Source organism: Vigna unguiculata, chromosome 3 (genome assembly GCF_004118075.2).
Source record: "Vigna unguiculata cultivar IT97K-499-35 chromosome 3, ASM411807v1, whole genome shotgun sequence".
Taxonomy (NCBI): domain Eukaryota; kingdom Viridiplantae; phylum Streptophyta; class Magnoliopsida; order Fabales; family Fabaceae; genus Vigna; species Vigna unguiculata.
In genome coordinates this window covers 25568309-25640397 of record NC_040281.1, presented here as the reverse complement: position 1 = coordinate 25640397, position 72089 = coordinate 25568309, and the positions used below count along the sequence as shown (strand labels likewise).

The 72089-nt window shown below is 37.9% G+C and overlaps 3 protein-coding genes and 1 long non-coding RNA gene across 4 annotated transcripts; 2 read left to right on the top strand and 2 right to left on the bottom strand.

Annotated features, from left to right (window-relative positions):
• Window positions 1-15571: 15571 nt before the first annotated feature.
• Window positions 15572-16305, bottom strand: LOC114175218. Its single transcript, XM_028059982.1, has 2 exons — window positions 16099-16305; window positions 15572-16015 (listed from the first exon to the last, which is right to left on the bottom strand). The coding sequence occupies exons 1-2, from the start codon at window positions 16303-16305 to the stop codon at window positions 15572-15574; spliced, it is 651 nt and encodes a 216-aa protein (XP_027915783.1).
• Window positions 16306-36107: 19802 nt separating this feature from the next.
• Window positions 36108-37319, bottom strand: LOC114175217. Its single transcript, XM_028059981.1, has 2 exons — window positions 36477-37319; window positions 36108-36173 (listed from the first exon to the last, which is right to left on the bottom strand). Exons 1-2 carry the CDS (start codon window positions 37317-37319, stop codon window positions 36108-36110), a joined length of 909 nt encoding a protein of 302 aa, XP_027915782.1.
• A 4624-nt stretch (window positions 37320-41943) lies between these two features.
• Window positions 41944-45272, top strand: LOC114176044. Its single transcript, XR_003602959.1, has 2 exons — window positions 41944-43013; window positions 43137-45272. It is a non-coding gene; the product is annotated as an uncharacterized LOC114176044 (long non-coding RNA).
• Window positions 45273-48645: 3373 nt separating this feature from the next.
• LOC114175216 (uncharacterized mitochondrial protein AtMg00860-like) lies at window positions 48646-49305 on the top strand. Its single transcript, XM_028059980.1, has one exon. It carries the CDS (start codon window positions 48646-48648, stop codon window positions 49303-49305), a length of 660 nt encoding a protein of 219 aa, XP_027915781.1.
• Window positions 49306-72089: the final 22784 nt, after the last annotated feature.

Below are 72089 nucleotides of genomic sequence, written 5' to 3'. Positions count from 1 at the left end.
TCGTGCGACGCGAGCGGTTGATTAGACACCAAAACTATTTTTATAATTTTTGTATTTTTTAAAAAGAAGTGTCGTGCGACGCGAACGGTCGATTAAACACCGAAACTATTTTTATAATTTTTATATATTAAAAAGAAGCGTCGTACGACGCGAACAATTGATTAGACACTAAAACTATTTTTATAATTTTTGTATATTAAAAGCAAAGTGTCATGCGACGCGAACGGTTGATTAGACTCTAAAACTATTTTTATAATTTTTGTATTTTTTAAAAAGAAGTGTCGTGCAACGCGAACGGTCGATTAAACACCAACGCGAACGGACTACACCTTGCCGCCAAGCGCCTCGCTGTTCGTCACCGCCTGGTGCACCCCTCTTGCGTCGCCAGGCGCCACGCACCATCAGACCTCTGTTGTATCATTCCGCCCGGCGGAAACATCCCTACCGCTAGGCGCCCTACTCGCACTGTGACCACTGCCACTGGTTCGTGTCTCGTTCGCCTAGCGGCTCGCCCACGCCGCCAGGCACCATACCAGTAGCCCAATGCTACTGGTTTCTTTGCACTTTAACATATTCACAAAGGATCCCAATCACACCACATACAAACTTGTAGCACAATTATTGCACTCCAATCACAATTCCATACTAAATTGTAAGGCATTCCATCCATCATATTATAGTACACTTATGGCATTTCAGATAAGATTCTATAACTGGATCACCAACTTCACAAAAGTCAAGCAAAAATAATTTGCAATATATTCACATACCTTAGATAACTCGAATATTGTACGTGCAATCCAAACCAACACCAAATGTCAATTTCACTCATCTAACCATAATTTCAACAATTATATGCCACATTCTATTTTATGTTCATCATTTTTACCTTTTGAACAAATCCAAAATCATCCAATTACATAATATAATGCACTAATTCCAAATTACAATTTACAATTTACAATTGGAGATGATCTTTGTACCCGCGCATGACCAAGCACCCCAATTCCTGTACACGCTATCATGTAGCAGTAAAGTCTAATATGCCCATCATACAAGGATCAACTGCATTCATTTGAACATTATTCATATATATATATCCCAACATGTCCATAATTTACCAATTCGATGCTTACTCACCACCAACACTAGCATAATCATAAATTCCCCATTTCATTCATGAATTCAGCAGACCATCTCACATACATTAATATTCATCATGTAACGACATAAGCATATGACAAAATAATCTCATAATTCTAAACAGTTACCAAACATTCACACAGCCCACATTACGTGGATGCATACTGGTTTGTTCAAAATAACATTAATCCCCTCAAACAATGTATTCATCATAGTCATTAGTCAAACTGAATTCTATCAAATCCCTAACATAAACCCTAACCTTTATTTCATATAAAATTCATGCATTCAATATAACCATAACTACACAACCAACTATACTCATCAAAATTTGCATTCGAGTATGAGATCATCACAACGTCCTCACAAATACCACAAAATACTCAAAACAACGAAAAATATCAAAATCGTACCCGTGTTGCCGGGCAGCTCATCCTTTGCCCCCAGGCGGTTCATGAAGGGAAACCTAGAAATTGGGTCTGTAGCTTGTGACGCCTGGCGGTGCATGCATGACCGCCATGCAGTTTTTGGAAAATTTCAGAAATCCGACTGAACTCAGATGAAAACGAACAACACGCAATACCAAACACTTAACAATTCACGATTACATGCAATGGCAATTAAACCAATCAAAAGGAACTCCCCTAACCTGGATTTCCTTGCTCAACTTGACAAATCTGCTACTTCCTCTTTGTTTGCCAATCTCCTTCTTGCTCTTCTACCAATTCAGACCCAAACCTCACCCAACACTCACAGAAACTCTCCTTTCGTGCTCTATTTCTGGTATAGTTTCAACCTTGCCAAAACCTTTCCTAATATTCAACTTTTACCTTTTAAACATTGCTTAAAAATTAGGTCAATAATGCAAAACGGGATTTCCCACTTAATTGATGGTTAATGGCTATTCATGGTCTCTTTACGGTAGTTTTACAGCCACCCTTGGCTGCTAGATCAATTAGGGTTTCCTTTAACCCTTCCCATTCCACCAAAATCTAGCATTAGTAGTAAAAAAAATATAAAGTTTAATTTAGGTTTTCCCTAAGGCTAGAACTCACCACCATGCAATTGCCAAGTCAATACCAAACCATCATGCCAATTCATGTTTCATACCAACTAGTATAATCCAATTACTATATTCTTTCTTACACGCCCATGCATATTAGTAAAACAATAAAAATTAAATATTATACAAATGGCATACATAGGACTTAAACCCAAGTCCTTTCACACATCCAAGTACTCTCAAACACTTGAGCTAGTACTTTTCCACGTCATGAAAGTTAGTATTTAATGCCATAAAATCTTCTCTTACCCACATTTATTAAATAATTATTTATTTAATTATTTAAATTTAGTGGGTCTTACATTTAGCATAAAGAAAGAATGCAAAGAGTTTTTCTTTTCACTTTTTGGCAAATCTACCTTGTTTATTATGAAAATAGGCAGATTTTTAAAATATTATGAAAATAGACAAGTCGTGCAGCCCCTACACGATTTCATTATGAAGAAATTGTGCACCCCCACACGTTTTCCCTTTGGTCAAATGCCAGCTCTGAAATCGTGGGGGTTGGACGTTTTTTTTTGTAATCGATTACAAAAGGGTCGTAAATGATTATATTCGTCTGTGTTGTGCACTTGGGTTTTTGTAATCGATTACAAATACCATGTAATTGATTATCAAATATTTTTGGACGTGTAGTGATTCATTACATTGTACATGTAATTGAAAAAGTGGTAGGAAGCGTGATTAATGTTTTATAGATAACGAAAGTTAAAATTGATAAGATTAAATCATTATGTAGTGTATATTTTATTGTTATAAAGTTCATGTTTATAATTAAGTATAAAATGTATATAGATTATTGGATATTGAGTGATTCATTTTCTTTAAGCAATAAATATAAATAATTTATTCATTCAATGTTAGATTAAAAGATTGGTGGTTTGATTGTTGTCACTTTCAAGAAAAGTGCTTGCCATGTCATCGCGTCATAACAATTGTTCTTTTTCTCATCTATTTATAACAAAATTTATTGGTCATGTTTATAGTATGTATACGATAAATAAGGCTTATGAATTCCGGTTCCATCCACTGTGAAATGAAGATTATTGGTCAACCTATATAAGTCCAAATTTTATACCAGACCCTCAAACACGACATAAGTCATCTGGATGACCAAGCACTACGCAGATCCATAACGAAATGGATCAACCAGTTCCAAATAAACCAAAAAAATATTCTTACTGTTGTACGAAAGGTCATCATAGAGGCCAATGTCCATTTTGCTAATGAATTATATTGCTTTGTAATTTTAATAAATTTGTATTCAAATTCAGTCTTGTATTATCTTTTATTAATAAACAATTTTGTAAAATGGTCATATCTTCTAAATTTACTTATAGCCAAATTTTAATTTCGTCCATTTAAAGCCATTCATTTTGGAGTGACCAATTTGAATTATAATGTTATATACCATTTCATACAAAAATTGGTGTTGTAATTAATTACATTTAATTCGTAACCGATTACAAAATGTTTCTCAATGACCAAAACTCTCTGGTAATTGATTACAAGGTCGTCATAATCGATTACAGAAACTCAGAACCACACTTCTGACATTTGTAATCGATTACAACTAAGGGTGTGTTTGGTTCATCATTGGAGAATTGTATACTATAGACTGCCATACTTAATTTTCAAATTGTATGATGTTTAACTTGACCCAATATAAAATTATTATTTTAAATTATTTAATTGAAAAGACTTCTAGACCATACAATGCAAAAATAACTTTTACAGAATAAACAAAAAATTATAATAATTAGGCGATAAAAGATATAATACTTAAGTGACAAAATGTGCAACTTGTAACATCCCGAATGAATATTACGAGTTTAATTAATAAAATAAAATAGAGATTATAAATATACTACATTAATTGAAATATCATTTTCCCAAAGGCGGGAAAATTTAAAACTTTATTACATTATAAAGTATTTCAAATCCTCAATTTATAAATTTAAATATAAAAATCATGTTCACTAATCCAAACATTTACATAATCCTTAAAAATTCATAAAAATAATAAACTCTTATAAAAATCTTCTCCCAACAGATCTACCTGCAACATCATCAAAGGGCTTAGGAAATCCAAGTTTTCCTTCCATATGGTCTTCCTCCAAATTACACTCCACCCATTGGATTTGACTAAGAGAAAAAGGTTGCAAACTTCATGGCTTCAACACATGATACGAAGGAGAATGAACCTGGGGCAGTCACCTCCATAGGTCTCGAGAAAACCATCCAGCCAAATGTTTTGCACGTAAATATGACAAAGCAAGTTGAGGTAAAGCCTTCACCCCATGTTGTTATACTAGTAGATGTTGACTACACTGAGAGTAAATTGGAGATGTTGGAGGAAAGTTTAAGAGCCATAGAGGGTGGACGAAACTTTGACTTTGGCAATGCCTTATGGTTGTCCTTAGTTTCAGATGTGGTGATACCTCCAAAGTTCAAATTGCCATAGTTTGAGAAGTATCAAGGGAACACTGGCCCAAAGAATCATATAACTATGTATTGCAGAAGAATGACAACTCATATTCATGATGAAAAATTGTTGTTTCATTTTTTCCAAGACATCTTAACCGTCATGGCACTAAACTAGTACATGCATTTGGAATCAACCCAAATTCATTCCTGGAAAGATATGGTGGTTGCGATAGATTATAGTCACAAAAGGGAATTTGAGACTTTCAAAGAGTATGCTTTAAGGTAGAAAGAGATTGTTGCTCAAGTATAGCCATCTTTGCATGTCAAAGAGATGATGACTATGTTTATAAACACTCTATAATCACCCTTTTAAGAGCACATGTTGAGTAATGTTTCCTCAAACTTTACACACTTGATGATAATTAGAGAAAGAATTAAAATTAGTGTGAAGAGTGGAAAAATTGCACAAAGCTTACCCGTGGTGGCAAATATGAGCGAATCTAAGTCCAAACTGTAAGTAATGAAATGGTTGGTTTAGCCAATAAGGGGATGGGTTGAATAAGCTTTATAAAACTTTTAGAAAGCTTAAGAATCCTTTTCTTTGAATTAGATTGGCCACGTAATCAGAATACAAAAGTTGCAATACAATACACTTTCAACTGATTAAAATAAAAAATAGCAGGTTAATATGTTCATACATTATGAATCAACAAATTAAAATATGAAAACAATTAGCCAAAATTCCAAGAAATTATGAAAAAATGTGAAATGCACGAAACTCTCTCAAACAACATGTTTTCTTAATCATGATACGTTTCAATCCATGTATCTAACTTGATTACATTACCAGACAACGTAAAAATACATGCATACTTAAAAAAAGATTGATTTCCTTTGTTTTCTTGAGATTTAAAGATGAACAAGATAAGGGAAAGAAGATCACACACTTGTTTTTATACTAGTTCACTCAATCATGAGCTACATCCAATATACCAGGACAAGCTATGCCTGGTTGTCCACTATTATCAAAAGTCTTACAAAACCACACAAGATTACACTTTTGAATGATGCACACACACAAAGTTTTTTGAATCCCACAAAAATTGACACCTTGTTTTCTCTTGCGTATCGGGGTTCCGACACTCTGATCTCTGCACCAAGGTTTTGGCACCCTGTTTTCTCTCGCATATCGGAGTTTCAACACCCTGATCCATGCACCAAAGGTTTTAACACTTTGTTTTCTCTTGCATATCGGGGTTACAACACCTTGATCCATGGACCAAGGTTTCAATACCTTGTCCATACCTCTTACTTTAAGGCATTCTCCGATGGAATGATCATTGATTTTTATGTTCATATCGAGATCTGATAGAGGCCGTACCCCACCAAATTAAAACACTTAAAATGCAGTATGTGATAGTTGAACCAAGTCGTCTTCCAACGACCAATGTTCTTGTTTAAACCTTCAACTTCTAGATTCAAACACAAATGGGGGGGGGGGGTGTGGCAGATTCATAACACAACAATAAAACGTAATTGTAATTTTTTTGATTAAACAACCTCAAAGATAATAGTGATTCCTTGCTTCGAATGAAATTTCACCCATCACAGATTGCAAACTGAATTGGTTTCGTTATTAGCTCATCACGCTGTTAAACAACTAAGCAGAGGTTAACCACGAATTCGACATGCAATTAAGCAATGCAAGCATTCATGAATTTTGTCAAAGTTCATTAAGCATGAAAATCAACTAAAAACGAGTTTCCCACTCTGAAGATTAAGCAAATTCATATTGGATTCTTCAATAAAATGCACACACAAATCCACAATAGAGAAACAACAAAACCCATCGAACAAAACATTAATCTCAAGGTTTCATTTCATTCTTTGCAAGGAATCAATGCATTTGAAAATTTGTTGCCCATAGAATTCGAGTTAGGGTTCAACAGAAATTCAAATTCAACCATTCAAATGAGTTCAAATTGGTGCTGAAAGCTTAAAATGGTGTAGCAAACGAAATTGAGCAAGGAATAACAGACAAACAACGAAAACAACCACCAAAACCTTAAATGCTTCAATATAAATGTTACCCAAGGTGCATAAAATGTAAATACAAGCAATAGGTGCTGTCCAAGACTCATAAAATTTCAAAACCGAATGGAAAATGTGAAAAATCAACTTGTGCCTCCATGGGTCACCTTCCAAAGCTTGAAAAACCTAAAATAGAGAATGGGGAAGATGATGGTGCGACTGCATGAAGGAGAAGACCCTAAAAAACGTGGTTACATCAAATCTGCCACTCGTATTTACAAAATTGTCACTCTGCCACTCAGAATTACAAAAATGTCACTACTAGGTCTCAAATGTTGGCCCATTCACTCAGATGACATGGAAATGATGTGACAACTCTCTGCAACTGAATATTGATGTCCAAGCTCCAAAATGGCTCCACCCAAATACCTAAAAATAATTAAAAACGAAAATTAGGCCAAATAATGTGAAATTAAGCCAAATTCGGAATAGTGGCCAAATAAAGCTCAACAGATGAAAACACACTAAAGATGAACAATTAAGCATTAAACAATTGTCAAAATGGGTACACAAAGGCTTGTGGAATGGAGGAAAATAATGACTCATCAAAATCAACCACACTTACCCTTTTGCACTCTTGGGCAAAATTAAAGAGTAAAGCAAAGCAAGGACATCACAGACATAACAAGAGAGACAAAAAGAGACACAAGAGAAATAAACTCAACACAGACAAATGGAAACACATCAAACACAAAAGGATTCAAAGCTGCAAGGTATCCATGAACATCATCCAAGTAGTTCAAAACATGTCAAGTACTCAGTTCAGCTCAAAGAGAGAATTTAAAGCAACATAACCTCACAAAATATGCATTGTATCACTCAAATCTCTAGGCTACTGTTTACTTCAAAGCACCCCTGAAAAAAAAAACATCAAACAGACTTGGCAAGCCTCTAGAACCAACAACCAAACCAAAACACATGCAGGTCAAGATAAGAAGGGCTTCTCAAGGTTGTAATAGGGTTGAGGACAAGGTGTGGAACATATGGATAAGTAGTTAAGCAACAAAGGAAATAGAGGAGCAATGGGGAATAAGTCTCAATCAAGCATGAAAGTAATCCCAAACACCAACACTTCGAAATTCGGTTCTCACACAATGCTCAAATCCAAGCTCCTTTTATTTCTTTTCTTTGTTTTCTTTTCTTTTCTTTTCTTTTTGTTTTCTCTTTTATTTTTTTTCTATACAAAGAACATCCAGAGAAACAACAATTTTGAAATCCCACCTGGGTATACAAATGAGTAATTCCAAGAACAAATAACAAGTGCTTGCACAACCACATTTGTTGTGCGCGACAACACTTAATTGAGCACCCATTACCAAAACAATTCCAAAGCTCCAAAATTTTCTAAGGTAGGAATACTCATGGTTTTTCAGGCTAAGGGCTTGTAATAAGCTGTAGAACAATGAAAGGGTATGTAGGCTCAAAAAGGGCTATCAACGGAAACAGTTCAAGGTAGGCTCATCTAGCTATAGGCTCATCAAAACAAAACTGCCTAAATCATATCCAAACATGCATGTGAACCAAAAAAGCATCAGAAAGAGTCAAGCCAAGATCATTGTACAAGCATTCAAGAGGCATATATCATACAACAAAGAACATAAAGTAGCTCAAATTCTCACACAGGGTAAAGCAATTCAAAAGCAACTTGACATGCAAGGAGAAAGCAAAGATATTAGTCCACAAAATAACTAACAACTCATCCTCCAAAAGTGAAATGAGTGTCCCAAACAAAAAACAAAAACATAACACAAATTAACATAAATTAACAAAAATGAAACAATAGCAGACAGACCAAGACAAGTGCAATAAAAGTAAGGAAGGAGAAAGAAAACTCCCTGAATCATAATGAAACAGAAGTGGGGTCAAGCAGGGAAGTCTCCTCTACAACAGTGTCCACCAAGGCAAGATTGCTGAGGAATGGCTTTAGATGATGCCCATTCACTTTGAAGCTCTTATCAATGGACTGACTTTTGATTTAAACTGCACCATAAGGATAAACATTAGTGACAACAAAAGGACCAATCCAATTTGACCACCGCAACTTACCCCTTATGAGTCCAAGTCTGGAGTTATACAATAACACTTACTGACCAACAACAAACTCCTTTCTAGCTATAGAGCTATCATGGAATCTCTTGGTCTTCTCTTTGTAGAACATAGAGTTCTGATATGCCTCCAGATGGATCTCATCTAACTCATTCAATTGCAACTTCCTTTCCTCCCAAGCTTGATCAAGTGAGAAGTTGCATGACTTGACAACCCAGTAGGCTCGGTGCTCTATCTCCACTAGAAGGTGGCATGGCTTACCAAGGAAACCCCTATAAGGAGACATCCCTATAGGTGCCTTGTAAGCAGTCCTGTGAGCCCAAAGAGCGTCCTCAAGTCTGCTGCTCCAATCCTTTCTATTGGGCTGCACAATCTTCTCTAAGATCTGCTTAATCTCCCTATTTGAGATCTCGACTTGCCCGTTAGTTTGGGGGTGATATGGTGTAGAAATCTTGTGCACAACCCCATACTTTTGCAGCAAAGCCCCCATGGACCTATTGTAGAAATGGGTGCCCTGGTCACTAACGATAGCTCTAGGACTTCTAAACCTGCAAAATATATGAGACCTGACAAAGTCTATAACAACTCAGGCGTCGTTAGTCGTGGTGGCTTTAACTTCCACCCATTTTGAAACATAATCAATAACAAGCAAGATGTAAGTGAAACCAAAAGAGATAGGGAAAAGGCCCATGAAATCCATACCCCAGACATCGAACACTTTACAAAATAATATGGGTTGTTGAGGCATCTTTTGTGTCCAAGAAATGGCTCCTCCTGCTTGTTGGCATTCCTCACACGTGCTACAAATCCTCCACGTAACCTTGAAGATGGTGGCCCAATAAAATCCGCAATCTAGCACCTTGCGAGCTGTCCTTTGTGTGCCAAGATGACCACCAGGTGCAGATGAATGCCAAAATTTGAGGACTGAGTCAATCTCATGGTCCAGAATACATCTCTTGGTAACCTGATCACTGCATATTTTCCACAGATAGGGGTCATCCCAAATGTAATACCTAGCATCGCTCTTGAGTTTATCACATTGAGCTCTAGATGCTAGGGGAGGAAAAACAGAAGCAACAAGATAATTCACGAAGTTAGCAAACCAAGGTGAAAGAGAAGTAGAAAGTGTCAACAAATTTTCATCGGAAAAGTCATCCCAGATTGGTGAAGCATCATTAGCAGACCTCTCAATCCTACTCAGGTGGTCTGTAACCAAGTTTTGTGCTCCGCTCCTATCACGGATCTCCAAATCAAATTCTTGGAGCCAGAGCATCCATCTTATCAGTCGAGGCTTGGATTCTGCCTTCTTCAATAAGTACTTAAGAGCTGCATGGTCAATAAAGACAACAATAGGAGAACCAAGCAGATAAGATCTAAACTTTTCAAGTGCAAAAACAACCGCAAGGAGCTCCTTCTCTGTTGTGGTGTAGTTTGCTTTGGCAGTATCCAATGTATTGGAGGCGTAGTAGATTACCCTCGATTGTTTGTCAATCCTTTGAGCTAGAACAACCCCCAATGCATAATTGGATGCATTGCACATCAGCTCGAATGAGGCTGTCCAATCAGGCGCCTGAATGATCGGAGTGGTGGTCAGGGCCTCTTGAGGCAATCAAAAGCCTCTTTGCATCCTTCATCAAAGATGAAGTCAACATCCTTCGCAGCAAGTTGGACAGTGGAAGAGGGGTAAGGCAATTGTGAAATAATTGAAATCTTGCCAAGGTCAACTTCAATGCCCTTACTCGAAATTATGTGCCCAAATACTATGCCTTATTCTACCATGAAATGACAGTTTTCAAAATTGAGAACAAGGTTAGATTGGATGCAGCTATTTAAAACTTTGTCCAAACTTTATAAACATGCATCAAAAGAGGACCCATACACAGTAAAATCGTCCATAAACACCTCTATACATTTTTTAAGAAAATCACTGAAAATGCTAAGCATGCACCGCTGGAATGTGCCAAGGGCATTGCATAGGCCAAACGACATCCTCCTATAGGCAAAAGTTCCAAAGGGACAGGTGAATGTGGTTTTCTCTTGGTCCTCAGGTGCAATATGAATTTTAAAGTAACCAGAAAACCCATCAAGAAAGCAATAGTGGGACTTACCGTAACATCCCGGTAGGAGATTACTTAAAATGAATAATAAATAATAAATAAATAAATAAATAATTAAACAAGGCAGAAAAATAAATACCCGATTTATTATATAATCCGTTTCCCAAAACACGGGAAACTTTCAAAAACTTTAAAGCATTAGTAGTCTACATATTCAAAAATTCATCTGTACAACTTTAAGATTAAAATCCAAAACTATAAAAAAACTGTAATCAAATTACATGGAAATTAAATAAAAACAGTTCTAAAATCCCCTCATATGCTAAGCCCACTCTTCGCCACTAAGCGTCTCCTGGCTCACCTGAAACATCATCTGCTCCCGGATAATAAATTACCCGATCATCGCAACACACAAACAAATAGGGTGAGCTATGCACATACAGATAAATAAGTATGGAATAATTTCAAATCCCATTCATAAATATTTATTTAAAAAAAAACATCCACTTCCCACACTCATAACTTGTACACCCAAAACTCTCACCTCTCAATCTCAAACTCGTGCTCCTTTCAAACTTCAACTCTTAGCACTGCCAAAACCCTCTTTTTTCCTCAAATTCGCCCTTTTTATATGTGTCTCCATTAAGGGTTTAAAAATAAAACGAAAATAAGCTTTATGGTGGGTTTAATTCCTATTGAAGGGTAATTATTCAATGGTTTTTCAGCCTCTTTTGCTAGGTTTACCCCCATCTTTTCACATTCACTCCAAGCTAAAGTTGGCAAAAATAAAAGTGAATTCCTATCTACCAAGGTTTGAACCCATGACCTTCCACTCGTAAGGCCAAAGGATAACCACTATGCCAATTTACATTTAATGATGACTATTATAATTCTATAATTATAATATCACTCGCTATTTACAAATATACTATCAAAAATAAACAAGAATAATTCAAGCAATACACAACAGGCATTCATAGGACTTGAACCCAAGTCCTCTCACACATATAAAGTACTCTCAACCAATTGAGCTAGTACTTTTCCATGTCATACCCATTAACATTTAATGACTTCAAAGTTTCCCACCACCCGCATTTATTACTTAATTAATTTCCACGGGTCTTACATTCCCCCCCAACTCAAAAGAATTTTCGTCCTCGAAAATGAGACTTACTAGAAAACAAGTGAGGGTATGACCTCTTCATGACGTCCTCCATCTCCCACGTCATCTCCTGTGTCGTCTTATCCTAGAGTACCTTCATCGTCTTTAACTCTTTGCCCCTCAGCTGCTTGACCTGGGTATCCAGTATGCGAACCGGTCTAACTGGCATGGTCAGGTCCTCACGCACTTGCACCTCATCTGACTCGAACACATGATCTAGACTTGCAATGTATTTCCTCAACTGTGAGATGTGGAACACATTATGCAAGTTGGCTAGGTGAGGTGGTATAGCAATCTCATACGCCGCCGTTCCTACCCTGCGTGTAATCTGATAAGGTTCTATAAATCTTGGAGTCAACTTCCGATACCCGTGGTTGGAGTAACCCGGAGAAACACATGGTCTCCTTCATCAAACTCAAGTGGCCATCTCCTCTTATCAGCATAAGACTTTTGCCTACTCTGAGTGGCTCGCATCCGATCCTGAATCAATTTGACTTTACTAGTCGTTTGTTATAGAAATTCAGGACCAAGCACAAAGGCTTCACCATCCTGATACCAACACAATGGAGTTCTACACCTTCTTGCATACAATGCTTCATAGGGCGCCATGCCAATACTAGAGTTGTAACTATTATTTTATGTGAACTCCACCAAAGGTAGCATATCATTCCAGGTTCCCATGTGATCCAACACACAAGACCTCAATAAGTCTTCTAGATATCGAATGGTCTGCTCAGACTGTCCATTTGTCTAAGGATGATAAGCTGAGCTCATTCTCAACTGTGTACCCAAGGCCTCTTACAATGATTGCCAAAACCGTGATGTGAATCTAGGATCCCGATCTGACACTATGCTTTTCGGGTACCCCATGCAATCTCACAATTTCTCGCACGTACAACTCTACTAACTTGTCCATAGACCACTTATGATTCATAGGCAAGAAATGTGCACATTTTGTCAATCGGTCTACTATCACCCATATTGAATCATGGCCCTTTGTCGACCTCGGAAGATGTGTCATAAAATCCATAGAGATACTGTCCCACTTCCACTGAGGTACGTCCAGTGGTTGCAGTGTACCTCCCGGCCTTTGATGTTCAATTTGGGCCTTTTGACATACCAAACAATGAGCAACAAAGTCTGCTACATCTGCCTTCATGCCATTCCACCAAAAGGACTCCTTCATATCCTTATACATCTTAATCATACCTAGATGTATGCTAAGACGACTCTGATGACCCTCCTTCAGAATCTGCCTTCTGAATAAAGGTCCTCTAGGCACACACACACTACCTTTAAAGCGTAGAATGCCGTCTGCTCCCATCTGATAGTCCTTCCCCTTCTCTGTACCCAACCACCCTACAAACTGTTGTAATTCCAAATCGTGTCCTTGAGCCACACGAATTTCATTCAAAAATTCATTGGTGACTTTCAACAAGCTGCACTGTATGTAGTCTTGCCGAAACTGCATCCCCAGATTCATATCTCTGAGTTTCTCAATCAGCTTTAACTCCTTTATGATCATACAAGACATGTGCATCTTCTTCTGGCTCAGAGCGTTGGCTACAACATTTGTCTTGCCCGGGTGATAGAGCAATTCAAAATCACAGTCCTTCAGATACTCCATCCACCTGTGCTGCCTCATATTCAACTCCTTTTGATCAAACAAGTATTTCAGACTCTTGTGATCGCTGAACACTTGGAATTGGGAGCCGTACAAATAGTGCCTCCAAGACTTAAGAGCAAACACAATGGGTGCTAGCTCCAAATCATGAGTCGGGTAATTTTTCTCGTGTACCTTCAATTACCGTGAGGCATACGCCATTGGCCTCCCTTCTTGCATCAATACACACCCCAAACCTAGGTAAGAGGCATCACAGTACACTTCAAACTTCTTCTCAGTATCCGAAATTACTAACACTGGAGCGGTAGTCAAACATTTTTTCATTTCCTCACAACATTCCTCACACTTCTCCGTCTAGGAGAACGACTGATCCTTCCTCGTGAGTTGTGTTAAAGGATTTACCTTCTTTGAAAACCCCTCCACAAACCTTCTGTAATAACCCGCCAGGCCCAAGAAGCTCCTCACCTCTGTTATGGTCTTAGGCCTTTCCCATTTCAGCACCATTTCTATTTTGGCTGGATCCACTTACAATATCTTTAGCTGATATTACATGCCCGAGGAATTGCACTCCCTCAAGTCAAAACTCGCACTTGGATAACTTGCCGTACAACTGATGTTCTCTGAGCACATCGAATACCACCCTCAAATGATCAGCATGATCTTCCCGATTCCTCGAGTAGATAAGAATGTCATCAATGAAGACGACAAGAAACTTATCCAACCAGGGTCGGAAAATCCTATTCATGTAGTCCATGAATACTGCTGGTGCATTCGTCACTCCAAATGGCATCATCACATATTCATAGTGACCATATCTGGACCTGAATGCCGTCTTTTGCACATCTTCCGGTTTTACCAGAATCTGGTGATACCCTGACCTCAAATCTATTTTGGAGAACACCCCTGCACCCTTCAACTGATCTAGCAGGTCGTCGATCCTTGGCGGTGGATATTTGTTCTTAACTGTCAACTTATTTAGTTGTCTGTAATCCACGCAAAGTCGCGAACTCCCGTCCTTCTTTTTCACCAATAAGACTGGAGCTCCCCACGGTGACGCGCTCGGTCGGATGAACTGCTTCTCCATTAGCTCCTCAATTTGTTTCTTGAGTTCTGCGAGCTCTGCTGGTGCCATTCTATATGGAGACATAGACACTGAACCTGCGCCAGGAATGAGATCAATGGTGAAGTCAATGTCTCGACTCGGCGGCAATCCTAGCACTTCATCTGGAAATACATTCGCATACTCGCTAGCTACAGGTATGGATTGGATCATTTCTGCAACACTTTTTTTCTCTGGCTTGGCCATCACCATGAAACACATGGCCCCTTCTTGCAGTGCTTTCACAACTTCTCGAGTTGAGATCAACTCCAACCCTTCATGTTCTGGGAATACCAAACTGCGCCGTCCACAATCAATTATGATGTGATTGTTAGACAACCAGTCCATCCCCAATATCACATCCAGTCCCTCCAAGGGCAAGCACACCAAGTTCACCTTGAATCTGCGACCTGCCACCACCATTGAACACCCAACACAGACTGAACTAGTAGCTACCTGACCCGAGAAAAGAGTTGAAACAAGCAACTCACACCCCAAGTCACGTTTCTCCAGACTCAATCTCTCCACACATGCATTAGAGATCAACGGATGTGTTGCGCCAGAATCAAATAATACCATTACATCATGCCTCATAAGTAAACAAGGTTTTAATATTAGATTACCTGACTGAGTAGCCTTAGTATATGTCATGGCAAAGACCCTCCTAGTTGCTCTAGCTCTCTCTACTCCAGAGGTTGGTGATTTCTTCGTGGCACTAGCCTTCTTCTCAGGGCATTGGTTAGCGAAATGTCTGGGCTAATCGCAAATGAAGCATTTGCGAATGCTTCCCTGTTCGCTGGGTGAACTCTTCAGTTGCGGACAATTCCTCTTTAAGTGCACTCCCCCACATTGGAAGCACTTAAAATCTCCTGAGGTGGTAGGAGGACGGCTGTAAGGCTTCTTCATCTATCGAGCCTCCGTGACATTCCTCTGATGTCAGACAACGGGACCAAGGCCCTTTGTCCAAGTGCTCATCACTCTTGGCTTGCTCCACTAGGATTGGGAATCTTCTCTCCCTCAAAGGTGTCACCACCTTCTTCAACTCATGTTTGAGTCCTCGCTCAAACTTAAGGCATCTCCATTCCTCGCTAATGTCTGTCGAGTAGTACCTCGCTAGATGTTCAAATTTGTTCACGTACTCCTGCACTGTCATATCACTCTGCTGCAATGCGAGGAACTCTGCCTCTCTGTCCTGCCTGGCTGTGTCAGGAAAGTATTTCTCCAGGAACCACGTCCTGAAACTAGTCCACTCTACCTGTTCGTCCCGAGTCTGCATCTGTTGTTGCATTCCCACCCACCAATACTTCACGTCGTTATTCAACAAGTAAGTAGCAAACATGAGCTTCTACTCATCCGCACAATTCATTACTTTGAAGATTTTCTCACATTTACGGAGCAACGCATCCGCTTCATCGGGAGAGGCTTTGCTAGTGAACTCAGCTGGCTTGTGACGTAAGAAATCCTCCACCTTTGGCACCCTAACTGGTGCAATCGCCGTTCTAGGCTGCGCTGCATCGCATCCACCATCTGGTGAATAGCCTCTACGATGTCATCAGCACCATTCCCACTCCTTCTCCTCCTATTAGCAGGCATAGCCTAAATACGCTACATGTCAACTGTTAAAATCAATTCACTTAGTTAAAGAGAGCCATTCATACCTTACCAACATGCAACTAAATCACACACACAATCAAACGGTAAGCTCACTCCCCAAAAGCCCTAAAATATTTTTAAAATATTTTCAAAACTTTTGCTCTGATACCAAATGTAACATCCCGGTAGGATATTACTTAAAATGAATAATAAATAATAAATAAATAAATAATTAAACAAGGCAGAAAAATAAATACCTCATTCATTATATAATCCGTTTCCCAAAACACGGGAAACTTTCAAAAACTTTAAAGCATTAGTAGTCTACATATTCAAAAATTCATCTGTACAACTTTAAGATTAAAATACAAAACAATAAAAACTGTAATCAAATTACATGGAAATTAAATAAAAATAGTTCTAAAATCCCCTCGTATGTTGAGCACACTCTCCGCCATTAAGCATCTCCTGGCTCACCTGAAACATCATCTGCTCCCGGATAATAAATTACCCGATCATCGCCACACACAAATAGATAGGGTGAGCTATGCACATACACATAAATAAGTATGAAATAATTTCAAATCCCATTCATAAATATTTATTTAAAGAAAAACATCCACTTCCCACACTCATAACTAATATGAGTTGATGCATGTACTCTAAATCTGGGGTTTCATGTGCTTCCACGACCCTCCTCGCTCGTGGTCCAACCTACAAGCCTATCCCGCTTGTAGTCCTGCTTCACGGACTCCCTCGCCCGTCATCCGAACTCCTCGCTCGGACCGGGACCGCATATCCACCTTTCCTACTATGAACTCCTTCGCTCATAGCATTCTGAAGTTGAGCATGAGATGAACTCCCTCGCTCATTCATCCCAACAAGAGTACCTCCGGTGAACTAAACAATTCACGTTCCGCATGTAGTCCACCCATCACGAACTCCTCACTCGTGACAAAATCCAAGCACATCCCAAATCCTATGGACTTAGTCCTTCAAGCCCAAACACCACAAACACATGCATGTGAATACGAAGCAAATAGTCCAAACAGTGCATAAGAACATGGCTCCTCGCCATTCTCGCTTAAGCCATGCCTATTCGCCCAAGCTAGAACCTCGGTCTCGCTTAAGCTAAACAACTTTGCCTGAGTGAGTATGAACCAGTGGTTGATCCACAACACCTCGCTGAGGCGAGCCCTGCTCTCCTGAGCGAGACTGCGTTTGGTCAACACATAAAACTCCTCGCCTGGAAGAGGATTCAACACAATCAGCACCAATGTCTCATCTCGACCTCGCTTAGGCGAGCCATTCTCGCTTAAGTGAGAGTATCAGTCACTCAACACCTCAAAACCCCTCGCCCGGACGAGAAGTCGCGCTCAACATGCACAAGCTTCATTACGACCTCGCTTAGGCGAGCCTCTCTCGCCCAAGCGAGAGTATTGGTCGCTCAACCCTGATATATGTCGCCTAGGCGAGGGATGCGAAACAAAACCCAAAACGAGACTCTACAACTCTCGCTTAGGCGAGATGGACTCGCTTGGGCGAAAATTGCAGAGGTTCTCCTCTGATCACACGTGAAAACAACCAACCCATGCCACTCAATCATTACCAACACAATGTAGTGGCTAGAAACTCAAAATCATGATTTCTAATCATCAGAACTACACCAAAAATCGAGTATACAATCATCAATAACCCCCAAGATCAAAACCCTCATCCAATTCATATACAAACCCCAAAACCCTCATCCAAATCATGTTAAACATAAAGGCTTGGCCACAACACCAAGTATACCAATTCTCAATCACAATACGCATACACTAAAGTCAGAATATTCAGATTTGAATTGAGAATCTCAGAGACAAAATACATAGTACAACACATTAAATTTTTATACACAAAATGGCAGCTTCCCCTAACCTGGAAACTTGATTAAAATTGAGAAGAATGACAATTCCTTGGTTCACCCACGCTTTGCTTCACCTCTCTCCCAATTCAGCCCTTGCACACCCAAAAATCTCACCTCTCACTCGTGATCCTTTCAAAGTTTAACTATTAGCACTGCCAAAACCCTTTTTTTTCCTCAAATTCGCCCTTTTATATGTGTCTCCATTAAGGGTTTAAAAATAAAACGAAAATAAGCTTTATGGTGGAGTTAATTCCTATTCAAGGGTAATTATTCATTGGTTTTTCAACCCCTTTTGACTGCCCCTTCTGCTAGGTTTACCCCCACCTTTTCACATTCACTCCAAGCTAAATTTGGCAAAAATAAAGGTAAATTCCTATCTACCAAGATTTGAACCCATGACCTTCCACTCATAAGGCCAAAGCATAACCACTATGCCAATTCACATTTAGTGATAACTATTATAATTATATAATTATAATATCACTCGCTATTCACAAATATAATATAAAAAATAAACAAGAATAATTCAAGTAACACACAACAGGCATTCATAGAACTTGAACCCATGTCCTCTCACACATATAAAGTACTCTCAACCAATTGAGCTAGTACTTTTCCACGTCATACCCATTAACATTTAATGACTTCAAAGTTTCCCACCACCCACATTTATTACTTAATTAATTAATTTCCACAGGGCTTACACTTACCTGCCAAGCGCTCAAGCATCTGATCAATAAAAGGCAGGGGGAAGTGGTCTTTCCTGGTTTCTTGATTTAGCCTTCTGTAGTCGATGCAAACCCTCCAACTATTTTGCACTCTTGTTGGAATCAGATCCTCTTTCTCATTCTTGACTATAGTGAGACCTGACTTTTTGGGAACAACATGGATGGGGCTGACCCACTAACTGTCAGGAATGAGGTAGATGATCCCAGCTTGTAGAAGCTTAGTCACCTCCTTCTTGACAACATCTGAGATGACTGGATTGAGTCACCTTTGTGGCTATCTCACTGGCTTTGCTCCATCTTCCAACAATATCCTGTGCATGCATGTTGATGGGATAATACTAGGAATGTCAGCAAATGTCCATCCAGTTGCCTTCTTGTGCTTTTTAAGAACATGCAGCAACCCGAGCCACAACTCAAGGATACGTTCTAGGCCACAACCCATGGAACAACCAGCAAGCCCACCATTGAGATATCTTAGAAGCCTTGTAGAACACGCCTCACAAATTCCATCTCATCCCAATAATACAGCAGTAACACATGCCTTGAACGAACCACAACACCCTCACTCGCTGAGGCTAAAAGCTTTTGTTCAAATCGTCTTGCCTATCTCGCTTAAGCTAGGTCTACTAGCTTGAGCGAGCCCCTAGAACAGCTGCAGCCGCGAGGTCTCGCTTGAGCGAGCTCCTTCTCGCTTGGGCGAGACCGTCTCTCGCCCAAAACTACGTACCTTGCCTAGGCGACGAGACAAATAGAACATCACTCAAACCTCAATTTCTCGCTTAGGTGAGGAGCTCTCACCTGAGCGAGTCAACCTTTTGCCTAAAAACTAAGGTTTCATGCCTGAGCGAAATGTGCAACCAAGCACCCAAAGCTCTCGAGTTCTCGCTTGGGCGAGGGACGCTCGCCTAAGCGAGACAACCAGTCGCCCAAAACTAACATCCTCCGCTCGAGCGAGATGTGCAAGCAGTATCAAACCCCATTTTCTCTACTAATCTCGCCTAGGCGAGCCTAGCTCGCCCGAGCGAGAATTGCAGAGTTCTACAAAGATTTACGCACACAAACACTACGACAAGGTCCAAACAAAGCTCTAATCCATACCAAATAATTGAAAACATTGCACCAACCTGTGAACACCAATTCAGACCCCAAGTAGTTCCCAAAATCCACGTTTGAACCATACATAACATGTAAGTGCAGAAACCTACAATATTCATGCAATTTGGTAAATATTCCGATCATCAATATCAAAGCACTCAAATCCCTAATTCAGACCATATATTATTACGAATTCGTCATGACAAACACTCATCAAATCATACACTTAGAACAACAATACTAAAATTTGGTTTAGCTCCCCTAACCTGGAATTTCCACTTGCTAAACCTTAAAACTGGAAGATTCCTTTGATCACTAAGCTTGCCTTATTACCACTTCAATTAGCCCCTTGTAATTCACTCTTAACCCACTATTTTTCCTTGAATTCGTGTACCTCACCACACTCTCTGAAAACAGCCTCTCAAAACCCTCTTCTTCTCTCAAAATTTGCCTTTTATAGGCCTTAGTATTTGGTTAATGCAAAAAAAAAAAAAAAACAAGACTATGGTTTAATTGTGGATTTTATTTGTATTCAAGGACCATCACTTGATTGTTTCTCACCCCCTTGGCTGCCCATTCCACTAGGTTTTCTCCACCCTTTCATATTCAGCCCACAACTAACTTTTAAGCAAAAAGAGTTAAATCTGACTCACCAAGGTTTGAACTCACCCCCTTGCCAATGTTAAATGAATGCTAAACCACCCAGCCAATTCATGTTTCTTGATAATACACATAATTCTATAACCATGTTATCACCCAACATGACCATGTATAATATTAAAATTAATAATAAAATCAAACAACACATAACTTGCATATATAGGACTCAAACCCAAGTCCTCTCACACAATTAAAGTACTCTCAACCATTTGAGCTAGTACTTTTCCACATCATATCAATCAATATTTCATGTCATAAAGGCTCCCACTACTCGCATTTATTAATTAATTAATTATTTAATTAATTAATTTTCACGGGTCTTACAGTTAACCTTTATGACGTGGAAAAGTACTAGCTCAAGTGGTTGAAAGTACTTAATTGTGTGAAAGGACTTGGGTTCAAGTCCTATGTATGCCAATTATGTGTTATTTAATTTTATTATTTTCTAATGACATGTTTGGAGTGTGATGAGTAAGTAGATAGTTTTAAATGCATAAATATTGGCATGAAAGATGACTTGGTTGAGTTGGTTGTGCACTTAAATTTCAATAGTGGGCTGATGGGTTCAAACCTTGGCTAGGCAAAATAATTTTCTTTTTGTTAAAATTTACACTAGCATGGAAGTGAAGAGGCACGTAAACCCTAGAGTACATGGCAGCAAAGGTGGTTGAAAAAAGGAGGCCATTGGTGATCAAGGGAAAAGCTTGCAATTTTCAAATTTGGCAAAGGAAACCAGGTTAGAGGAGTTCTATTCTATGTTTTGTATGTTAATTATATGCTCGTGTGATAAATATGATGAATGGAATGCATCTGTCTTTAATTTCTTTTAAAAATTCATCACGTTCTGGAAATTCCAGAAACCACCTGGCGGCGTCGGGGAAGCCCGCCAGGCGACATATGCGCCAGAACCCAAATTCTAGGTTTTCTCTATGAATCGCCTGGCGGCTGAGGGCGACCCGCTAGGCAGCATGAACTGTGTTGCCCTGATTTTTCTAGTTTTTGGCATTTTAGTGGTGTAATGATGTTTGGATTGAATTTTCATTGTGCATATATGATTGGCTTGATGAATTACGATTGAAAGTTACTAAAGTGACGAAAATTGAATGAACTCACAAATGGAATTGGGGGTTAGGGTTTATGTTGGGATCGATGATAAATAAACATGAATTATGTCAATGATTGGTGGGCTGGTTTTGCAGAATTGATGTTATTATGTATGATGTACGAACTCTGGATGATGTTTAGATATAAAATTATGTCAGTATGAAGGGGGGAACTGTGATTTGAAGGTTTGGGTGCGTTCTAGTGTAGGAAAAATCTGGATATAACCCAGATATGTATGCACCGCCTGGTGGCGCATGAACTGTCGCCAGGCGGCTTGTCAGTACCGCAGGTTTTGGCAGTTTGGTATGGGTTTCATGACATTGAATATTTAATCAGCAAATTGTATGTGTATGATTAAAATCAAGCAGGTAAGAATAATCTGACCTAAACGAGACCAAGGGAGACAAAAATAAATGAATGTTGTGAAGTATGATATGGGTTAATGGCTATAATTGGATATTTGGTTGCATGTGATAAACAATAATTCAGAATGTATTGATGAAGGATTGACCCCAACCAAGATGGAGGCACATGCTTAAGAAGACTAAGCATGTTTAGAAAGGAAGTTCACTAATCCTTCATCCCTTTCATTTGTGTTTGTTATTTTTGATTCCCTAAGTTGACTTAGTTGAATCAACTTTAGTTGACTTGTTGACCTTTGACTAGGTTTGACTTGTTGACTATAGTTGATTTGACTTAAGCCAACATGCTAATCTATATTTATTTGCTTTGTAGGTTAATTAGGAGTAAGAAAGCAATGCTAGGTGGCGCATGGTGATTGGGGAGCATAAATGATGTGGAGGAGAGAGTAAAGCAAAGGCATAAAGCATAAAGTAAAAGGCATGAAGCAAGTGTACCTATGTACCTTTGGTCTCTTTTGTTTTTAGCACACTTTGACCACTTTTTGGAGACATATGAAACACATTCTTTGTCTCCTTTTGTGCTAGAACGAAATTAGCCTTGCACACACCATAGTTAGCTCTTTTGTCTCTCATTTTTGTAACCTTATTTGACCTAGTTTCTAGAAGCTAGGGTTAGGTTTTTGTAGAGACATCCTTAGGTATCTTTTATTTGCTTAGAGGCCCCTAAACTCTTCTATATAAGGGGTGCTCCTAGACATGTAAAAGGGTTGAACATTTTGAAGTAAAAACACTCTTGTGTCTCAACCATTTGTGAGAGTTTCCTCCCTAGGGAGTGAATACTTTTAAGCCTTATCTTGCCTAGCAAGTGGCGGCACACATCCACTCATCTTCAAGGTTGCCATGGCTTCTAGCCTAGCCTTGTAGTGGCGTGCTTCTCACATTTTTACCATTTCTTTCCTTTCCATTTTATGTTTTCTTCTTCTTTTAATTTTTCTTGGTTTTCTATGGTTTATGTGCTTTCCATTTCCTTTTTGTTTTGAATCAATCCATCATCTTTTTCTCTTGAGCTTTGTGAATGGAACCTTCACATCTAGATAGCTTGCTATCTTAATGTCCAGTGGGGATTTCGCTTAGCTTTCTTAATCCACTCACACCATATTCAACAATCTTAAAAAGGAACAACAAGATAATCCTTCATCATTTGGTATCTAGAGCTTTGGTTGTCCTTGAATATGGTGTTTTCATGTTCTAACCTTGTCTTGTGTATCTTTGAATGGTCCACATAAAAACAGTGCTGGCAGCAACGTGTGCGTTTTTGAAAAAAATACTGCAGCTATCTCAGTGGTCCAAAAGTAACTTTCTTTATATCAAAAGAAAGCTCTATGAGTCTAGTTTCCAACATAAAAAGAATTAACGCATTTGGAGTTCTGTGGAGAGAGTTATGATCAAATGAGTGAGCAAAGGTCAGAGCTGCCGAGAATACGAAAAACAACGTTTTCAGGTTATGTTGTGGCAATTTTGGCTTCGGTTTTGTGACTCTTTTGCTCCTAAATGTGGTTGGATAACATGTCTTTCGATGCTTAGTCTTTGAGCCTCAAATCCATGAGTTTATATGCATAATAGCTACATATTTGAGTCTTTAAATGTGCCGAACTTTTGCTTGAGTCATATGTCATATGTTAGCTTGAAGTTTTCTTATTCTTGTTTTTCCAAGTATTTGAATCTTGCTTTCACTTTATGTCTTTCTTGATGTATGCTCCATGAAATTGATTTTGGCCTAAAACTTGAGGAACTAAGTGTCCAAGCCACCTAAAACTCTTTCTCACCATTTTATGAAACTAGTTGTGAAAGAAGAAAATTTTGCACCAACTTTTGCCTAAAAACCGAGAGCAACCTTGCTCCTTGGTGAACTAAAAGTGTGTTTTTCACTAGGTGTTATGCTACTAGTTTTCATACTTGAGAATTGAGTGATATTGGCTAATTAGTTCCATGCTTTAACTTGGTTATGATCTTTCTTGGTGTATGCATGATTTAAGACTTGAAGATGCTTGTCAAGTGCTTTTCGTAGAGTCTTTAAAATGTGCTTTTCTTATTTTAGTCTTGTTAAAAGTTTTGTCTCAAACTTTTCTTTCTTTAGAGTTTAGCTTTCCTTGTTTTTGTGCTTTTCTTGCTTGTCACTAGGTGTTCCTTGTTTTGTCTTAATAGTTTTCTTTTCTTGAAACTCTTGGGATGTTGTGGCCAAATCACTTGTATTGCATTTGAAAGGTTTTGAACAAGTTTTTAAAAGTGTTTACTTCACTCCTTTGGTGGATTTTGAGTGCTAGTCTTGCCTTGTTACTTTGGGAGAGTGATATAAACACTTGGGTTACATTTTGGGTTGGATTTGGTCTCGGTTTTCATGTTGTCTAACCTCTAATCCCTTTATTTTGTCTCGGATTTGAGTGTTTTTGTTGTAGGAATCATGGCAAGTTCATCAAATGCACCTACACCAAACAAAAACAATACATTGATGAGATTGCTTCGGGATTTGGAGTTGTCTAGGAAGGAGGCCTTTGAACAATTGAGAAAAGACAAGGAGCAAAGTGACCTAAGAATCCAAGAGCACATTCAAAGGCTTGAAGCTAGGGAGAAAGAAAGAGATCCTAGGAAAAGAGGGCATTCTAGGCGCAACCCATCACAAGAGAAGCAAACTCCAAAGATTCCTAAGTTCTATGGTGGAAGTGATCCCAAAATCTTCCTTGATTGGGAAGCTAAAGTTGATCAAATTTTCATTGAAAATCATGTAAAGGATCAAGCACAAGTTGATCTAGTAGTTTTAGGATTTTTGGAGTATGCCAATACTTGGTGGCATAAAGTTTGTAAGAATTATGACCAAGGGCCACCCGCGGCTTCTTGGATGGACATTAAAACTCTTATGCGCGCTAGATTTGTTCCTCCCTCCTATAGGAATAAACTTATTTTGAAGCTCCAAAGGCTTTACCAAGGTCCTATGAGTGTGAGTGAGTACTTTAAAGAATTAGAGTCTCAAATGCGTAGGGTTGAAATAAAAGAGACTAACAAAGAGAAAATAAAAAGATTTATGAGTGGTCTTAGGAGAGACATACAAGACCAAGTAGAGTTGTATGAGTACTCCACTCTTGAAAATGTTTTCACACTTGCCCTTGGGATTGAAATTCAATTGAAAAGAAAAAGAAGGACAAGGAAGAGTTACTCACCCAACCACTACTTTAGTCACTCATGGAAGGGAAAGGATAAAATGAAACATGATAAGTTCCCTTCTAACTCTCATCAAGAACCACCAAGTAAAAGTAAGTCACCAAGTGATCACATTCACCATTCCACTTCTCCAAGATCAAGTTCTATTAAATGTTTTAAATGTTTGGGTTATAATCACATTGCTTTAAATTGCCCAACCAAGAGGACCATGATCTTAAAGAAGAGTAATGATGTTGAAAGTGAACACTCATCTCCCCATTCTCTTTCAAAAGAACCTTCTTCCTCTAGTAAAACTAAAATTTTTGAGAAAGACCCTATGTTATTAAGGCGCATGATAAGTCAAGATCAAAATGAACTTGAGCCAACTCAAAGAGAAAACATTTTTCAATCTAGATGCAAAATTAACAAATGGGTTTGCTCTCTAATTATTGATGGAGGAAGTAGTACCAATGTAGCTAGCACAAGGTTGGTGGAAAAGCTTAGCTTAGAGACCATTCCTCATGCTAAGCCCTACAAGCTTGCTTGGATAAGTAAAGAGGGAGAAATAGATGTCAATAAACAAGTCCTAATTAACTTCTCTATAGGAAGCTACAAAGATGAGGTGCTATGTGATGTTGTTCCCATGGAAGTCACACATATCTTACTAGGTAGGCCATGGCAATTTGATAAACAAACTTTACATGATGGCCATACCAACCAATACATTTTCTTCAAAAATGGGAAAAAGACAACTTTACTACCTCTATCACCTCAAGAAGTTAATAAGGATAGAAATATTATAAGAAAAGATAAAGAAGAAAAAGAAAAGGGGCAAGCTTTCACTAAGGTGTTACTTGCCTACAAAAAAGTTCTTCCAAAGCAAGATGTGCATCACCCTTCCTTCTCTTCCCAAGCCAAAAAAGAAGGCCCAAAGCACAAGCAAGAGAGGAAGAGTACTCTAGAACATAAAGATGGCCTAACCAAAGATAGGGGTAATACCCTTAGAAAGGATGGAACAAGAGCTCAAAAAAGGGAGGTGCAAATCCTCCCCCAAATCAAGTCAAGCTCCATCTACAAAGGCTTATAATTTGTGGTCAAATTCTCTCCAAGGAGGGGAGGATGATGAAGGATTGACCCCAACAAGGGATGGAGGCACATGCTTAAGAAGACTAAGCATGTTTAGAAAGGAAGTTCACTAATCCTTCATCCCTTTCATTTGTGTTTGTTATTTTTGATTCCCTAAGTTGACTTAGTTGAATCAACTTTAGTTGACTTGTTGACCTTTGACTAGGTTTGACTTGTTGACTATAGTTGACTTGACTTAAGCCAACATGCTAATCTATGTTTATTTGCTATGTAGGTTAATTAGGAGTAAGAAAGCAATGCTAGGTGGCGCATGGTGATTGGGGAGCATAAATGATGTGGAGGAGAGAGTAAAGCAAAGGCATAAAGCATAAAGTAAAAGGCATGAAGCAAGTGTACCTATGTACCTTTGGTCTCTTTTGTTTTTAGCACACTTTGACCACTTTTTGGAGACATATGAAACACATTCTTTGTCTCCTTTTGTGCTAGAACGAAATTAGCCTTGCACACACCATAGTTAGCTCTTTTGTCTCTCATTTTTGTAACCTTATTTGACCTAGTTTCTAGAAGCTAGGGTTAGGTTTTTGTAGAGACATCCTTAGGTATCTTTTATTTGCTTAGAGGCCCCTAAACTCTTCTATATAAGGGGTGCTCCTAGACATGTAAAAGGGTTGAACATTTTGAAGTAAAAACACTCTTGTGTCTCAACCATTTGTGAGAGTTTCCTCCCTAGGGAGTGAATACTTTTAAGCCTTATCTTGCCTAGCAAGTGGCGGCACACATCCACTCATCTTCAAGGTTGCCATGGCTTCTAGCCTAGCCTTGTAGTGGCGTGCTTCTCACATTTTTACCATTTCTTTCCTTTCCATTTTATGTTTTCTTCTTCTTTTAATTTTTCTTGGTTTTCTATGGTTTATGTGCTTTCCATTTCCTTTTTGTTTTGAATCAATCCATCATCTTTTTCTCTTGAGCTTTGTGAATGGAACCTTCACATCTAGATAGCTTTCTATCTTAATGTCCAGTGGGGATTTCACTTAGCTTTCTTAATCCACTCACACCATATTCAACAATCTTAAAAAGGAACAACAAGATAATCCTTCATCATGTATGCTAAACTGTAGGAGTGAATTGATTTATGTGATTAGAAAGTATGTTATTGGGTAGTGATTATGAGATTAATAGGTGTGAGATGGATGGATTAAATATTTTTCCTATATATATTGATTAGGCAATGGTAGTTTGTCATTCCAATATATGTGCATTATTGTTAATTAGATTGCATGCTAGTAAATGAGAAAAATGCTAAGTGCAGTGTGTTGAAGTGCAATTCAGTTTTATGAACATGCCTGGGTGAATGAGATTGATGTTTATTAGGTGGTGTAGCTAGTATGTTACATTGTTTGTGCTATTTTAAGAATTGCATGCAACATTGGTAATTATAATTAGCTGATTGAATGGGTGCCTTGTAATCTAATTATGGAATTGTGACTGGAGTGCAATAATTGTGCTACAAGTTTTATGTGCTGTGTGATTGAGATCCATTGGGATCTGTTTAAAGTACTAAAAACTAGTAGCATTGCGCTACTAGTGTGGCGCCTGGCGGCGTGGAGCGAGCCGCTAGGCGGTAGGGTCCAAAAATAGTGGCAGTGGCCACTGTCAACGCGAGGCGCCTGACGATAGGGAGGTGTCTGCCAGGCGGTGACGGTGCAGTGAGGATTCTGTTGGCGCTTGGCGCTTGGCAGTGTGTGATGCCCGCCAGGCGGTCTGGACCTAGATTCCGCCTAGCGGTATGAGATACGTGCCAGGCGGTTTTGGTGTAGTGATGGTGCGCGAGGAAAGGTTTCTACACAACTTTAGGTGATGTTCATGATGCGAGGCTTTGGCTTGGGGCCCAGTTACGAGTGCAACTCGTATTGGGGTAACACGTGACCACTCTATGTTGTAGCCTAGTGGTTTAGGAAGTCCAATGGAGTGTGCGAGTTGTGGCTCGTACGACGAGGTTTCGGGTGATTGCCCTCTTCAGTGCATCTAATAGAGTTTGGGTAGTCTAGGAACAGCTACGAACATTATGTTTGTTTTGGGGAGCTCCACTTGGTGTCATGGTGAGATACTATGACAAAGTTATTCCCATGTGCGGACTATCAGGTGGTGGCATGTAGTCGGAGGGGCGAGTAGACACTCGTGCAGCAAAGGTCGATCATTGATCTCACCTAAAGGGTATAGAAATGATAGACGTCTAATGCAAGTTTTGGAAATGAAGATCTAAGGGAAAAGGGAAGGATTATACTAACCTGGGTTATGATATGGAGATGATGTAATTTATATTTATTATGATATGTGTTTGATTTATTTAAATTTGCTCACCCTATCTGTGTGTGTTTGGCGATGATCATGTAACTCGTTACATGGAAGCAGATGTTGATGCAGGTCAGCATGCAGATGCATAGAGACGAAGTGGGGATCACTATGGGACAATTTTCTTAGATTTTGTCAACACCCAATTTCGTTTGGGTGAATAAATTTATTTTCAAAAAATAAAAATAAAAGTAAAAAATAAGGTGAAACAAAATTTTCTTCAAATACTTTCAAACTTTAATTTTAGAAAATAAAAACAGAAAAAAAAAGAAAAAAGAAGAAGAAAGAGCCTAATTTGTTATTAATTATCACACTCCTTTTCATGAGCCCAATAACTCAAATGTTTTCGACCTTTGTTCCTGATAGAGAAATTAGTTATATAATAATAATTAGAAGCAATATCTCTTCAAATGGTAAGAATCAACATTACTAATTGGGATTGATTTTGTGCTCTGATTTGTTTTTTATCTTGATTGATATTGTGCTCTGATTTGTTATGATTTGATTTCCATAATGTGTTGTTATCATGACCAATTCTTTCCTTATATTGTTCATTATAGTTAAGGCTAGGATTGCATTGAGATTGCAATATGTGAATATAAATATGCACTCTATCATAGGGAACCAAAAAAAAAAGATTTTCTCTACACTTCTCTAATTCTTTCCCATCATCACTCCCACATACATACCTCCTCTGCCATCTCTCTTTCAAAAAAACATATTGAAGGAGGTAAAAAAAAAAGAGAAGAAGATTCTCTATAATCTCTCTTTCTCTCTCATTACCACCCACACAGACCCATCTCATTTTATCTCTCTTGAAAAACAAAAACACAAAAATATTATAAAAGGAGGCAAGAAAAAAAAAAGGCAGAAGGTACGTCATTTTTAGTTTCTTTTTCTTTTGATTTATGTTTTTTAATTTTCATTATTTTGTTTAAATCATAAAAAAATCCTATTTCTTTGGTGTTTGCTCGACTGCTCGCATTGCATGACACTCATTTTAGACTTTCGCTCTTTTTTTCTAAAAAATATATACCAATCTAAGAATAAAAAAATAGTTTTCCTTATTTACTTTTTAATATCTATCTGGTTGCTCACATCGTAGTGACATCCACATCCATTTTTAAATAACTCAAAAAAAAAGAAAAATTATAAAAGATTAAAAAGATAAAAAAAATCAAAGATTAAAAAAAAGAATTTATTTTCATTATCGGTTCGGCCGCTCGCGTCACATGACCCTCCTCGCTTTTTGAATGAATGAGTTTTCAAAATTATTAAAAATTATTAATTAAATCATTTTTCAAATAGCTTTTTCAAAAAGAACTACGTAACCCTGATTCCCCATTCACATGGATATACGTAGGAGTGAGGATTAATCCTCGTCGGGCCTAAAAAATCAAAAAAATAATTTTGTTATTTTTTGTACATTCTTTTATTAATATTTTTAGGGAAAATTAAATATTTTGAAAAAATCACATAACTTTTGCACATTTAATTAAAGGTACCGTCTTAGGACGGACGTTGTGGGTGCTAATACCTTCCCCACACGTAACCGACTCCCGGACCCAAAATTTGGTTTTTGGCAGACCTTGCTCTTTTTTTATGGTTTTCCATAGTTTCCTATAATAACTATGGTGGCGACTCCAAACTCTCTGTTTTTACAAATTTTATTTTTTGGTTCACCGTCCCGTCGCGATTTCAGTTACGACAGATGACGACTCCATTGGGGATGCTAGAAAGTCAGACCATTTATTTGGATGTGCAAAATTGATGTGGTTTTTTATCATATTTTTTCTTTCTTATTTTTTTTGGTATGTGTTTTTTTTTTATTTTTTTATATTTAGAATAATTGTATGTGTATATTCTTCTTTATTTTTGTATTTGGAATAATTGCCAGGTGTGGGTTTAGGTATACATTGTGTTCTCCCTTCACACACACACATTTCATTCATTACATGAGTGGGGCTCTATACCCGGGTCTGAGTTGCTTAGAATTATAGGGGATTGTGTAGCAGTGTCACAGTGGATGTACTTCCCAAGTGGTCATTGTGAGAACCCTAGCTAGAGTTTGTTTGCCTCATTGGTACTCCCACTTCTTGTTGTTTACCAACTATCGTGGGAAATGCCATGAAGTGGGCCATAACTCTAGTGACCTTGATATTTAAGTATTAGGGAACTATCCTTGTGAGCACATATACCCTTAGAACTTTAAGCATCAAACCCATGTTAAATAGAGATACTAAAGGGAGACTATTTGCGTCCTTTACCCTCACCTTTCCTTGTATATAATAATAAATGCATCACAATCACACCATTATTAGTCATAAACATACATTTCATTAACATATCATGTGAATAAGTGCCCTGTGAGGCACAACAAACATGCATTGCATTCCATTTTGTGGTCATTCATGATACGCTATCCAAAGATTCAAACACATAACATGCATCAACATAAATTTAAAAAAAATAAAAAAAATTCACACTACAATAAGTTCAAATTGTTTCCCACTTCTCTTATCACCAAATTCTTGGAATCTTTCTTATGAAAAATGATGAAAAATAATAAAACATTCTTTGGTCAAATCAGTGGATGGAATAAAGAAATAAAATTTTGTTTGTTATCATGTCTTTTGAAGCATCATATAGTCTTGCATACATGAAATTGCTTAAATCTATCTTCCTTTCCATCTCTCTTCCACCATAAACCTTGTTTTCTTTTCCATGGAGAATTATCATAAAGGGGACACATATCTTAAAAAGGATTACCATAAATTCTCTGAACACACAAAAAAACAAAAGGAAGAAAAGTTCTCTAGGCTAACAACTTTGAAGGACAGTTTAGGCAAAAAATAAGACAAAAAAGTGAAAAAAAGGAACAAAACAAGGGACATCCTGTTACATGAACTAAATTATTTTCCTCTGAATTAAATTTTTTGTTCAGAAAAACAACCATGATTTGAAATGATGTGTGACCATGTTTCTTTATCAAAAAAAAAAAGAACAAAAGTGGTTATCCTTTGCTACCCAATTTGAGCCTTCCAAAAAATTTCTTTTAAATTACCCTAAACAAGGATCACCCTCCCAGTGAGGGTTGACATAATGTTTGCATTTGTTTCATCTGACTAGTAGTTCACCAATACAAAAATATAAAAAAAAAGAAATATTATTGGTCATATCAAGAAAGATATAAAAAAAAGGTGAACAAAAAGAAGTCAAACAAATTTTGAATGAAACATTATTCAAATATCCTTTTCGAAACAACCCTCACATAACTTTTTGGACCTTTACTAATATTTACTTCCATACCCCTGGCCTTAGCCACGATACAAGCCTAATAAAGTCCACACAGATCAAAGATTGATTGTTGTCTTTCGAAGGTTTTAATTTAGAGAAAAATTTTAATTTGCTAACAGGTTTGTTCAAAAAAAAATTATATGAAAAAAGGATGAAAAGTGTGTTCAGAGATTTTCTTTTAAACACCGAGGCAGTTTATGTTTGGTTGACATGTTTTCAAAGCTCCAAAATCAACATAGACAATCAAGCAATCTGGTTAAATTTGGTTGTCCCATTTCAATTCATTCTTCATGAAATTCCATTTTTGCTCATACAGTATCCTCCACTCTAAGCTTAAATCTTGACCAACCTTACATAGCCCATCTTTATCAATCCCAAACCCAAATTGGGGCAGTCATTTTGTTTGTGATTCATATATTCCCATCATTCATTTTGAATTGGGGCATTTATTTACATTGAAGATTGTGATCACATTAGGGGCAACTTGTGAAGACCCTATCATATTTCCACCTCCTCAACTAGGAAAAACCAAACACGCTTTTGCACCATAAGACCATCCTAGGCTCTCATACTAGGGGCCAATTTTTGAAGTCCCCATCATTTTCTTCATACCATCAGTAACTGGGGAAAGCCCAAACACATTTTGTGCCCTGAGACCAATTCAAATTGGGGCAACTCCCTAGTTAATCTTCATCACCTCATCCAAACCTTTTCAAACCCTTGGAAATTTCATGCATGTCATTGAAATAGTATTTCAAAAGAAATGATTAAAAAAATGATTCGTTAGTAGCTGACTAGATCAAAGAAATGGTTTGGAAAAGTAAAAAAATCAAAGTAGAATGATTCTATGAATTAGAAATAACAATGAAATGGGAATCAATTCGAATTTATTTTCAAAAAAATGCAAAAGAAAAATTCATACATCATACTAAGTTATGCATACATGAGTAATTCATCTTTTTGAATAAAGCAAATTTCACCCATCCATCCATGCATCCATGCATGCATCATCATCTAGGTTTAAAAAGAAAATCATAGCATGTCATACATCATCAATGATTCATAACGTGTGCATATGCATAACTCCTCCAACATTTCTTAGATTTATGAAAAAATGAAAAAATGAAAAAAAAAGCAAATTCCACTCATGCATCCATGCATCCATGCAAGCATATCATATAGTTTCAAAAAGTAAATCATAACATTTCATGCATCATCAAATCATGCATCATACTCCACAAAATCATTGAAAATCATTTCAAAAAAAGGAAAAAGTCAGCAATGATATTTTTTGTTTAAGTCTAAGAAATGTTAGGCATTCACTTGGTGTTTGTCGACAATTCAAAAGAAAAATTTAGGTTCTCCTTTTATACATCAAGACCCTCTGCAAGGCAATGGTCATTGATTCCTTTGTCACATCGAGGCCCTTTGCGAGGCAATGGTCATCGATCTCTTTACATCAAGACCCTCTGTGAGGCAATGGTCAATGATTTCATATGTCACATCGAGGCGCTCTGCGAGGCAATGGTCATCGATCTCCTTACATCAAGACCCTCTGCGAAGTAATGGTTATTGATTTCTTATGTCACATCGAGGCCCTCTACGAGGCAATGGTCATCGATCTTTTTACATCAAGACCCTCTACGAGGCAATGGTCATCGATTTCTTTACATCAAGACCCTCTACACGACAATGGTCATTGATTTCTTTGTCAGATTGGGACCCTCTACGTGGTAATGGTCACCGAATCTTTAGATAGAGACCCTCTCCTCATGATTGGTCTAATCTCTTTTTCAAAAAGTCAAAGTTACAAAAAGATTTTTTTTAAGATTGGGCCCTCTACATGGTTATGGTCGCCCAATCCTTTGGATCTAGACCCTCTCCTCGGGATTAGTCTAATTTGGTTTTTTCAAAAAAATTAAAAAAAAATAAAATAAAAAGAATTAGTGTGTCAAATCGAGACCCTCTACTTGGTATGGTCAAGTCTGTCTTCAAATTTGTCTTCTTTTGAAACCTGAACGAAATTAGTGTTTTTATCTTTACTTATCTTTTATTACGATAATATGAAAAAGTCAAATTTTAATTTTATCTAATAAAATCTAAGTAAAGAGGGGCAGTTGTCAACACCCAATTTCGTCCGGGTGAATAAATTTATTTTCATAAAATAAAAATAAAAGTAAAAAATAAGGTGAAACAAAATTTTCTTCAAATATTTTCAAACTTTAATTTTAGAAAATAAAAAAAGAAAAAAAACGGAGGAAGAACCCAATTTGTTATTAATTATCGCAGTCCTTCTCATGAGCCCAACAACTCAACCTGCTTTCTACCCTTAGTTCCTGAAAGAGAAATTAGTGATATGATTCTAATAATTAGAAGAAATATTTCTTCAAATGGTTATAATCAATATTACTAATTGGGATTGATTTTGTGCTCTGATTTGTTAATGGTTAGAATCAATATTACTAATTGGGATTGATTTTGTGCTCTGATTTACTATGATTTGATTCTCATAATGTGTTGCTATCATTTTTTTCCTTATATTGTTCATTACAATTAAGACTGAGATTGCATTGATATTGCAAGGTGTGAGTCTAAATATGCACTCTGTCATATGAAAAAAAAGAACCGAAAAAAAAGATTCTCTACACTTCTCTAATTCTTTCCCATCACCACTCCCACACACACCTTTTTTATCTCTCTTTCAAAAAAAAAAATATTGAAGGAGGTAGAAAAAAAAAGAGAAAAAACATTCTCTACACCCTTTCATTACCACCCACATAGACACCTCTCATCTTTATCTCTATTGGAAAAACAAACACAAAAATATTAGAAAAGGAAGCAAAAAAAGAAAAGAAAAGAGAAAAGGTGATGAGATATTGAAATTTTGTAAGGTACGTTACTCTCAATTCTTTCATCTTTTGATTTAGTTTTTTTAATTTTAATTCTTTTTTTTAAGCATAAAAATATTTTTCCTCCTTTCTTTAGGGTCTGCACGACCGCTCGCGTCGCTTGATATCCAATTTAGACTTTTGTTTTTTTAAACAATATATACAGATGATGTAAAAAAATACCTTTCTTTGTTTTCTCTTTTATATCTATTTGGTTGCTCACGTTGTAATGACATCTACAACTACTCTAAAATAATTTTAAAAAATATTAAAAATTTATAAATGATTAAAAAAAATAAAAGATAAGAAAAAAAGAATTTATTTAAAGTGTCTGTCCGGCCGCTTGCGTCGCGTGACACCAATTTTAAAATAATACTAAAATTTAAATAAAAAGGTTTTCAAAATTATAAAACAAAATAAATCATTTTGCAAATAGTTTTCCAAATAGTTTTTCATAAAGAACTACGTAACCCTGATTTTCCGTTGTAAATGGAGATACGTAGGAGCAAGGATTAATCCTTGTCGAGCCTAAAAAATAAAAAAAATTATTTTTGTTTCTTTTGTACATCCTTTTATATATCCTTTTATATTATTTTTTGGGAAAATAAATATTTTGAAAAACCACATAATGTTTGCACATTTAATTAAAGGTACCGTATTAGGACGGGCGTTGTGGGATGTTAATACCTTCCCCACGCATAACCGACTCCCGAACCCAAAATCTGGTTTTTCGCAGACCTTGTCTTATCTTTTTGATTTTTCCATAGTTTTCCAGAATAAACTATGGTGGCGACTCCATACTTTGTATTTTTTCAAATTTAATTTTTTGGTTCGCCGTCTCGTCGCGATTTCGGTTGCGACAGATTTCATTATGGATTTTTCTTTTGTAACGTTTATTTTGGAGGAATTGGTTTTGTAATAACTGAATATTACGGTTTTAATTACTACTTATGCGACATTTGAAGATTTAATTTTTCTGCATTTTTGGGAAATTGTGAAAATAAATGTGATGTTTTATAAATCTTATTTCTTAAAATTCCGGCTAGGACGTTACAGAAATGATGACGGGCAGTTTGTCCTCCTTCTCCAAGTATACATACTTGAGGTTGTTTGGCAAGGGTTTAAACTATGGAGTGTTGGATGCTGGCTGAATATCAGGAACCCGAGGGGAGGGAGAAATGGGTTTCACAGCCTGTACCTCAACATAATAATTAGATGCAAATGTACTTCCTGTAACATGGTTAGTGCAATTTGATTGTATAACATCAAAGTCAATAGGTACAACACCCAGAGAGTCAAACTCAGCAGATTCAACATTATTCACATCATATCCAGGATGAGAATCAAATAAGTCAGACAAAGATGAATATTTTAATGCATGCAAAGAGTGAAAATGAGAAATATGTCCATCAATAGCATGATCAACGATATCAACGTGAAAAACATAATGATCCTCAGAAGGATGTTTCATGGCATCCAAAATATTAAAACGCACGAAAATGTCATCAAACTCTATGGATAAAGTGCCAGCATGGACATCAATCTTGGTTCGGGCTGTCTTTAAAAATAGTCTTCCTAAAATGAGTGGGGTAGAACCACGGGAAAATCTCTCTTGCATATCAAGAATGTAAAAATCAGCAGGAAATATCAGTTCACCAACCTGAACCAAGACATCCTCAATGAAACCAATAGGGTGGGCAACACTTCTATTTGCCAATTGAATTACCACACCCGTTGGTTGCAATGGTCCAAGAGACAGAGAATTGAAAATAGACAGAGGCATGACATTAATCGAAGCACCCAGATCAAGCATAGCATTCTCAAACTTATTATTACCAATAATGTAGGGAACAAAGAATGTACCTGGATCTTTACACTTTTCAGGGATTTGAGGAACAAATTTACCTATCAGTGCAGATACGCTTCTCCCCATGCTGATCCTCCCATTTCCTTTCAGCCTCCTCTTGTGCGTGTCCAGTTCCTTCAAGAACTTTGCATATCTGGGAATCTGCTTGATGGCGTCCAAAAGAGGTATGTTCACCTCCACCTTCCTGAATGTTTCTAGGATCTCCTTGTCAACCTCTTCCATCTTCTTGGTTGGAATAGCTCTCGGAGGGAAGGGAAGAGGTATGGAAGGTACAACAGAAGTAGAAGGTATAATACGCGAAGGTATAACAGATGTGGAAGGATGGGCTACATGAGCATCATCATGCTTTCTCTGATGTGTAGCACCAGGGTCAACTTCCTTTTGAGGTGTAGGCTCAAAAGTGGGAAGAATTGAAATGTTCTTCCCAGATCTCAATGTGATGGCACTCACATTTCTCGGGTTCTCCACCATTTGTGATGGCAACTTATCAGAATTTTGAGCCTGTGCTTGATTAAGTTAGGTAGCCATCTGCCCCATTTGATTTGTCAAAGTCTGGATTGAGTCTCTAGTCTCCTGTTGGAATTACATATTCTGTAGTGTCATCATTCTGACCAACTCTTCCAATGAAGTAAAAGAGGAAGGTGCCTATGTAACAAGAGCTGGTGTGGGTACAAGTGGAATATGGGCAACTTGTATAGGCGCAACTCTTTGTTGAGGAGGTGGCTGCGTGTTTTGAAACTGTTGGTTTTGCTACTGTTGGTTGCCTTGGTTTCCCCATCTCAGATTAGGGTGATTCCTCAATCCTGGATTGTATCTATTTGTTGACAAATCATGGTTTTGTTGCTAGTGTTGCGGCCTATTGTTGTTGAAAATATTAGTTGTATACGCTTGAGGAGTATCCACTGGTATAGAAGAAGAAGAAGCAACATCAGCCTGTTGTTGCAATGCTGGGCAAGAGTCTGTAAAATGATCAACAGATGTACAAAGGCCAGAAACTCTTGCAGCTGGAGCTCTCTGATTGGAAGCAAGTTGGTTAACCAGTGTGGTAAGAGCATCAAACTTACTCTCCAACTTCTTGGTGTATTTGGCTACCCCTATATCATGAACTCCTCTAGCAACTATGGCATCACTCCTTGTGCCAAATTGTTGAGAATTGGAAGCCATGTTCTCAATTAGTTGCCTAGCTGCAGTTGGAGTTATGTTACCAAGAGTGCCACCACTTACGGCATCAATCATGTTTCTATCCATGTGGTGCAGGCCTTCATAAAAATACTGTAGAAGGAGGTGTTCAGAGATTTGATGGTGGGGCAGCTTGAACAAAGATTCTTGAACCTCTCCCAGTACTCATAGAGGTTCTCCCCAGATTGGTGCTTAATGCTGGAAATTTCCTTCCTTATGGCTGTTGTCCATGAAGCTGGGAAGAATTTGGCAAGGAACAATCTCTTCAGGTCATCCCAGCTTGTGATGGACCTAGGTGCAAGGTAGTACAACCAGTCTTTTACATTGCCCTCCAAGGAATGAGGAAAGGCCTTCAAGTAAACATGGTGTTCTTGGACATCTGTCAGTTTCATGGTGGAACACACGACATGAAACTGCTTCAAGTGTTTGCACGGGTCCTCACCTGCAAGGCCATGAATCTTTGGCAACAAGTGTATTAATCCAGTTTTTAACACATACAGAACTTTCTCCTCAGGATATTGAATCATAGAATGTCATAAGTGAACTCTGGTGCAGTGAGCTCACTCATGGTCCTCTCATGAAGTGGAGGGGGTTCAGCCATATTATCAGTATAAAATTCAGAATGATCAGAATAAACAGTATGCTTAAAATGCAAAGAATGAGAAGTATCAAGAGTATGAAGAGAATCAAAGGAATGAGGAAAAGTCATAGTATTATCAACATGCAAAGATGGATTCCTAATATGCCTACGTGCTCTGTGGAAGGTCCTATCAATCTCAGGGTCAATGGGTCGTAATTCACTTGGGTTTCCCCTAGTCATGCACCAAAATACATTAATTCTAATGGTATTGGCATAACATAGGGTATAACTACAAGTATACTCAAAAGAACTCCAAATGACTTGAAAATTGGTAGGATTGTCCTTTGAGTGCTCAAACAGTACCACAAAAAAAATCAGCTCAGAACTCAAAGTGCAAGTATTTTTAAAATTTTTTCAAAAGTGGAAAAATGAAGAAAAATCACAAAAAAAATTGCTGAAATATAAAAAATGGCATTTTATGGAGAATCTAAGTTTGATAACCGGCATAGTGGGTTCCAACAAGGTAGGAAATTAAATTCCACCCCAAATGCATATAAAATAATCTTGATTCTGATAACCAGAGCAAAAGTTATGGTCCTTTGAAGTTTCACTAAAAATCAGTCCAAATTTTTTTTGAATTTCTCGAATCAGACCATACCAACTGCTCTAGCTATTTTTCCCATCAAGTTCAATGTCTTAGAAGTGGGGGAAAAAATTCAAGTCAAAACAAGCACCGTATCTACCAGAACAAAAATCCACAAGTTAAATGCCAGAATCAGACACTATTCATGCGCGTCGCGACACTATTTACTCTACTACACAGACAACACACACACTACACGAAAACACACAGAAACACTACCACAATCAACATATACCAACTCAACCACATTTGAACTACACACACACTAAAACACCAACACACAAACACAAACACACTGAAAATTTTACTTTGAACAAAACTATTGGTCCCTGGCAACGGCACCAAATTTGATAGAGGTCGTACCCCACCAAATTAAAACACTTAAAATGCAGTATGTGATAGTTGAACCAAGTCGCCTCTCAACGACCAATGTTCTTGTTCAAAGCTTCAATTTCCAGATTCAAACACAAAAGGGGGGGATAGGGGTTTGGCATATCCATAACACAACAATAAAACGTAATTGTAATTTTTTTGATTAAATAACCTCAAAGATAGCAGTGATTCCTTGCTTCGAATGAAATTTCACCCATCACAGATTACAAAACTGTCATTATTAGCTTATCAATTCGTTGTTAAACAATTAAGCGGAGGTTAACCACGAATTCAACATGCAATTAAGCAATGCAAGCGTTCATGAATTTTGTCAAAGTTCATTAAGCATGAAAATTAACTAAAAACGAGTTTCCCACTCTAAAAATTAAGCAAATTCAGATTGGATTCTTCAATAAAACGAACACACAAATCCATAATGGAGAAACAACAAAATCCACCGAACAAAACATTAATCTCAAGGTTTCATTTCATTCTTTGCAAGGAATCAATGCATTCAAAAATTAGTTGCCTATAGAATTAGAGTTAAGGTTCAACATAAATTCAAATTCAACTATTCAAATGAGTTCAAATTGGTGCTAAAAGCTTAAAATGGTGCAGCAAACGAAAATGAACAAGGAATAACAGAGGAACAACGAAAACAACCAACAAAACTTTAAATGCTTCAATATAAATGTTACCCAAGGTGCAGAAAACGTGAATAAAAGCAATAGGTGTTGTCCAAGACTCATAAAATGTGAAAAACGAATGGAAAATGTGAAAAATCAGCTTGTGCCTCCATGGGTCACCTTCCAAAGCTTGAAAAAACTAAAATGGAGAATGGGGAAGATGATGGTATAGTTGCATGAAGGAGAAAACCCTAAAAAACGTGGTCACATCAAATCTACCACTCGTATTTACAAAATTGCCACTTTGCCACTTAGAATTACAAAAATATCACTACTAGGCCTAAAATGTTGGCCCATTCACTCAGATGACGTGGAAATGATGCGACAACTCTCTTCAACTGAATATTGATGTCCAAGCTCCAAAATTGCTTTACCCAAATACCTAAAAATAATTAAAAACGAAAATTAGGCCAAATAATGTGAAATTAACCCAAATTCGGAACAATGGCCCAATAAAACCCAACAGATGAAAACACACTAAAGATGAAGAATTAAGCACTGAACAACTGTCAAATGGGTACACAGAGGCTAGCGGAATGGAGGAAAATAATGACTCATCAAGGTCCTCTACGAGGCAATGATAATCAATTTTCAGTATATGAAGACCCTCTTTGATGGAATGGTAATTGATTTTCTTATGTTCATATCGAGGTCGTCTGCGAGGCAATAGTCATCAATTTTTAGTATATCAAGACCATATCTAATGGAATGGTCATTGATTTTTCTATGTTCATATCGAAGTCCTCTCCAATGGAATGATTATCGATTTTGTTTTATTTTCTTTCCAGTTTGAAGTTTTTTGGATCATGAACTTCTTTGTGAAATTGGTTATCGAATTCACTTTATTTAGTTGTTCTTGTTAATTGTCGTTTCTTTGGTTTCTTTTTTAGACCCCAGACAGAATTAATGTTTCTATCTTTACTTATCTTTCATTGTGATAATATGAACATGTCAAATTTTCACATTATATGATAAGATCTAAGTAAAGATGGGTAGCTGTAAACATCTATTTGGTCTAGATAAATAAAATGTGTCTCTTGAAAAGTTGTTGGTTAAGTTTTGAAGGTAGAGAGATAAAATAAAATTTAAAAACAAAAAAGATGGTACTAATAATATTAAAAAAATGACAATTAATATACAATTAAAAAAATATAATTGTTTAAAAAATAAAAATAAATAACTTTGAATGTTTTCACCTCCTTTATTTTCTATCTCGTGGTTTTTTTTAAGAAGTGATAGTTCAACAAATTTTTTTCTAACAAACTTTGACAAATTACCAATTAAGTGAAAAAGTATTATTTTATTATTTTATTTTGGTTAAAAAATAAAATATAATCTATTTTAATTCTATTTATAGTAACTTTTGTCAACTTTATCAATTTCTTTTTGTCAAAATATAGTTTTCCTTTTGATAATTAATTTATTTTTTTACCCCATATCTATTTTAATTCTAATTAATTTATTTTTTCATCCCTTGTTTTTAGTTTGTGCAGCCCTTGTCAGTAATACCCTATTGTTTCCCTTTCTCACACCGCCGTTTTTTTTTTATACCATCCCAAAACAAATATAAAAATATAAAAATAATAAGAATAAAATTTGTTCAAAATGAGGCCGGAACAGTTGGCATATAGATATTCAGTTTGGTAACTGCTATTGGAGTGGGAGAGGAGAGCACGTTAATATTAGGGGGAGAACTGCCATTTGTGAGGGGTTCTCATTTTCTCTCTGTAAACAGATAGACAAAAAACTCACACAAATATTTTCAAGGAGGATTGAAATTGTCTCATAGTTCTAGTTTTTTTTTAAGAACCTAGAATTGTAGCAAAGCGGAAAACCAAAAGGATAGCCAACAGCATCTAGAGTCAGAAACCAGAGGACAACAGTGATAGAAAAGACAAAACTGAGGCATAACATAAACAGGTACGCAATTTCTATCTATGGGAAATATGAATTTCATGAGAAAAGTAGAATATTCTGAATTCATATGAAGTAATTAATAAGCCATTAAAAACAAAGACAGTAGAAATAGAAAGGCTGGGTTTAAAGAAATTGAAATGGAGAAGAATTAGGGGAGACCGCCGGTGAACAGAATAGCGATGGTGGTTTTTTTTTTTTTGTTTTTTTTAGTATTTACAACGATGATGCTTTCGTTCGTCTCCGGTGAGACTGTGGTATTTTTGATCGATGGTTTTTATTCCTCTGCTTGTGCGTTTGAGAGGAGAACACGTGAAGCCCTAGTGTGAAACTGAAAAAGGGAGAGGAAGTAGTTGCCAGTGCCGCCGCAGCCGCAGGTGGTGATGCGACGAGGGTGGCCGGCGCCGTCTGTGGCAACGTAGGCGGTCTTGTGGTCTTGTGAACGTCAGCCTGCAATGTAATGGTGAAGGAGAAAAGATGGAACCCTAACACTAGAAGAAGAGCGGCGCTGACGGCGAGGGTTCCGGCTGCGAGAATGGTGACGCCGCTGTTGGCCAAACGGAGGAGATGCGAACATAAGGCCATGCCGTGGTGCTCCGCGCGACTGAGGGATGCGAGCAGGAGAACAGCATCGCCGCTGTTGGTGATGATGCGACGGACCTCCGATGCCGATCGACGCCGTCGCCGGCGGCCCTGGCAGTGAGTGACACGTTGATGTTCCTGGTTAGCAGCGTGAGGTGGAAGATCAAGTTGGTGAAATTTTTTTACGGTACTCTTTGAAAAAGTTGAAGGTAGCTTCTCCGTCCACCTCCGATAATTTATCCTGTACCACCAAAATTCTTTTTAATTCCAATTTTATCTTAAAGTAAAAAGTAAATATTAAACCTTAAATTTTTTTTCTTTATACTTTCCAGCAGTCCACCTCCTCCACCTACCCTGATCAAATGCATGCTTTAGGATTGGAAGAAAGGACCACTAAAATATTGACTTTTGGGGTCCCAAAAGAGGGATAAGACCCAAAGAGAAAAGTTAACCCTTCAAGCTAAAAAGAAGAAAAGAAAAACTATGATTATGGTTCTGTGTGTGAGTGACAGTGGGATTGGTGAGTATCCTAGGCACGCAGGCAAAGTCTTAGAACAAAGGAATCATTTTAAGACAAACAAAACCAAATAATTTAGCATGTTATTATGGCTCATTCACTAGCTCAGTGTCTTTTTGTAGTGTGATCAAACGTTCTTTTCTTTTGTTCGGGTAACATGTCAGAACTTTTTCTTCTTCCATATCTTAATTGTGATGGATCTTGCGAGAAAATTGGAGAGCTATTTGGTGTTTCATGAGAAAATATGAAACTCAAGAACAACATTGAGAATAAATTTCACTTCTTTCTTGATATGGCTTTTCCTTATGCCATTTTAACTACCCTTATCACCTTGATTTGTTTAACTTGGTGCTTCTGCTGATGATGCCAATAAGCCATAGCAATCCCTTTGTTTCCAGCTGAAACAAGGATAATAGTTCTTGACCCATTTAGCTGAAATTCTTCAACTATTTCCGTTGAAGAGAATGCTCAAAGCCTCTCTGCAGATAATACCAGAAAAATTATGATATCACTTTTACATGAAAAATATGCATACTTTTGTTCTGTACATCTCAAACAAGTGCAACTTAAATACAGAGAGCCATAGCAAAATTGACAGAGAAGTAAAAACTGGTGTCACTTTAGACCCAACAGGGTTCGTGGTGTTTCATGCTATGTGAAGACCGCTGAAGAAGATGTCATTGGCCTCAACGAGTTTTGGATCTTTGCATGCCAACCCGTTCACCAACACTGCCATAATATTCATCAAAAACCATGGTGAACATAAACTTTAAAGTAATATTATTACATCTAACTATCATAAAAGAAAATAATCATAAAAAAATAACTTTTGTATCTGCTATATATACCTTTCTCTTGTGGGTCTGCCACACAGAAATCTTGGAATGTACTGGTAGCAGCTGCTAGAATAACTGAAAGTGAAAGAGCCAAAACTGTCAGAAAAAATGAGGGAATAGCCATTTGAGAATAGCACAAAAGCACTATACTCGTCGAGCTCCACTTTGACGGCGAGGAGTGGTTGGTGCTGCTCCGGGTAACCGCGACGCGAAGAAAGGAGGGGGAGGCGAGCAGCGTTGCCACGACGTGAAGAAAGGAGGGGCAGAAGCTAACACCACTAAGAGTGATAAGTGGCGGTGAAGGAATTGCACCTATGGCTCAACCTCAATTTCACAAAATTGAGAAACGGATCTCAAGATCCGTTTTAGCTTCTTTATTTTTTAGTTTTTTCTTTAAACGGATTTTGCAGATCCGTTTCACAAAAACCAAAAACGGATTTCAATTTTCGTTTTGTTGTTTTGTTGTTTTTAATGAGTGTGTGTTTTCACTGAAATGGATGTTGAAATCCGTTTCAGAGAAGTGTGAAACGAATCTTAAAATCCGTTTCATTAAATTTTCAAAAATATTTAGTGAAACGGATGTCGAAATCCGTTTCACACTTCTCTGAAACGGTTTTGGACATCCGTTTGGTAAAAAAAGCCATATAAAACAGAAACGGATGCTGAAATCCGTTTCAGAGAAGTATGAAACGGATCTCAAAATCTGTTTCATTAAAAAATTTAATGAAACGAATTTTGAAATCCGTTTCATACTTCTCTGAAACAGATTTCAACATCCGTTTCATTAAAAAACCCAGAAAATGAATAAATCTGTTTCGCATTGTATTGAACATCAGTCATCATCACAAAATGAAATATAACTCCATACAACAGAGAAAGATTCCAAAAGACCATTAATAAAAAACGAATACTAATCTGGAACGTGCAAAGAACGAGGAAAGCTTTAAAAAATTTGAACCATGTGTGGATGACCTTGGAGAGTTTGGAGCACCTGAAGCAGGACCCAGTTCACACAGAATGAAACCAAGGACCACTACCACTGCAAAAGAACTTTCAAATGAAAATGAAAGAGAGAAAGTTGGGACCACTGCTCTGAGAATAATAATGAGACCGGAGGAAGGAGAAGAAAGAACGAAGGAAGAAGAAAGAGAACAGAGGTATGAGAAATACATGAATTGGAGGTGCAGCACCCCGTAAATACCAATCAGCCAGAGTAAATTTAGTTTAATTATCTCAACCACCGAGACAGGTAAAAGATTATTTAGGGTCAATTATGTCATTTTTGGAGGTACTGAAGAATCTTTGGGGGTGCAGGGAGAAGCCCCCAAAGTTGAATTATTTGGTTTTGAGTTTTGGACTGATACAATATTTTCTTCGTGCACCCCCATAATTTAGTTTTCATAGGTGTAATTGTGTGATTTATTGTACTCCCCAATAGCTCCGTACATCTTACATTTAATTTTATTATATTTTTTTACTTGTGATTCAATATTTTCAGTCACGTCATTTTATAAAATAATATAAATATTTAAATTGAGATAAAAGATTAAATAGTTTTCAAAAATAATAAAAGTAAAAATAAATTAAATTAATTTTTTTTATTTTTTTTAGTGTCTATTCGATTGTTCACGTCGCATGATACTTTTTTTTAAAAATGTAAAAAATATAATAAATAAAATATATAAAGACATTTGGTGTTTATTTGACTACTCAATTTGTATGACATCTTCTAAGTATTAAATATAAAGACTTTTGGTGTCTACTTGATTACTACTCGTGTCGTATGACATCTATTTTTTAAAAGTGTAAAAGACTTTTTTATGTCTACTTGACCACTTGCTTCGCATGACATTCATTTTCAAAAACATAAAAATTAAATCAAATCAATATTCCAAGCTTTTAATTCAAGTTTGTTGTGTTATAGTTTATCCACTTGATATGATCATATATTATATGTTAGAAGAGGAAAGGGCAGGTAGGAAAGATGCATAATAGTGAGTCTATTGATGGGTGAAAAGTGAGTAGTTGTTGCTTAAGTATATATACACTTTGTATTGTATAGATTCTACTAATGTATGGAATTTTATTCATATAGAAAAGTTCAAACCATGATGGTGGATTATATATGAAAATTAAATATTTATAAGTCTAATTATGCTTAATTCTTAATTGTAATACGATACCATCCTAATCAGAAAGATGATGATCTTTTTTGAATTTGAATATCTTGTAAAGAACAATTAAAATAAAAGTAACGAACGCAGAAAAGGACAGAGATGGAATGTGCCACAATTTAGCACAATGATAGGTAAAGGAAGATTCGCCACAAAGATGTCCTTCTTTGATAAAAACCCAATCAAAAGGGTAGATGCCACAATCGAAGATAAATAAGTTTAGAGGCCACAATCCAATCCATGATTGATAAGTCAAGACGTCATGATCGAGATTGATAAGTCTAAAGAAGGTTTGCCAAAAAGATCTTTGATAAGATCTTAATAATATTAACACCAATAAGAACCTAGTCTTTGATAAGTCGAGGAAGAATTAGTCACAAAAATCCCTATCTTTGATAAAAACCTTGAGGCCTAAGCCAATAACCAATACAATAATCTCTTTTAATGAAATAACTTTATTAATGACTCCAAAAGTGATTAGAATTGTTGTAGACCTTTATTTTTTTGTAGGACTTAAAATAGAGTATTGAAATGACCTAAAAAGTGTCCTAAGAAGAAGACACATACCTTCCTACTACAATAGGGAGCTTATGGATAAACTCCAAAGGCTCCAACAAAAGAACATGAGTGTGGAAGAGTATAGACAAAAAATGGAGCTCTATATGAGAGGAAACCACCATTTCAAGGTTTTTAAGTGGGCTCAATGTTGACATTAGAGATAAAGTGAAATTGTTGCCTCCACCAAGACTTAAATGACTTGGTACAAATTTGCATTAAGGTTAAGCAACAACATTTGAGAAAATGATTGAAAGATAACCACTCAAATTCATATGTCAAGAGAGACTACAAGAGGGAGGGAAAATAAGTGAAAAGAGAGGAACCCTCTAGAAAATTTGAGAAAGAAAAAGAGAAACCCAAGGAGGGATCATCATCATTCATGCGCACAAGTGGGATCAAGTGTTTTAAATGTCAATGTAGAGGTCATATCTCATCACAATGCCCCTATAAGAGGACGATAATCCCAAGGGGTGTTGATGCATATAGTAGTGAAAACGAGAAAGAGAAAAGCACAAGTGAGGATGAGAGTGAGGGAGAAGATTCCTACCCTTGTGAGGGAGATCTCCTCATGATGAGAAGAGTTCTTAAAAATCAACCTAGTCCTCAAGTCCTAACCCAAAGGGAGAACATCTTTCATACAAGATGTAAAGTTTCAAACAAAACATGTTCTCTCATTGTGGATAGTGGCTCATGTTGCAATTGTTGTAGTATTAGGTTAATGGAAAAGTTAGGTCTCACAATCAAACCCCATCCAAAACCTTAAAAACTTCAATGGCTTAATGAAGGAGGGGATTTGAATGTGGACCAACAAGTGGAGGTCAAGCTTTCTATCGGGAACTATGAGGATAAATTTCTTTATGACATAATCCCTATGGAAGCTTGTCACATTTTCTTAGGTAGACCTTGGAAATTTGACAAGAAAACTATGCACAATGGTCTTACTAATGAGATTACTCTCCACCACAAGGAAAAGAAGTTTGTTCTTCATCCCTTAACACTTACCAAAGTGTTTGAGGATCAATTACAAATGAGGAAACTAAGGGATGAAGAGAGAAAGGAAGAGAGCATGCACAAAGAGTTAGGGGAGCAAGCTCCCAACACGTGCATTCATGAAGAGGGGGAAAGTAGCATTCCTCCAAAGGTCACTCAAAAGAAGAAGACTTTGTCTAAGAAAACTTTAAAGAAAACTCTCATATATGAGGCAACCTTCTTACCTCCTCTTTTGTAAAGGAGCACTTTCATGCATATCTTCAAATCTAGAACCCAAGTATCCATCTCCTTTGGAAAAATTTTTGAAAGAATTTAATGATGTGTTCCCTCAAGAAGACCCTAAAGGTCTTTCACCAATTAGGGGCATAGAACATCAAATAGATTTTGGTTTTGGGCCAAGCTTACCAAATAGGCCAGCCTATAGAACAAATCCCAAGAAACCAAGGAGATTGAAACTCAAGTGAAAGATTTGCTAGACAAGGGGTGGGTTCAAAAGAGCTTAAGTCCATGTGTCATGCACGTGTTATTAGTCCCCAAGAAAGATGAAAAATGAAGAATGTGTTGTGATTGTAGGGCTATCAACAACATCACCATTAAGTATAGACACCCAATTCCAAGGCTGGATGACATGTTAGATGAGTTGCATAGGTCCACCATATTTTCCAAGATAGATCTTAAGAGTGGTTATCACCAAATAAGAATGAGAGAAGGTGATGAGTAGAAAACCGCATTTAAGACTAAATTTGGTCTCTATGAGTGGTTAATGATGCCTTTTGGCTTAACTAATGCACCTAACACTTTCATGAGATTAATGAACCATGTCCTTAGGGATTGCATTGGGAAATTTGTGGTTGTGTACTTTGATGACATCCTTGTGTATAACAAGAGTCTTCATGAGCATATAGGATATTTGAAGGTTATTCTCTCCACTTTAAGAGATAATCACCCTTTTGAAAACAAAGAGAAGTGCACATTTTTTGAATATAGTGTTATCTTTTTAGGTTTCATAGTGAACAAGCATGGTGTGCATGTTGATCCCACCAAATTCCAAGCCATTCAAGATTGGCCAACTCTCCAAAATGTAGAAGTTAAGAGTTTTCATGGTATAACATCCTTTTATAGGAGATTTGTCTTTAACTTCTCAAGTATAACTTCACCTCTCAATGAGTTGGTGAAAAAGGATGTAAAATTTGAATGGGGAAAGAGACAAGAGTTGGTTTTTAAGCAACTCAAAGATAAGCTTACCAATGCACCCATTCTAGTTCTCCAAAACTTTACAATGACTTTTGAGATAGAATGTGATGCTGGTGGGGTAGGATATGAGGAGTTTTGTTACAAGCGAGACACCCCATTGCTTATTTCAGTGAAAAACTCAATGGTGCCACTCTTAACTACCCTACCTATGATAAAGAGTTGTATGCTCTAGTGAGGTCTCTTCAAACTTGAGAACACTATCTAGTCTCCAAGGAGTTTGTCATTCATAGTGACCATGAGTCATTTAAGTATTTGAGGGGGCAACACAAGTTGAACAAGAGACATGCAAAGTGGATGGAATATTTGGAACAATACCCTTATGTGATCAAATATATGAAAGGAAAATCAAATGTTGTGGTCGATGCTCTTTCTAGAAGGCACAACCTCTTTTCAAAACTTGGAGCACAAATTCTTGATTTTGATCACAGGGGAGAGATGTATGATCAAGATGATTTCTTTTCCTCCATTTTTGCTAGTTGTCGAAAGAGGGCTCGAGAGGGGTACTATGTGTCCAAGGGGTATTTGTTTAGAGAAAGTAAGTTGTGTGTGCCTTAAGGTTCCCATAGGAAGCTCCTCATCAAGGAGTCACATGAGGGAGGTCTCATGGGCCATTTTGGAGTTGACAAAACTCTAAGCATTCTTCAAGAAAAATTCTATTGGCCCCACATGAGCAAGGAAGTTCAAAGACATTGTCATAAGTGTATTTCATGCTTGCAAGCCAAGGCTAAGACTATGCCTCATGGTTTATACACCTCCTCCCCATTGTTTCATCTTCATGGGAAGACATTAACATGGATTTCATCCTTGGTCTACCCAAGACCCAAAAGGGATTTGACTCTATTTTTTGGTGGTTGTGGATAGGTTTTGCAAGATGGGTCATTTCATACCTTGTCAAAAGGTATATGATGCAAGTTACCTAGCAAAAATCTTCTTTAGAAATGTGGTGAAAATCCATGGTTTGCCTAGTACCATTGTATCCGATAGGGATACCAAGTTCCTTAGCCAATTTTGGAAGACACTTTGGTCTAGGTTAGGAACCAAGCTTCATTTTTCCACCTCTAGTCACCCCTAAACCGATGGGCAAACTGAGGTTGTGAATAGGACTTTAGGAACTATGTTGAGGGCTGTTTTGAAAGGAAACCACAAATCTTGGGATGAGTACATTTCCACATTGAGTTGCATATAATAAGGTGGTTCACAAGACCACCAAAATCTCTCCATTTGAGGTTGTGTATGGCTTCAACCCCCTTACTCCTTTAGACCTCATACCTCTCCAAAATCCTAGTGATTTCATTCATAAGGGGTATCTAGGTCCTAATTTGTGAAGAAAATGCATGAGAAGGTGAAGTCTCAAATACAACATCAAACCGAGCGATACACAAAACCAAATAACAAGGGAAAAAAGGAAGTGATTTTTTAGGAAGGAGATTGGGTATAACTTCATTTGAGCAAAGATAGATTTCCAAAATAAAGGAAGTCAATTTCAATTCTCGTGGTGATGGACTTTTAGAGTGCTTCAAAGAATTAACAATAATGTATATAGGCTAGAATTACCATGTGAGTATGATGTGAGTGCTACTTTCAATGTTTGTGATCTAACCCCTTTTGTAGGAAATTTGGAGCAAGATGAAGATGAAGAACCTACAAATTTGAGGTCAAATACTTCTCAAGAGGGAGGGGATGATGACACACCCTTAGCCAAGGGTCCAATCACAAGAACCATGACTAAGCAAATTCAAGAAGAGTTAGAAACATCTAGTCAAGGTGAAGCTAAAATCCTTTTCACTTGGGCCATAGAGGAGCATTTTTAGACCTTGTATTAAGGGTCATGTAGTGTAGGTTTTTCTTTGAAGGATTTGTATTGAGGGCCATGTAGTGTAGGGTTTTAAAAAATCAATCTTGCTTAAGTAGGGAGCATCATATGCGCCTAGTGTAAGACCCGTAGAATTTAGTTAATTAAATAAGTAATTAATTAATAAATGCGGGTAGTGGGAGCCTTTATGACATTAAATTCTAACTTGTATGACGTGGAAAAGTACTAGCTCAAATGGCTGAGAGTACTTAATTGTGTGAGAAGACTTGGGTTCGAGTCTTATGTATTTCAATTATGTGTTGTTTGATTTTTTATTATTTTAATAGAATGCGTGATCATGTTGAGTGATAATATAATTATAGAATTATGTGAATTATCATGAAACACAAATTGCTTGAGTGGTTGTCCATTGATTTGATGATGAGCATGGTAAGGGTTTGAACCTTAGTGAACCCAAATTTAACTCTCTTTTTTCTAAAAATTAGTTGTGGCATGAATATGAAAGGGTAGAGAAAACCCTAGCAGAATGGGCAGCCAATGGAGGCTGGAAAAATAACCATAATGGTCCTTGAATGGTAATTACAAGCATCATTAAATCAGATTCTCGGTTTTGGTCATTAACCTAGCATTAAGACACTTTAAAAAAGGCAATTTTGGTGAGAAGAAGGGTTTTAAAGGGTTGACATTGTTACCTATTGAGAGGTGAGAGAATTGAGAGACTGTTTGGGGCTAATTGTGGGAGCACAAGGGGAAAAAATTTTTCTGGGCCAAGAAGAAGGATCATTTTAAGCAAGGAAATTCCAGGTTAGGGGAACTAAACTTGTAATTGTATGTTTTTGATAATATTTCATGATTTTGATGATTATATGCCACAAATTTCGTGTTGCATATGAGGTGAATTAGGGGTTTGAGTGGTTTGGTATTGTTTTATTGGTTATGGTTCCAATTTCAATTTTGGCGACTATATCGGGTCTACATTGTGTTCATATGTTTGGTGCTCTGTTTCCAATTACATGGTATTGATTGCAATGTGGTTGGACATGGTTTCTAGTATGTTGCGTGCGTAAACAGTGTTGAAGTCTGCTATTCTCGCTCAAGCGAACTAGGCTCGCCTACGCACAAATAGCAGAGACTTGAACTCTGATTCTGCTCCAGTGTGTCGCTCAAGCAGAAGGTTTCAGTTTTGGGCGACAAGCCATTTCGCTTAGGTGAGTGTGCCTCGTCTAAGCGAGAAATCATTAAGATTTCATGTTTTCTGCTTGAGTCTCTCGTTCAGGCGGAGAGTTCTATTTTGAGCGACAGAGCCCTCGCTTACGTGAGCCTTCCTCGCCTAAGCGAGAAATCTTGGTATGTTGGATGTTTAGTTTAACTCGCCGCCTAGACGAGGTACATTAGTCCTTAGTGAAGGATGGTCTCGCCCAAGGTAGAAAGAGCTCACTCAAGCAATAGTTCGGGGACTGATGCTGCTGCAATGTGCTTGCACAGGCGAAAGAGTTTGGCTTAAGTGAGATAGGCTTGGGGGTTTGAGCGAACTCTTTTAGCCTAAGCTACAAAGAGTGCAATTGGGTGTTTCAAGGCATGCGATAATGCTATATCGAAATAATTTATGTTTGATTTGTAATGCGTGGTCTACAAGGCTTCTGCGATATCTAAAAGGTGGGTTTGATGATGTTCCTTGAGTTGTGGCTCGGAACATATCTCTTGAGTTATAGCTCGGGATAGGGGTTAAGCACGTGGCATTCTTTGAGTTGTGGCTTGGAATGAAGTCCTTTGAGTTGTGGCTCGGGATAGCGGATGAACACGAGGAAATCTTAAGTTGTGACTCGGGTTGGCGAGTGTTGCCGGTGTGAGTGTGCTGGTTGTGGCCAATACGGATGAGTCCAAATAGATTGTCCTCCCTAGTAATTAGCTAACGAGTTTGGTAGTCTTGGGACATACAGACTATGTTCCTGTTTGGAACTCCACCTGGCGTTACGGTGTGTGATCTGTAGCATGGTTTCCCGCACGTGCTCTATCGGTTGTGGCCGATAGGTTGGGCAGCAAGACACCTTGAGGTACTCACTAGAAGACGTAGAACACGAATAACATGATTGTGACCATGTGGAACGAATGAGGGAATTTCTTGAGTGATTTTGACATCATAACATGGTTGTGGCCATGTGGGTTGAAAGGATGGAATTCCTTAATGTGAGTTGACATCACTACATGGTTGTGGCCATGTGGGACGAAAGGATGTATTCTTTTGATGTGTTTTATATATGCATTTGAATTATATATACATATATGTTTATTATGTTAGCTCACCCTATCTGCTTGTGTTTGGTGAAGATCGTGTATGCGATATACGTGAGTAAATGATGTTGCAGGTGGATCTGGTGAGGCGTAGGGTCGGAGCGTGAACTAGTTAGGGAAAATATATTATTGTTTTACTATTTAAGGATTTGATGAATTTGTAATCTTTGGTTTACGAACATGTATTTGGTTTATAATTCAGTTTATGAATTTAATTTTGAGATAATTTATATTGTATAAGTTTTAAATTTCCAGCGTTTTTGGGAAATGATTTTTTATTAAATGAAGTTACTTAATTTTTCTTTATTATATTATTTAAATTCGTAATATCCGATCATGGTTTTTCATTTGGTATTAGGGCCTTTGTTTTCATAATGATTTTTTTTGGGTTGGGGAGTGAGCTTAACCGTGTTTTGCTTGCGAGATAATTTTGAGTTATGATTGTTAACTACTTGTTGTGTAAGTCTTAACAGAAGCTGTTTGGTGTGAAGAGTGAAAATGTGACATGCTCAGGCTATGGCAAACTGGCGAAGGAGGAATAATGTTGGGGTTGATGAGATCGCGCATACGATTCATCGGATGATGGATGAGATACAGCCCATTGTAGCGCAACCTAGAGCCATGGTAGCACCCACTCGCCCAGTGACGATGAAGGATTTTATGAGGCATAAGCCCTCAAAATTCACGGGATAATCCACTCTTGATGAAGTAGACGCCTGGCTTAGAGAGTGTGAGAAAATTTGCAGAGTCATAGAGTGCAGTGATGCACAAAAGTTGACTTTCGTCACTTTCTTGCTGGTGGCGGATGCTGAGTACTGGTGGGTAGGGATGCAGTAGCTGATGCAAACTCGGGTAGAGGAGGTTACCTGGACTTCCTTCAAGACGAGATTCCTGGAGAAGTATTTCCTGGATAGTGCCAAACATGAGAGGGAGGCTGAATTCCTCACGTTCCAGCAGGGGAACTTGACTGTGCAAGCATACACAAACATGTTTGAGTAAGTGGCAAGGTTCTTTTCGCCCGCTGTTACCAAGAAGTGGACGTGCAGAAAATACGAGGGAGGACTGAAACATAAGCTGTGCATTCATAGTACCACTCCGAATTAGAGAGTTTCCCATCTTGGTGGAGTAGGCCAAGGCAGTAGAATAGCTGGAGATGGGGCCCAACAGAGTGGATCGACCTCAGAAAAACACCATTGACTCACGGCAGTAGAAGAAACCGTATGACAGACCACAATCTTTGGCTAGGAAACTACAATGCTATAACTGTGGTGGGAAACATCTCAAGAGGGATTGTTCAAAACCCTACGGTTGCTCGGTTGGCGGTAGTAGCATTGGCAAGTGCTATGTGTGTGATCAGACGGGGCATTTTGCACGTCACTACCCTAACAAGAAATCAGCTGGAGGTGCGCCAACAAAGAAACCAGTTGGGGAGCGACCTAGAGCACGGGTCGTGTGTTTGCATTGACGACCAGCGAGGCGACTCAGTCAGGTAATCTGGTGTAGCAAACTTGTATGCTTTTTGGTAACAGTGTGGTGGTGTTTTTTGATTTAGGAGGCACCCATTCATTTGTGTCTAATGAATGTGTGAGGAGGATCGAACTTGATTTGCGAGCTGATTGTTGCGACACCAATGTATGGAGAGGTATCCACCACTTTTGTTTGTGTGGGATGCCCTATGGAAGTGGCAGGCCGCAGGTTCAAGGTGAATCTCATCTGCTTGCCGATGGAGGGTCTGGACGTGATTCTGGCGATGGACTGGCTATCAGTCAACCATATTGTTATTGATTGCGGATGACGCAGTGTAGTATTCCCAAAGACAGTAGGATTGGAGTTGATCTCAGCTCAGATGGCGATGAAGGAAGTAGAAGTTGGAGCTAGTTGCTTCATGATAGTGGCTCAAGGGGAGAAGAGGAGTACAATTGAGCAGATTAGAAGCATACCTGTGGTGGATGAGTATGATGTCTTCCCGGATGAAATACCAGAACTATCGCCAAGTAGGGATGTTGATTTCACCATTGATCTCATTCCTGTAGCTGGCCCAATTTCGATGGCACCATACAAGATGGCACCGACAAAATTAGCTGAGTTGAAGAAGCAGATTGAGGATATGCTTGAGAATAAGTTCATCCGACCGAGTGCATAACCATGGGGAGCACCGATGTTGCTAGTGAAAAAGAAAGACGATAGCTCCAGATTGTGTGTTGATTATTGTCAGTTGAACAAGCTGACTATAAAGAATAAGTACCCACTGCCCTGAATCGACGACTTGTTGAATCAACTGAGGGGAGCAACTATGTTCTCTAAGATTGACTTGAGGTCTAGATATCATCAGATCTTAGTCAAACCAGAGCATGTGCAGAAGACAACATTTAGGTCACGCTATGGGCACTATAAGTATGTGGTGATGTCGTTTAGGGTGACAAACGCTCCTACAATTTTCATGGACTACATGAACAAAATCTTTCGACCATATCTGGATCAGTTTGTTGTTGTATTCATTGATGACATACTGATATACTCTGACAGTCGGGAAGAACATGCAACACACTTGAGAGTGGCATTGGAGGTTCTCAAAGAGCATAAGTTGTGTGGGAAGCTGTCGAAGTGTGAGTTTTGGATGGATGAGGTACAGTTCTTGGGCCATATAATTTCAGCCCAAGGAATAGCGGTGGATCCGGCCAAGATTGAAACGGTGGTGAAGTGGGAGAGACCGTAGACAGTTACAGAGGTGCGAAGCTTCTTGGGTCTAGTAGGTTACTATTGGAGGTTTGTGGAGGGTTTCTCCAAGAGGGTGAGTCCATTGACGCAACTCACCAGAAAAGACCAGCCTTTCTCTTGGACAAATGAGTGACGTATGCTTTGAGGATATGAAAAGGAGATTGACTACCGCACCAGTCTTGGCTATTCCAGACACGACTAAAACATTTGAGGTGTACTGTGACGCTTCATATCAGGGGTTAGGTTGTGTACTGATGCAGGAGAAATGACTAGTCGCGTATGCATCTCGTTAGTTGAAGGTGCATGAAAAGAACTATCCTACTCATGACTTGGAATTAGCTGCAGTGGTCTTTGCTCTAAAGACTTGGAGGCATTACTTATATGGTTCATAATTCCAAGTGTTCAATGATCATAAAAGTTTAAAGTACTTATTTGATCAAAAAGAGCTGAATATGAGGCATAGGCGTTGGATGGAGTGTTTAAAGGACTATGATTTTGAAATTCTATACCATCCTGGTAAAGCTAATGTCGTGGCATACGCCTTGAGTAGGAAGAGAGTTCACATGTCTACTATGATAGTGAAAGAGCTAGAACTGATTGAAAAGCTGCGAGACGTGAACTTGGGAATACACACGGGTGCATGTCATATTCGGTGTAGCATGTTCCGAATCACTAATGAGTTCCTAGACGAGGTTCGAGTGGAACAGGGAAATGATTAGGAACAATAGCATATCGTTGGTGAGTTGGACACTGAGAAGAGAAAGAACTTTAGGATGGGTAAAGACAACATCCTACATTTCAGGGAGAGGGTTTGTGTAGCTAGAAGCCCTGTACTGAGAAAGATGCTCTTGGAGGAAAGACATAAGAGTCGTCTTAGCTTACACCCAGGTATGACTAAGATGTATAAAGACCTGAAGGCGACTTTTTGGTGGACAGGTATGAAGAAAGATGTAGCAAATTATGTGGCATTGAGTCTAGTATGTCGGAAGGCAAAGATTGAGCATCAGAGGCTGGGTGGTACGTTGGAGCCTTTTGATATTCCTTAATGGAAATGGGACAACATTTCCATGGATTTTGTTACACACCTACCAAGGTCAATGAGAGGGCATGATTCCATCTGGGTAATAATGGACAGGTTGACGAAGTGCGCCCACTTTCTGCCAATTAATTAGAAGATGTCTCTAAACAAACTGGCAGAGTTGTATGTCAGGGAGATAGCCAGACCACATGGTGTGCCCACGAGTATTGTGTCAGACCGAGATCCGAGATTCACATTGAGGTTCTGGCAGTCGTTGCAGAAAGCATTGGGTACTCAATTGAGAATGAGCTCGGCCTATCATCCTTTGACAGATGGTCAGTCTGAGAGGGCCATTCAATCACTAGAAGATCTACTAAGAACTTGTGTATTGGATTATCTAGGCACTTGGAGTGACATGCTTTTGGTGGAGTTCACGTATAATAACAGTTACCATAAAAGCATCGGGATGGCACCATACGAGGCATTGTATGGTAGGAGATGCAAGACTCCGTTGTGTTGGCAGTAGGATGGGGAATCAGTGGTGCTTGGGCTAGAATTCTTACAGCAGACCACTGAGAAAGTGAAGGTGATACATGATCGGATGCGCGCAACTTAGATTCGCCAAAACTTTTATGCAGATAAGAGGAGAAGGCCACTCGAGTTTGAGGCTGGTGATCATGTGTTCCTCAGGGTTACCCCGATGATAGGTATTATGAGGGCTCTTAAGTCGAGGAAGTTGACTCCTAGATTCATCGGACCATACCAGATCACTAGGACGATTGGACCAGCAACATACAAGATTGTTTTGCCACCCGACTTGGAAAATCTACACAATGTCTTCCATGTATCACAATTGAGGAAGTATATTGTAGATCTTAAACATGTGTTGGAGCAGGATGATGTCCAGGTGCGCGAGGATTTGACCGTTGGAGTTGGACCAGTATGAATCCTGGATTCTCAAGTCAAACAACTCAAAGGGAAGGAGATCCAAACTGTGAAGGTTCTCTAGGACGAGGTAACCCAGGAGATGACATGGGAGATGAAGGATCTCATGAAGAAGTTTTATCCTCACTAATTCCCTGGTAAGTCTTATTTTTGAGGACGAAAACTTTTAAGGTGGGGGAATGTAAGACTCGTGGAATTTAATTAATTAAATAAGTAATTAATAAATAAATGTGGGTAATGGGAGCCTTTATGGCATTAAATTCTGACTTGTATGACGTGGAAAACTACTCCCTCAAATGGCTGAGAGTCTTTAATTATGTGAGAAGACTTGGGTTCGAGTCCTATTGTATGTTAAATATGTGTTGTTTGATTTTTTATTATTTAATGATATGCGTGATCATGTTGAGTGATAACATAATTATAGAATTATGTGAATTATCATGAAAAACAAATTACTTAAGTGGTTGTGCATTGATTTGATGATGAGAATGGTATAGGTTCGAACCTTGGTCAACCCAAATTTAACTTTTTTCTTTGCTAAAAATTAGCTGTTCAAGTTTTTAAGCAAGGAAATTCCTGGTTAGGGGAGCTGTATGTTTTTGATAATATTGCATGATTTTGATGATTATATGCCATGAATTTCGTGCTTCATATGAGGTGAATTAGGGGTTTGAGTGTTTTGGTATTGTTTTATTGAAATTCTTACCCAAATGTATGAATATGATGGGCTTATGCACTATATATGTTGGTTATGGTTTCAATTTCGATTTTGGGGACTATATTGGGTCTACATTGTGTTCATATGTTTGGTGCTCTATTTCCAATTACTTGGTATTGATTGCAATGTGGTTGGACAAGGTTTCTGGTATGTTGCGTGCGTAAACAGTGCTGAAGTCTACTATTCTCGCTTAAGCAAACCAGGCTCGCCTACGCGAAAATAGCAGAGACTGAAACTCTGATTTTGCTCGAGTGTCTCGCTCAAGCGGAAGGTTTCAATTTTGGGCGACAGGCCATCTCACTCAGGCGAGTGTGCCTCGCCTAAGCGAGAAATCGTGAGGATTTCGTATTTTCTGTTTGACTCTCTCGCTTAGGAAGAGAGTTTTGTTTTGAGAGACGGGGGCCTCGCTTATGCGAGCCTTCCTCGCCTAAATAAGAAATCGTGGTACGTTGGATGTTTAGTTATACTTGCCGCCTAGGCGAGGTACGTTAGTCTTGAGTGAAGGATGGTCTCGCTCAAGCTAGAAGGAGCTCGCTCAAGCGAGAGTTCGGGGACTGCTGCTGATGCAATGTGCTTGCGCAGGCGAGAGAGTTTGGCTTAAGCAAGATATGCTTGGGGGCTTGAGCGAAGTCTTTTAGCCTAAGCTACAAAGAGTGCAATTGGGTGTTTCAAGGCATGCGATAAGGCTATATCGAATTGATTTATGTTTGATTTGTGATGCGTGGTCTACAAGGCTTCTACGATATCTTAAAGGTGGGTTTGCTAGTGTTCTTAAGTTGTGGCTCAGAACATATCTCTTGAGTTGTGGCTCGGGATAAGGGTTAAGCATGTGGCATTCTCTGAGTTGTGGCTCGGAATGACGTCCCTTGAGTTGTGGTTCAAGATAGCATATGAACACTAGGAACTCTTGAGTTGTGGCTTGGGTTGGCGAGTGTTGCCGGTGTGAGTGTGCTGGTTGTGACCAGTACAGATGGGTCCAGACAGATTGCCCTCCTCAGTAATTAAGTGACGAGTTTGGTAGTCTTGGGACGTACAGACTATGTTCATATTGGGAATTGCACCTGGCGTTACGGTGTGTGATTCGTAACATGGTTTCCTGCACGTGCTCTATCGGTTGTGGCTGATAGGTTAGGCAACAAGACACTTTGAGGTACTCACTAGAAGACGTAGAACACAAATAACATGGTTGTGGCCATGTGGAACGAATGAGTGAATTTCTTGAGTGATTTCGACATCATAACATGGTTGTGGCCATGTGGGTTGAAAGGATGGAATTCCTTAATGTTAGTTGACATCACTACATGGTTTTGGCCATGTGGGACGAAATGATGTATTTATTTTGATGTGTTTTATATATGCATTTGAATTATATATACATATATGTTTATTATGTTAGCTCACCCTATCTGCTTGTATTTGGCGATGATCGTGTATGTGGTACACGTGAGCAAATGATGTTGCAGGTGGATCTGGTGAGGCGTAGGCTCAGAACGTGAGCTAGTCGGGGAAAATATATTATTGTTTTACTATTTAAGGATTTGATGAATTTGTAATCTTTGGTTTATAAACATGTATTTGGTTTATAATTCAATTTATGAATTTAATTTTGAGATAATTTATATTGTATAAGTTTTAAATTTTCCGTGTTTTTGGGAAATGATGTTTTATTAAATGAAGTTACTTAATTTTTCTTTATTATATTATTTAAATCCGTAATATCCGATCGGTATGTTACACCTAGCTTAAGAAATCTTTGATGTTTAATTATGTTAATCAAGCTAGCTTAGGAAGAGGATCCCACATGTGCACATGGAAAGCACTTTAATGGAGAGTTCTCTTACATAGGTAGTGGCCATGTGTCATTATCCTATTTGAGAGACTTTTCATAAAGTAGCTTTTCACATGACAACACATGAGTGGTTTGTTTTATGAAAGTGAGGATTGCCACATGTCAAACTCTCCTTCACCAAGATAGAATTTTTAGGGTTTTGGTGCATGTTAGCATTCTAGGGTTTTAACCATTTTGGAGACACCTTACTCTATAAATAGAGGTGTCTCCCCCATGTATTTCTCACTTTGAGAATGATAATGTTATGCTGCCAAAATTATTTTTGAGCCATACTTCTTCTCTTAGTCACTTGCTAGAGCATCCCAAGAAGTCCCTCTAGCACCCCTTTCTCTTGATTTAGGGTCCAAATGGCAAAAGTCAACTCTAACGTCAACCATGCCACTTTTGCACACTTTATGCTTTGCCACTAACTTGACCTTGCTGCTATGTGAACTTATAGGCCTTCAAATCTTCAATTAAACCTTGTCCGAGGATAGAGGATCTGAAATTGATCAAAAAATCAAGTGGAAAGGTTAGCTCTACCTAGACACTACGCTAAACCTAGGACCTCTTTCAGAATCATATCCTTCTAGTCAATTTCTTCTCATACTTCAAATAGCAAGCCCTGAAGGCCTTAAGTTTTTTTGGCATTTTCCTCCTTTAGCTGATGAAGGCGTGGTTCGGGACCATCAAGGGATTAGGAAACAGATGATGGAATCATGCCTAGGATCTTCAAAGAGATCTCAAATTAGCTTCAGATTGTAGAATAGGAACTCTTTTATATATTTTTTTTTGTAATGTTTTTGTTTGGGCTTTTTCGGACCTTCAGTTATGTTGGGCCTTTTTGTGTTTCGGCCCATAGTATATAAGCCCTTGTGAGACACATTTGTATTCAGATTTGAGTTTTATGAAAATTTGAGTTTTCTCTCAAGTCTCGAGGTTCTCCTCAGAACCACCGATCCTTATCTTTGAATCTCTGATTCAAAGTGGCGGATCTTCCTCACTTATCTTGGAATCTCCTCCAAGTGGCGTGATTTCCTTCCGTTCCGCAAAAACCCCCAATCGACGTCCTCCATTTTCCCCCTTTTCATTTTAGGGTTCATACCCATTTTCGTTCTAGATGAATTCCTCCCCAAATCCGAGACGATCCTTCATCATTAGCTTCTTCTTCTTCTCCGCCGCCTACTAAGCTTGGTCGACCTTAACTTTCTTCTTCACGGCGGCGAGTTCCTCCAGGACCTTGTTCTTGTTTTCCTTTATAGCTAGCTCCTTATGTATCAAAGTAGCTACCCCTCTAGTTTACCCCCTAGTCAAACACATATATATTATTCAACTAGGATGTCAAAAACTCATGGACCTACCCGTACTTGGTCCTTAGGGGGAAGGAACTCTTAGGCTGCTTTTCAAGTGGGTCCTCCTTTCACTCCTTGGTAACCTTCATGGTCACCCCTAGCACCCTTGACAAAGAGTCACCAAACACCTCTTAAGAACGACCACTACTCGGCCCCTCACTAACACTCACATTAGATCCATTGAAAGACATACCTATTAGTACTTGAACTCTTCACGTTCTTCGTAAGAATTCTGGAGAGAAGAAAGGTTGCAGCAAGAAGACTTAGAAACTCTATCTAAATAACATCAAGAGAAGCATAATTTATAGAGGGAAGGTATGATGTTTTAGTTACCTATCCCAATCCATGTTGACAGTTGCAAACCTTGAATATCAAAAGTGGTTTCTATCATTTGCAAAGAATGTGGAAGTTGAAATTTGAATGCATCTTCAGTTTTGATAACTAATGTCTTATATTATTTTTTTTGCATTCAACTAACAAAAATTGGCATATGTTAATAGAGAAAATTAATCATCAATTTACCACATTATCAATTTCATATTTCCAATGCAAAGATTGAAAATCATTCCACTTATTATGAATCTCAAGAAAAACAAAAATAGATAAGTCAAGACATGACATATGTAGAAAAAGGGACAAGTCATTCTAAATTTTTTCAATTAAAACATGATATATAACACCATGGAAAGTGCTGAAAGATCTTGATGTGAATCTTATTCTCCACAGAATTTAGAGTGCTTTTTTGAATCCATCAAATTATTTAGTTCACCATTGTTAGATAGTTAAACCTTAATTATCCATCCATCTTTATAAGGGCTTGAGTTCACCCGTGTGAAGAAATGTAGGACAACATGAAAACTCTAAGTGTTTATAGAAAAAAGTATTCATTATAATACTTCAGTTATAGATAGGCATAATGATCTAAGATGTAGCATAAAAAATAACTAAAGTACAAAAATGGGGGAGAATAGTTAGTGCCTATAAACTCAATATACACATTTTGTCTTTCATGTAAAATGTTCTTTAAGAATTAGGCAAAAAACTCATCAAAGCAAGAGAGCTACTAAGCTCTTCATTAACTTGGATCACTTTTCTTGAAACAAGAGAGTTGGTATCACCAGTTGCCTTCACAATTTCAACTACACCAAAATTGTCTCCTTGTTTCATGGTGGCTCCCACTTCAGGCAACTTAACATACACCACATCACCCAAATGATCTTGGGCATGATCAGTTATGAAAATGGTTGAAAATTTCAAAGAGTGTATGAGAATATATACATCTTTTTCATCCTTAGATTCAGACTTAATCAAAACATGATTACTATCGTTTGCTTTATGGAAAGGCCATAGCTCTTAGAAAGCGAATGTTGACCAAGGAAAAATAGGTGAGATGATGAGGTATTCTGGTAGCAAACTATATCTCAAAGTGAGTAACTAACGTCTCGAAGCAATCTCTAGTAAGACCCTTTCAGCTTAGAGGAATCTTTGCCTCCATGATCCCATCCATGAAGGGATGACACCGTGATGTTCCCATCCAAGGCCAATTGCATTAATGCATTAAATAATATGGAGGAACCTGGTCCAAGGCCACGAGTAACCAAAATAACACCCCCTATAGCACCTAAAGGAAGCACCTAGCCAACACCATAGTTTGATCAGTCCCATGAACAAAAGGAAGCTTTTCGTTCCATCATGACAACGATCTCCTACATGTGGTAATAGATGGCAACTATACACATGGCACACATTGCCTTTCATCAGATTTTGTTTGACTTTGTTTTTGTTTGACTTTGTCTCTTAGCTTGAACAATACAAGGCAATTTTTTGCATCACTCCTCAACAATTCAATGAGTTTGGGGCATGGCCTAGGGAAAATCCATTTTCCCAAGGGAGACTAGGGGAGCAGCCAACCAAGGTTTTGAATACATGCATGAAGATGTAGATGCTTTTTCTGCTCTTGATGTGAGTGACCTAAAATTTCTATCGTTGAGCAACAAATGACTGAGGTTGAGCTTGAACATGAACAAGAAGCTACTAGGATAGTAGATGAGGCTAAAACGGAGGATGGACAGGCTAAAGATGAAGCTGATGTTAAGGAAGAAGCTGAAGAAGAGGTAAAAGAGGAAGAGGCTAAGGAAGATGAAATTTTCTTTTATGTTAACTCTCGAGATAGAGGGCCCAACTAGCCATACCCTACCAAAAACATAGTTCTTTTTAATTTGTTTTACTTTAATTTTCTATATTTTAAATTTCTTCAATTTTAGTTTATCGAATTTTAATTTCTACAAATGGTGATGATGCATGAGCAAGTTGTAGTTAGATCGGGTGTGAGTAATTTTGATATGTTTTGATGCTTACTCAATTGATCTATTGAAAAATTAGTGGAAAATAAAACTAAAAAGTAATTTATTCAATTATGCTAATGACTATAAGACTTGCAAACTTAGCGACAACATTGAATCTCATGAATTGAATATATGATATAAATTGCTAGGTTGAGTAATAATGAGATGTGATGGTAGAGAAGAGTAAACCAATCAAGTGACGTGAGATGCTAAAAACAATATTATGATGAGTTAGGAATGATTCAACAACATGTAATCTACCCTGCTAAATTTTGTGCCTAGTCTTTGATTTAAGTTGAAACACGAGAGGCATGGAAAGGATCAGGGCACATTGTTTATAAGAATTTTAAGCCAAGGACTAAACAACCAACCTTGAAACATGTAAGACCCGTAGAAATTAATTAATTAAATAATTAATTAATTAATAAATGCAGGTGGTGGGAAACTTTGAAAGCATTAAACGTTAATTGTATGACGTGGAAAAGTACTAGCTCAAATGGTAGAGAGTACTTGATTGTGTGAAAAGACTTGGATTCAAGTCCTATGTATGCCTTTTGTGTTGGGTTGAATTATTCCTATTTTGTTTTGGTAATATAATTGTGACTGGTGAGTGATATTATAGTCATAAGACTATAATGGTTATCACTAAATATGAATTGGCATAATGGTTGTGCTTTGGCTTTATGAGTGGGGGTCACGGGTTCAAACCTTGTTAGAGGTGAAATAGACTTTATTTTTGCCAAATGAAGTTGTGGAATTTAATGTGAAAGGGCAAAGGTCAAATCAACAGAAGGGGCAGCCAAGAACCAAGGAGAGTGAGAGGTGAGTCTTTGGGTGTGCAAGGGCTGAATTGGGAGAGAGGGTGAAGCAAAGCCTTGGTGAACCAAGGAACCTCTATTTTCTTCCCAATTTTAAGCAAGAATTCAGGTTAGGGGAGCTGTCCATATGTGCATATGAATTCAGTTGTGATTTTGTGTTTGTGTTATTTCCAATTTGATTCTGCATGATGTTAATTTCGTATTATAGGCACTATGATTGAAAATTGGTGAAATTGATATTGTGCATAAAGTTTGTGGTGAACTATATGAATTGAATGAGGGTTTTTGAACTGTATTGGTTAATTATGGCCAAACCCTTAGTTTTGGTGATTCAAACCTGTTTAAAACCTATTTTTGTGGTTGCTTGATCAAATGGAGTGCTTGGTATTGATTGATTTGGTTTTTGGGTATGGTTTTGGTGAGTTGAGTCCATGAACAGAGGCAAAACTTTATAAGTTTTACCCAAGCGACTCCCTCTCGCCTAAGCGAGAGTTGCAAGAGTTCATTCAGGGTTTAGGCTCGAGCATTTCGCTCAGGCAACCAAGGTTTAGGTTAAGCGAAACGAAGTCTAGCTGAAGCGAGAGTGGCTCGCCAAAGCGAGGACGCGAAGAGTGTTATGTGTGGTTAAGCGCGAATCCTCGTCCACTCGAGGAGATTTGGGTGTTTGAGCGAATGGGGTCTCGCTCAGGCGAGTTGGGCTCACCTAAGCGAGACAAGGTGGTGCAGCCACTGTTTCATGTTCGCTCAGGTGAGGTGGACTAGCCTAAGCGAGTCTGATGGATTAGCTTGGGCAAGGGTCCCTGGCTTAAGCGAGTTGCTGCGAATTTCTATGTTTGCATGTGCTTTATGAGCTGGTTTGCTTACTTTTTCCTAAATATAGGAAGTTATATGCATGTGTTTGTGGTGTTTGGACTTGGTGGACTAAGTCCTTAGGATTTGGGATGTGCTTGGTTGGAGTCATGGGTGAGGAGTTTGTGATGGGTGGACCGCATGCGAAATGTGAACAGTTTAGTTCACCGGAGGTACCCTTGTTGGGATGAATGAACAAGGGAGTTCATTTCATGCTCAACTTGGGAATGCTATGAGCGAGGGAGTTCATAGTAGGAAAGGCAGGTATGCGTGTCCGGGTCCGAGTGAGGAGTTCATATGAACGGGTGTGAGAGTCCGTGAAGTAGGACTACAAGCAGGATAGGCTCACCCTATTTGTTTGTGTGTGGCGATGGTCGGGTAATTTATTATCTGGGAGTAGATGATGTTACAGGTGAGCCAGGAGACACTTAACGACGGAGAGTGGGCTCAGTGCACGAGGGGATTTTATAACTGTTTTTTGTTTAATTTATATGTAATTTGATTATAGTTTTTACGATTTTAGAATATTTGGATTATTAATGTTTTAAAGTTTTGAAATTTCCCATGGTTTTTGGGAAATAGTTTCATTAATAAATGAAGTTTTAATTATATAAATTGTTGTTTATTATTTATTTTAAGTAATATCCTACCGGGATGTTACAAAACACATTGATATATCCCTCTTTGCACCTTAGTTTTCAAACACATACCCTAAGCTTGAAAAAATTTTCAAACCACCCTTTCTCACTAAGAAGGAATAAGGAAAAATAGTATGTGTGACTAAAGACGTAAAGGAAAAGGTTGGACATGAATGAGAAACTTGGTAGCACAAGTGACCTTGGTGCATGGATTTGATGAAGCAAGTGAATGTGATCATGTATGGTTGATGAAGAATTGATGAAGATTGGTTGATAATGAAACTTGTGGTCTATTGCATCTAGAGTTATCATGAAGATCTCAAAGCTTGAAGATTGTATTGTATTCGTAGACTATATGACACATGATAGATGTCTTTTGTCTTGTGTTTATCCTTTACAATATGTTAAAAAGGTTTTTAACTAGTTAAAATGCTTGCTGCATATAGTTCTGGTATGAATATATTCAATCAATTAAATTGTTATTCAATTGACTGATTTCACTTAAGTGAAATCAATAGATTGTACAGACAAATCAACCTATTGAATTCACTTATGACCAAGCTATATTAGCTGGTTTTTTAGAGAGTTGAGTTACACTTGAGATTTCTGTGCGTGAAAATAGTGATACAAATTTGGAAAACTCTCTCTCTCTCTCTGGATTACACAATGTGCAACTGGTAATTAAAGATCTTTTAATCCTATAGCAATGTTTTTGCTTGTTTGAAACATTGAAGAACATGTTTTGTTTGGCTAGGGAGATCCTCCACTAAGGTTTGGTTATTTTTGTGCTTTTGTGTGTTTCCTGGTGTGATTCTAGGTCTGCAAGTGGGATTCTTGTAGTGTAAGGTTTAAGGTTCTTGTGGGATTCAAGAATCTTGGTGCTTTGCTTTATTCAAAAGTGTAATCTTTGAGGGATCTTACAATTCTTTTTATATAATGCATCATCAGGCTTAAGTTGTGATGAGTCATTATTTTCATCCATTCCACTAGCCCTTGTGTAGCCATTTGACAGTTGTTCAGTGCTTAATTGTTCATCTTTAGAGTGTTTTTCATCTATTAGACTTTATTGGGCCATTGTTCCGAATTTGGACTAATTTCACATTATTTGACCTAATTTTAATTTTTAATTATTTTTAGATATTTGGGTGAAGCAAATTTTGGAGCTTGGACATTAATATTCAGTTGAAGAGAGTCACCACATCATTGCCACATCATTTCCACATCATCTGAGTGAATGGGCCAACATTAGAGGCCCAAGAGTGGCATTTTTGTAATTCTACAGCTCATAATGGTATTTTTGTAAATATGAGTGGCAAGGGTGATGGGACCACGAAATTAGGTCTGGATGCATGCAAGGAGCCGCACACTTCATCTTCTACATTCTCTCCAACCACCATTTTCGTTCTCCAAGCTTTCATGGGGGTGCCCCTTGCGGTTTTTAACGTTTTTGGCTAATTTTTACCGTTTTTATGCACATTTGACAGCACCCATTGATGGTTTTACGTTTTGAATTCGTTTTCTATCTTGGGCAGCTCGTTTTGTGGGTTTTATAGACTTGGAACAGCACCCATTAATGGGGTTTTCATGTTTATATATCACGACACCGTTTTACATTCCATTGAAGTTTTGAAATCTCTTTTTTTGCTCTTAATTTGTGTTTGAGTTTTGGGTTTTTGAGTTTAAGGTTCTGTTTCAGATTTGAAGTGGTTGATTGTTCCATTTTCCATGTGTAGCTAAGTTTTTCGTATTGGTTCCTTGAAGAAACTGAATTGAAACCATGAGGTTGATGTTTTGCAGTGCACTCCAATTCTTATTTTCTCTTCATCCTATTCAATTTCATAGCTTTGAATGAAATGGAATTTGTGATGCTTAATCATGGGTCCATGTTTTCCACAATTTCAGAACCCTTGTCATGCTTAGTGAGTTCGGGTTATGCCACAGTTGCTTAATCTGTGTGTGTGAAATTGAAAGAAGGATGTATGTTATGCTTAATGGCATAATCAAGCTGTGTTAATTTTCGTATAGTTGATTAATTTGGATTTCATGAGAGTAAATTGGATAAGATAATTGATTTAGTAACCTGTGATTGGTGGATTTTCAGTGGAATCAAGGAATCAGTACATTTTGAATTGTGTGTTTAATTAAGTTTCGCTGTTTCTATTAGAATTTAGCAATTTTGTGTGAATCTGCCAAACCCCCCTTGTGTTATTATTGTGTTCATCTGGAAATTGGGGCTTTGAACAAGAACATTGGTCGTTGGGATACGACTTAGTTCACTTTCATATACTGCATTTTATCTGTTTTAATTTGGTGAGGTACGACCTCTATCAAGTTGTCCTGATAAATTAGATGTAGCTCAATTATTGAGTGAACCAGTATAAAAATCAATGTGTCTTTTATTGGTATTTTTATTATTATCTTTTTAAATAATTAAAGGTTTATTAAATTATTTTATAATAGATAAGTATTTTATCTTTTATTAGATAATTAAGGTTTTATTTAATAAATTGGGAAAGATAAGTATTTGGTTTATGTTCATTTCATAAATTTAATTTGCATTCTATAATTTTGAATTATTTATAAACAAAAATTAATACTTGTGATTATTTTAAAGTTTTGACCTTAATTAGTAAATGATCATAGTTTTCCTAAACAATGTGAGTCTCTGTGGGAAAAGAATATTTGGACTAATCCACTTTTTTACTTGTATGATTTGGTACACTTGCCAATATTGTAACAAATCTCATGCACTAACTTGAGGGTAAGCCATGAAGACTCTTTCCCAAAGAAGTTATCTGTAACATCCCGACCGGATATACGAGTTTAAATAATAAAATAAAATAAGAAAAATAAAATCACATTTATTATCAATCCATTTTCCAAAAACACGGAAAATTTCAAATAATTTATTTCATAATGAAAATAACTTTAAGTTCAAATATTCTCAAAATTCAATAAAATACCAAAATAGTCTCATAATAGATTACATCTTTATTCCAAAACCATAAATGATAAAACTCTATAAAATTGTTCCCATCAGTTTTCCCTGCTCCGTTGCTAAGCTTCACGAAATCCACCTGCAACATTATCTACTCCCGTGTACCGCGTACACGATAATCGCCAAACACAAGTAGATAGGGTGAGCTAACAAAATAAAAAAAAAGAAAAAAAAAATATATATATATATATAAGGCATAAATATAAAAATCACACAATCACCCCAAATGAATTCCATCCTTTGATATCACATCACATGGTCACCACCATGTTATTCGTGTTTTACATCTTCTAGCGAGTACCTCTAGGTGTCTTGTAGCCATACCTATCGGCCACAACCGATAGAGCACGTGTGAGAAACCATGCTACGGATCACACACCGTAACGCCAGGTGGAGTTCCCAATACGAACATAGTTCGTAACGTCCCAAGACTACCAAACTCCTCAGCTAATTACTGAGGAGGGCAATCTATTTGGACCCATCCGTACTGGCCACAACCAGCACACTCACACTGGCAACACTTGCCAACCCTAGCCACAACTTAAGAGTTCCTCGTGTTCATCCGCCATCCCGAGCCACAACTCAAGAGATGTTATTCCGAGCCACAACTCAAGGAATACCACGTGCTTAACCCCTATCCCGAGCCACAAACCAAGGGATACGTTCCGAGCCACAACTCAAGGAACACCAACAAGTCGACCTTTAAGATATCCAAGAAGCCTTGTAGATCACGCACACATAATTAGCAACCCAAGGCTACTATAGTAAAATTGCCTAGCGGGGGACACGTACCGCCAAGCGCTGCCCGCTTCTAGACCACCTGGCGGGGGACACGTGCCGCCAGGTGCCAAGCGCCTCTGATGCTACTATTTCAGCAAGTATCGCTTGGCGGGACAACCCGTTACCGCCAAGCGCCACACACTTCAATACTCTACTGGTTTTGTAGCTATCGCCTGATGGTCAAACACCACTGCCAGGCGCTACACCAGTACTTACACTTCAATACTCTAGTGGTTTTTAAGCACCCAAAACAAGGTAAAAATCAAACCTACTCTTATAAATAAGCATATTCATAATCAAGAATATAGGCTTCCAGAAATCAACATGACTCACATGCATAATCTCAACTTAGATGGCTTCATCATACGCGTACACAAGTATCACCATATATCATATGCATCAATGCAATTAATATTGACACACATGCCTTCACCAATAACCAATTCTCCACATGTGACTAACCCAAAAGAACATTCAAATTGATAGAGACTTACCACATAACTCAATCATGCTTCATTAGAAGTTACTAGGAATTATGAAGAGGTTATTCATGCATTTTAACGACTCCAAAATCAGCAATATTGAGTAACGTATAACTCTAGTTGCTGACATCCAAATCAAATCTCCACCGTTCTAAGTGAAGAACTGCATGTTCTGGACCACCTGTCAAAATTTCACCTAAATCAGACGGTTAATGAACCGAGAAATGCATTTTTATGAAAATTGAGTGAACTAGAAAAACGGTGGCGCCTAGCGCCCAGAATCAAGAGCCTGGCGCCTGGCGGTACAAACCCAGCACCGGGTGCTTCCTGTTCCGTGAAAATATGAAAAACAACATTTTTCGTAAATCAGAAGACGACACAACTCTGGTATGGCGCCTGGCAGCCAATTAGGTGCCGTCAGGTGGTTCCTGCACCTACGAACTTTACCCCCTTCACAATAACTCTGATTTCCATCAATTTAAGACCTCATACGATATGATCCTAGTTATTAGGATTACGGTTCATCCCTAATAATTCTCATTCACGAATTCATTCACATTTTCCCCTTAGATTGCTGCCACTATAGAAATTCCCAATTCATCAACCCTAATATACAAGTTCATACAATTTTCACTCAATTGAATCCACTAGTATATATATTACATCGAATTCTGGCTTCTAATCATTTCCAAATGGTTAGTATTGTCTTTTTCCCTGAACAGAATCAACTCAAAGCCCCAAAACACCAAAATTGAGTCAAATCCACTTGCGTCACCTGGTGGGTGTTCATCGTCGCCAGGCAATTTAACCAAAAACCTAAAACCTAGGTTGCAGCTGTGTCGCTTGGCAGCCAGGGAGGTGCCGCCAAGCGGTTCCTCTTCAGGAATCCAAACCAGTGCAAAAATAATGTGTCGCCTGGCGGTAATTCATCACCCGCCAAACGGTTTCTGGAAAAATTCCAGAAACAAAAAAATCACATGAATTAGCAGAATATGTGCATCCAATTCATCTTACATCTCAAGAAAATAACGACACAAATAAAAAATAATGGAGTCCAGCTCCCCTAACCTGGTTTCCGTTGCTTAAAACTTAAGTAGCCCTTGGTTCTCCCTTGCTTCCAATAGCCTTTCTTAGTTCTCCTCAATTTAGCCTCAATGCCTCACTCAATACACTCACCTTACTCTGATTTTCGTACTCCTACTACCCGCATTTATTAAATAATTATTTAATTAATTATTTAAATTCCTCGAGTCTTACATTCTCTTAAGAGTTGAAGTATAAGTATGAGGCTTGGGCCATAAAAGCAATCCTAACTAGGAAGTTAGAGCCACAAGTGCACTGTTAAGCACTACTTGGGAAAAT

Bases quoted from the DNA above. Each gene is read 5' to 3' on its own strand.
- LOC114175218 (XM_028059982.1), bottom strand. From the start codon at position 16,305: ATGCCTGCTAATAGGAGGAGAAGGAGTGGGAATGGTGCTGATGACATC. The intron at 16,016-16,098 runs GTGAGAAAATCT...AACGACGTGAAG, and splicing joins GGATGCGTTGCTCCGTAAAT to TATTGGTGGGTGGGAATGCA.
- LOC114175217 (XM_028059981.1), bottom strand. From the start codon at position 37,319: ATGGTGGAGAACCCGAGAAATGTGAGTGCCATCACATTGAGATCTGGG. The intron at 36,174-36,476 runs GTGCGTTTTAAT...GTTGAGGTACAG, and splicing joins TAGAGTTTGATGACATTTTC to GCTGTGAAACCCATTTCTCC.
- LOC114175216 (XM_028059980.1), top strand. From the start codon at position 48,646: ATGCCTTTTGGCTTAACTAATGCACCTAACACTTTCATGAGATTAATG.